The following is a 68,054-nucleotide window of genomic DNA, read 5'->3' as shown; positions in this document are numbered from 1 at the left end:
AACATCGTTATTGTCTAGGGGATCGACGGATATTTGGGATGGTTGAGAGCCAAATATTTGAGACGGTTGAGAGCCAAACATTTGAGACGGTTGAGACAGTTGATGTAACAACTCGGACTTTTTCATTAACAATTTATACCTGACCCGTTTGGATGTCCGGGTTATTTTATTAAAATATATAATATCTCGTTTATCAAAAATATTTATTATTAATATATTATTGCTTAAATTACATATTATAAAACATAACTTCTTTTATTGGCAAAACCAACCCTAACTAAACCTTTTATCCCTTTTGTACCCATTGTTAAACCTCAAGGGCTAAAATGAAACTTGTGTTTTAACCCATATCTTCAACCCAGTACCCAGGATCCAAACCCGATAATCCTTACCCGTTTTGCATACCCGATCATAATCAGTTGACTTGGACCGCAAATTACGTAATAATCATGGTAATTGAATCTTTTAGCTTATTGTACATTCTTTAAACGGCCTAATCAATCATCTAATTATGTTAATTTATTCATTCTTGATCTGTTTTCCTTAACAACAAAACCGACATACAAATGAACTTGTTGGGCAAGAATTACATCGTTATAATCAAATTAATCAGATCAACACCATCATACCTTCATCGTTGACATAACCCCTAAATTTAATTCCATTATATCATCCTCTATATATCCCGATCTGGATCAGTTTTTGGCCGCAGTCCACATCCCCTGTTCGTCATCGATTCGTCTTCGTTCAGGTAATCAATAAATGTGTAATTATCGTCTGAATCTGTTAATTATTAACCCTAACGTTTATTGGATCAAAAGCAACGGATTGAACGAGATTAGAATTAGGTTTCTTATAATCAATTTGGGGTTTTCTTTCACTGTTATATTTAAACGTTCATTTACGGTGTTTAACCAGTTGGCAACCAAGCTCGGTTGGCCCTTTCTGTGCGTGTGTAGTCCTTGTGTGCCGGCCAGGTCTCGGGTTCGAGACTCTGGATACACAGTTTTTCCTATTTGTCTTTTTTTCATTGTTTTTATTAAATTAAACATTTTATAAACCATTATAATTAACATAAAATATTATTTTATTTAAACCGACACAGTAACTAGTCTTTTCCGAACCTTAGTGTATATATATATATAAATGTATATATGTTTATAAATAGTTATTAAATTTGGTTAAAGGTTTTAGTATTAAATTATTATAAAGGGCTTTAACTTAATTAAAACTCATCACGTTAATTAACGTATTAAAACAAATATAGATATATTTTAAAAATAATACTATCTATTGTTTACGATATATTAGTTACAATATTAATTTAATAAGAAATCTTATTTAAGAAAAATATATATGTTAAAGGTATTTTAGTTTAAAATAAATATTTTTAAAACACTCGCTTTATATAAACTATAAAATCTTTATAAATGTTTATTCAAGTATTTTTATTTATTAAATCATATTTATTACGATAAAACTTGATGATGAAATTTATAATAAATTAATGAAATAATAGCTTTTGTAAGATTTCACTCGATCATCAAATCCTGAACCTCTATTTTAGTTTTAGACTCCTTATTCAATTCATACTTATTCCGCAACTATCATTATTTAGGACTCGTTCTTTGATACACCTCGAGCGTGACATTACTTTACCGTTGTACCGTATTTATTCTCGTTTGCTCGTCAGCTAAGGTGAGTACCACATTCCCCTATTTTACCGCTTTCAATGTTTTGGGGACATATGCGTAAATATATTTCTCATTATATACTTATACTTAAAACTGCAACTTTGTCTTATGTGTTAACAACTTATACCTTACTTGTTTATGTGCTTATTTGCTTTGTATGCTTTCGCATTCGGAGAGGTCCAACATAATCTCAGTCAGTATGATCATACGCCAGTCGTTAGCCTTTGTGCTTCTCGACATCTCAGTTATACTTGTTATACTTGCTCATTTGGTTATTTTGTTCTTTTCATATGACTTGTTGCAGCTACATATTTTGTTATATATACTATATGTACAACTAAACTGGTGTGTTGCTCACTCAACATGTGTTGTTGACAAAAATTTATTTTATACGCATATGCAGGTTGGTGAAGACTTAGTGAAGAATTTAGCTAGAAGAATTATTTAATCAAGAAATATAAAATTTGTATTGTTGTATGAATTATGTACTTGTTTGTATTTGATTTATTTGATAATTGAATTCAATTAATAGATAGTGTCATTTAAATATTGTGCATGATAGTAACCTTGAGAGCTGTGACAATCAGTTTGCTCTCCGACATTTCCGCCGTAGGTTGGGGTGTGACAGATTGGTATCAGAGCCGAATGTTTAAGATAGGTCGTTAGAAATTGCCTTAGACACATGTTTAGGAGCCCTATACGTGCCTATCTGTTTACCTTTATGTGTTTAAATTAAATTGTTTACAGCTTTCTTAGATAATTACATATTATTTATTGTTATGCACACACACACACACAAACTCCGAGGCTATGCCTCAACATTCAAAGAAAACTTTTCGAAATTAGATTGCTTTTATTTACGGGAAATTCCTTAAGAATTCCCACCTGTTGTTTTCACTTGTTCACCTTAAGGCTAGGTTATGTGGCATGTCCCTACGATAAATGAAAAGGGAAGAGAAACTGTGAGTTGGGCAATGGCAAAACGGTTCCAAGAACCAAAGATAAGACGTTATTCCTTACCTGGGTGATAACCTGACCACAGTACTCAACCCTATGGACCCGAGCGAGACCCATAAATGCCATATGACCGACACCTTAGGTTAATTTTAACCGAATTCACGGTGATTTCGTGGCTAAACTCGGTTTTCTCGATTATTGTGTTCCGTTATTTAAATGGTTAGTTGGGTGAAAAATCCATGGAACCCATGGGCACTCCTACTATTCATTTCTTAACTTGATTTCGTATTTTTGTTGGAGTAATCAACGTGGTGATTTCACAAGATTCTCCGACTACCCATATTGATTTCGATAGTTCATTATTTAGTTTGGTCGGTTAAAACGCCGTGTAACACTCATTGGGCCGACAAACTTCATTGCATTGTTAATTCGTTAATTAGTTGAGACGCTCATGAGCTGTCCAACTTAGTTGTTTTTCGTTAGTTCGTTGGGCCATTCAAATTGCCATGGAAAGTTCATGGGAGGCCAACACCCACAATTTATATTTCGTTAGTTTATTGTAAACTTAATCAAATCTAAATTTTAAACTGACTTAACTCCTCATGTAGTCATCACACATTAATATTATTGACTATATCATTTAATAACTATTTACGCTATGTACCCCCCTCATCTTATAATCATTCACATTTAATCTTTGTGACACAAATCCTCTTACTTCTTAACGCAACGTTATTATAAGTTATCTACATAGTTAAACATTTCACTATTTTTATGATTTCCTCAATTTATCCTTCATCTTATAAATCCTCATTTTTGATCCCTATATAATGTCTCATTAAAAAAACCTTACTTCGGTCCTTTTCCTTCATGCCCCATTTGTAACTATCATCACTCGGTTAAATCCATATGTCGTCGTTGCTCCCAATGTAACCGTTAGGGCTATCTTGCTAACATCTGCCGTGTCTCGCCTACTGCACAAGTTGTTCTGCAACAACCTACCCCTCATGCTCAACCTGGTGTTCATAATACTCGTGCTTGCTATCATTGTGGAAACCCATATCACCTCCGTAATGTGTGCCCTCAACTTATTCAAGCTCATCAAGCTCAATCTACAACTATACCTTACTACTTGACCTATACTTATCAAGCTCAAACCCATCAACCTCATGTTCCCCAAGCTCTTCCCATCAATCAAGGTCAACCTTACTTAACCCAACACTATCAAGCCCCGCAACCACAAGCTCAAGTTTACTAAACATATTTCCACCAAAAACTCTCTTGCAAACTGTTCAAGCTTAAACTTACCAAGCAATGCCAAACCAATCTACCTCGACTTCTCCTACTCCTGCAACTCCTCATAGTGCCTCAAGACACGTAAATTAAGCTACTCAATGACTGTGAAGACTTTGGTCGTTCCCTTTATCTTGATCCCTTTGTCTTTTTCTTAATTATTGTAACGCCTCTTTATGGCCTTGGATTATTTCCAATTTGGGCTATTTATGTTCTATAATAAATAAAGTTTCTCTTTGATTAAATGGATTGTTTATTAAAGCCTACATTTATACTTACCTTATAAACCTCAACTATTGATAAGAAGCATATTTCCAAGTTTAGATACTTATATCCTTCACGTTTAAAAGTCGTCTTAGAACTTCTTGCTCTATTAAAATTCACTTCAACTTTTGAAATTATTTTATACATTAATGATTTACTAGTTTCATAATTAAAGCTCCTTAAAATTTTTGTTTCCTCAAAATCATGTTTTAATCAAACGTTTTGTAAATCCACACGATAGGACGAATCATGTGGACCATCCGACGATAACAATAATTATGGTCCGGAACATAATTATCGAAGTTCTCGCATGGAAATCATGAAGCGTAAAGTTGTGTGTCATAATATAGAATTGAAAGTAATTGGGATAACGGTACAAAGAAATTAGGAATTTATAGGACAAAGTCCAATAATATTTATGAATAGCTCGTACGACCTCCACATGACCATTCATCCATCCAAACTTCACCGAGTGCATCTAATTAGTACTATCAACGAGTCCTTGGCTTATGGTGATTTGTCGAACCAGTTTGCTTCGACTCTAGTTTTTTTACTAGCTCTCTTTGTCTGAGATGGGGTAGGTGTAGCCTTGAATTTTGGACTTTAAACGTTTAATGCAAAAGGGGGGCTTGATTGGCTGGTGGCTGGGTTTAAGTGGACAACAATATCGGCAATCGCGGTCAATATGTCGAGTTGTTTCTTGTGTTTTGATAATGATTAATAATATGAGAGTTTGTTGTTTTTCACTTGGTTATGATCCTGTGTAGATTTCTTTTTCAGGGACGAAAAAGTCTGTGTGGGGATGTTTGATGTGTTGTAAAACACACTTGTTTTACGCACATTTTTATCATCTTTTTATTGCTTATTATCTAATAAATAATGGTGTTTGGCTTGTTTTAACATGATCTTACAAAGTTTAAATCTTTCGTAGGTTGCGGGTTTTAAAAGAGAAAAAAAAAGACTAGGCTTTGAAAGACTTAAATGGCCTTTTTGATCAAATCTTGAAGAACCAAGTTGAAGTTCGACCCAAGCCCACTAGAAGAAAACTTTACTTGCATTATATATATTATAACTTAAAGAAAATAAAAAAAACCCCAAAACTCCCATTAGCATCTTGGCCGATCGGAATTCATCTCACAAAAAAAAAAAAAAAAAAAAAGTTTGTTACTTAACTTGGTCGGCTAGTAGGGAGCAAAGAGAGTTGTTGGTTTTAAGGAGTCACAAAATAATATTGTGTGGCTGAAAGTAGCGTAGGCAGCAACATCTCACAAAGGAAAACAAATATATAATACATCAAGCTGATTGAAAAAGACCCTTTTGGTCCGATCGGGAATTCCACCAGCAAAAAGAAAGAAGAAACAATATTTTTTTGAAGCTAGTTGGCAGCAAGGGAAGAAGAATAACATCAAGGACGATCTGGACAGCAGCTAGGGTGGTTTCTCATCACAAAAACTCAGCTCCATTTGGTAGTAAACACTCCATAAACTTTGTGTTCTTGTTCAAGATTCATACTTGTTGATTTGATCTTTAAACTTGAATTGTTTTGCATTAGAATTGAAGATTGAGTTTTGCTTGATTAATATTGATTATTGAATGAGTTTAATTATGAATTGGTTGAGTTTTATGATGTTTACAATAAGTTATACTTGCTGTCCAAAAATCATGTTAGGCTAAACTCGTTAGAACTATCTAGGTTGAGATGATTATTGACATTGTTTAGCGGTTTATTTGGTTTTAATTGATCATATGACAGATTATTATTGAAAGACTTTCTTTAATAAAATCTTTGATGTGTTAAAATATTGTTTTTATATAATTATTGCTTATTGATTCCGCGTATTACTTTGATTGATTGATTGTGTGTCGTTCGGTTAGGGTTCAACGTTTAGGTCTTAGACTTGGTGTTTTTGATCTGTTTGTGGTTTGCGCGACCATAGGAATATTGAGGGAGATTAATTATTAAAATTCAATAGGTTCACCTTCCTTGCGACCGAGAGGTAATAGGGGTCAGTTTGTCTCGCGTCTTTATTCGGTTAGGTGAATTGCGCGAGAGCGAGTTTTAGTCTTATCCGGTTTAGTTTTGCGTGCAAATTTGTGTCTTAGATTGGGTTAAATATTGTTACCCCTTTATCCCTAGAATTGTTAGTACCAATTTTTAGTGGGTTTTGTGTCGTTGAATCCGAGAGGAGATGCGTCATTAGGGTACCTTAGTAATCTTTTTCCCGGTGCATTTATTCAATCTTCTTAGATTTATGAGGGTTAGTTGGTGAGACCGAGAGGTGATCTAGCGAACTTTAATAAGCCTTAGTTGATTATTTTAAGATCCCGGTGTCGTGTGATTAGTTAATTCCGTTAACCGTTGAACTGTTAATAAGATTCTTACCAATGTAGTCGTTTCTCCATATTTGTTAAAACCTCGTTTAGTGCCGTTAAGTTTTCTTGTTAGTTTCGTTAAGTTAAGTAAGTTAGTTTTAAATTGATTAAAATAAAATAAAAAAAATAATAAAATCAATTAAATATTATTAGGGTAGGACTTGGATTAGGGTCTATTATTTGAGCCGTTCTCACGTGTCTTCGAGTTCGATATCCGGACTTTCCTTTTCTTTGCTATACGCGACCGGTACACTTGCCGTTTGTGTGAACTAGGATAGATTGTTTGGTTTTTAAAGCTTAGTTGCGATTCGTGTTTTATTTATATATATTTTCGCACATCAAGTTTTTAGCGCCGTTGCCAGGGACACGGTTTGAGGCGATTAGAGAACGACTGGAGTTTGGGGACTTACCTGTTTTCTGTTTACTTGCTTATTTGTTTTTATTTGTTTTTACTTTAATTTTAGCTTAGTTAATTTTAGTTTTTCTTTATAGTCGTTTGCGTCATACCCGCTCACAAGGACCGCCGAAGCTTGAACGTCTGACAATACCGAGAAAGTCGAGCCCGAGAGAGAGCGTTCTGTTTCACCGACAGGTTCTGATTCTTCTTCTTCTTCTGTTTCTTCCGCTTCTTCTAGGGATAGAAACATGGGTGACCAACCGCCTATGAGAGTAGTAGCTGACTATTGTAGGCCGACAACGAATCCTCATTCAAGCATCACTTTACTGAACGCTGCCGCCGCTGGCAACTGGTCCATTACTTCCCACGTCATGCAACTCATCAAAACTGCACTCCAAGTCGAAGGGCTAGAGAGCGAAGATCCTTCAAACCACATCGACATGTTTGTTCAAATCTGCGAAACTTTCAATATCGGCAACATGAATGATGAAGGCATCTATCTCCGTCTTTTTCCCTTCACACTCACCGGAAAAGCCTACAAATGGCTGAAGTCTCTACCTGCTGGATCCATCACCACTTGGGCGGGCCTTCAAGAGAAATTCATGACCAAATTCTTTCCGCCATCTAAATCCGCTCGACTCCGTGAGGAGATTTGTTCCTTCTGCATGAGGTCCGACGAGTCTTTCGGGGAAGTTTGGGAAAGATTCAAGGACCTCCTTCTTAGTTGTCCTCACCACGGTTTAGACAAGTGGATGCTCATCGAGAAATTCTACAATGGAGCCACCCAGCACATGAGAGAGATGTTGAACCAAACTGCTAACGGGAACCTCCTGAAGAACAAAGATCCCGATGAGTGCGTCGTCCTTTTTGATGATCTAGCAGCGAGCTATGAGGGACACGGGGGCAGAAATTCTTCCACGTCATCGAGAGGAGTACTACAGGTCGATTCAAACACTAGCATGCAGGCGCAGATTGATGCTTTGAACAAACTCGTTAGAGATCTTACTGTTAAGAGCGTCGCGAAGTGTGAGGTTTGCCGAGGGGGTCACGAACCATTGACTGTCCTGTTAATCCAGGTAGCAATTAGGAGAAGGTTGACTTCGTCAACAACCCCTTGAGATATCAAAACCCCGCCTTCGGCGGGAACACTGGCTGGAGAAATCAGAATAACTATCGACGGGGACAAGCCAGTGGCTACCAAGCCCAATACCATAACCAGCGTCGAGAGAATCTATTCGGGCAGGGGAGTTCAGGTCAGGAGAGTTCGGAACAAGAAGGGAGAGATGAGAAGAAAGCCTCACTGGAGGAGATGATGACTGAGCTGCTGAAGCGAGATGAGAGGAACCGAGTGAGAAATGAGGCGAAATTTGCGGAACACGATGCTATGTTGAAGAACCAAGCCACGTCTCTAGATAATCTTGAGCGTCACGTCGGAGATATTTTCAGCCAGTTATCCGAGAGAGCACCGGGTTCACTACCGAGTAATACTGAGAAAAATCCGAGAGGGTTCGCCAAAGCGGTGACTACTAGGAGCGACGCTAGAAGAGAAAGAGAGGCTGGACCTTCGAGAGTTGTCACACCTGCGGTTGATGAAGAAGAGCAGGTGGACGAGGAGATCCAGATGGAGCCTCCTCCGGCCGAGCACACCAGCAGACTATTCCAGCGAGTACAAAGCCGGCCGATATACCTTCATCATCATCAAACCCACCTTTAAGAGTCTACAAACCCAAATTACCTTATCCTAGGAGACTCCGATCGGATAGAGACGAGGAGCAAAACTCCAAGTTCCTTGAACTTCTCAAACAGCTTCACCTAAACATTCCTTTCCTTGGGGCGGTCACTCAGATGCCCAAATATGCCAAATTTCTCAAGGACATTCTTTCCAATAAGGAGAAGCTAGCTGAGGTCCCTTCTATTCCGTTGAGCGTTGGGTGCTCTGCAGTGTTGCAGAGCAAGTTGCCTGAAAAGATGGCCGATCCTGGGAGTTTTACGATTCCATGCATCTTAGGTGACGATACGGTTCGACATGCTTTGGCCGACCTTGGGGCCAACATCAATCTAATGTCTTACTTTGTTTTCAGTAAGTTGGGTCTTGGCGAACCGAGGCCAACCCGAATGAGTATCCAACTTGCTGATCGTTCCGTGAAATACCCGCGAGGGGTGGTCGAGAACATGCTTGTTCCTATCGACAAGTTCATCTTTCCTGTGGACTTTGTCATTCTGGATATAAATGAGGATGATAGTATCCCGCTCATTTTAGGCCGACCATTCCTTCAACCGCACAGGCGTTGATCGACGTCCGTGAGGGCAAACTGATTCTGAGATTTGGGGATGATAACGTCACCTTTGACGTAAGACAATCACTCAAACACCCCAAATCGGCGGACGACTCCCTGTATTTTGTTGACACCATCGTATCGCATGTGCGGGAGTTTTTCACTGACATATGAGGAGGACCTACCTTGGACCCACAGATTCTCGATAGGGAGATTTCAGAGGTCGAGATGGTTGCCATGACCACTCAACTATTGATGGATGACACCGTGTCACAACCCCTAGATTCAGTGTCAACTGTTGAGATCGTGCGTGACGATCCGAGGGACCGACCCTCTGTTGAGAGCCCTCCTCCTTCCTTAGAACTTAAGGATCTACCCGATCATTGGGAGTATGCATTTCTGGAAGAGGAGAGGAAGTTACCCGTCATCATCACATTTGCCTTGACGGAGGTCGAGAAATTGAAGTTGTTGAAGGTGCTGAAAGCGCATAAGGAAGCGATGGCATGGAAGATTATCGACATCAAAGGGATTAATCCCTCATTCTGCACTCATAAGATCCTCATGGAGGATAATTTCAAATCCGTCGTTCAGCCTCAACGGAGGCTTAATCCGAAAATGCTAGAGGTCGTTAAGAAAGAAATCATTAAACTTCTTGATGCGGGAATCATTTTTCCCATCTCTGATAGCGCCTGGGTGAGTCCGGTCCAAGTGGTTACGAAGAAGGGTGGCATGACTGTCGTCACCAATGAACGGAACGAGCTTATTCCCACCAGGACCGTGACCGGTTGGAGAGTCTGCATCGACTACCGCATACTGAACGATGCCACTAGGAAAGATCACTTTCCTCTACCCTTCATTGATCAGATGCTTGAGCGTTTGGCGGGTCAGCAGTACTACTGTTTTCTGGATGGTTTCTCTGGGTATTTCCAAATCCCGATCTCTCCCGATGATCAAGAGAAAACCACATTCACCTGTCCCTACGGCACGTTTGCCTATAAACGCATGCCCTTTGGACTCTGTAACGCTCCAGCTACTTTCCAGCGATGTATGGTGGCGATCTTTCACGACATGATCGAGGATTCCATGGAGGTCTTCATGGACGATTTCTCTGTCTTCGGGAATTCTTTCGATCATTGTCTCTCCAACCTTGATAAGATGATAGCTCGTTGCGTTGATACCAACCTAGTCCTCAACTGGGAGAAGTGTCACTTCATGGTACGCGAGGGCATTGTTCTAGGACATAGGATCTCGAGTGCGGGGATCGAGGTTGATCGAGCTAAAATTGAAACCATTTCCAATCTTCCCCCGCCCACTTCTGTGAGATCCATCCATAGCTTCTTAGGTCATGCAGGTTTCTATCGCCGGTTCATTAAAGATTTCTCGAAAATTGCGAGACCGATGACCAAGCTACTAGAGAAAGACGCTTCATTTGTCTTCTCTGAACAGTGTATCGAGGCGTTTGATCTTCTAAAAGATAAACTCGTTAACGCCCCGATCATGATTGCACCCGACTGGTCTATGCCATTCGAATTGATGTGCGACGCGAGCGACTATGCCGTTGGAGCAGTGCTTGGACAGCGGAAGGAGAAACACTTCCACCCGATCTACTATGTTAGCCGGACCCTAAACAGTGCTCAGGAGAATTACACTACCACCGAGAAAGAGTTATTAGCTGTGGTGTTTGCATTTGATAAGTTTAGGTCATATATTGTTCTGTTCAAAACAGTCGTCTACACGGATCATGCTGCCATTCGTTATCTTTTTAACAAGTAGGATGCTAAGCCTCGTCTCATTCGATGGATCCTGCTGCTTCAGGAGTTTGATATCGAAATCCATGATAAAAGGGGGCTGAGAATGTAGCAGCCGACCACTTGTCACGTCTTGAGAGAGCCGAGATTGGAGATGCTGGGGTCATCATCAATGACCATTTCCCGATAGAGAATCTCATGTTTGTTAGAGCCCAGGATGATGGCTACCCATGGTTTGCTGATATCGCGAACTTCCTTGTCGAGGGTTCCCTCCCTAGGAGGATGTCTCGCCAGCAAAAGAAGAAATTCTTTGCTGACGTAAAGTTCTACATCTGGGATGACCCGTTTCTTTTTCGTATAGGTGTTGATCAGCTTGTGAGAAGATGTGTGGATGTTGAAGAAGGGTGGCGAATTCTGAGCCACTGTCATGGGGGACCGACAGGAGGTCACCATGGTGTTGTTCTTACTGCTAAGAAGGTTTTCGATTCAGGATTTTATTGGCCTTCGATTTTCAAAGATGCTCATGCGTTCGTTAAAAGCTGTGACCGATGCCAGCGTGTCGGTAACATCTCATCCTGAAATGAGATACCCCAGAATGCTATTTAGGTTTGCGAGGTTTTTGACATTTGGGGTATTGATTTTATGGGCCCGTTCCCGTCTTCTAGAGGGAACAAGTACATACTTGTGGCAGTTGATTACGTCTCCAAGTGGGTCGAGGCCAGAGCCTTGACCACTAACGACGCCCGAGTTGTAGTGAGATTTCTGAAAAATCTTTTCTCTCGTTTTGGTGTACCAAAAGCCTTGATCAGCGATCGAGGTACTCACTTCTACAACGCGCAGATGGAAAAGGTGTTGCAACGCTATGGGGTCACCCTTCGGCTTGCGACTGCCTACCACCCACAGACTAGTGGACAAGTGGAGGTGAGTAACAGGGGCATTAAACGCATTCTTGAGAAGATGGTTGGGCTAAACCGAAAGGATTGGTCCGACAAATTAGATGATGCTTTATGGGTTTCCGTACAGCGTACAACACTCCGACCGGTTCCACACCGTTTCGGATGATTTATGGGAAAGCCTGCCATCTGCCTGTTGAGTTGGAGCATCGTGCTTCTTGGGCGCTTCAAACAGTTAACCTTGATCTTTCATCCGCGGGCGAGAACCGTTTCCATCATATTCATGAGTTAGAGGAACTTCGCGATCATGCATATGCACACTCGTACAATTATAAGCTGAAGACTAAAGAGCTACATGATAGAAAGTTGAGAGGTGATAAACAGTTCAAGTGTGGGGATCAGGTTTTGCTATATAATTCCCGATTACGATTATTTCCTGGAAAGCTGAATTCCCGATGGTCAGGCCCGTTCACCGTTACTGAGGTATTCCCGTATGACACAATTGAGATTGAAGACAAAAGCAGGAAGTTTAAGGTGAACGGTCAGAGGTTGAAGCACTACATAGGCGAGCCGGTAGCTGATCAGACTGTCGAGGTTTTCTACCTTGACTCATTCAACGAGGCGTAGACGTGATGGATGCATCACTCGGGAGACAGACCGAGTTGTAGAGTTTGTATTACGATTTTCTTTATTATATGTTTTTATTTTTTTTATTTTTGTTATTTATAAAAACATAAAAAATTAAAAAAAATTAAAAAAATTAAATAAAAAAATCAAAAATCAAAAATCAAAAACACAAAAAAATGTTTATTTCTTATGTTTTTGCTTTCTGTTTTGTACGCCGCTACATGCGAGCGAGTTTGAGTTATTGCAGGTATTATTATGCGCATGGTAGCTCTGATGGCGTTTTGGAACTGGTACTCCCGAGGTTGCGACCACGAATGAAATGCTATACGGTCGCTCGATTGATACACAACTGATGAAGACTCTGAATATAAACCAGGGGAGTAACCCGTTCTCTGTTTTACTTTTGAAAATTTTAAGTTTTATTTTATTTTATTTTTTCTAATTTTATTTTATTTCTTTTCCTTGTTCTCATCGAGGGCGATTTCGTTCTAAGTGTGGGGATGGGAATTTATTTTACTTAGTTGTGGAAAAAAAATTTATGAAAAAAAAATTAAAAAGTTTGAAAAATTATTACCAATGTGCTAACGAACTCTCGGAACTTTTGAAATATATAATATAATAATAAAAGAAGGGATGGTTCACATATCTGATTTGGGATGTGTCGGTAGGCCCAACTAGCTTTGATAGTCCTCTTTAGCAATTTTTATATATATAATAATTTAAAAACGGTGAAACCGAATTTCGATGCTTAGGGAGGATTACCATAATCAGAAAACTTTGAGATGGTAAGAATTAAATGCACTCAAACCAGCACACACCACATGTCCGTCTTTTTACGAGCTTAGAAATAGTTATATATTTTAGGGTGATATAAAAGATTGAAAAAAAAACAGACAAAAAGTATGTTTTGAAAGTTTGTTATGTATTGTATTATCCAAAGTTGTTCAAGAAAAGCAAAATGCTTGTGAAGAAAGTTATGTATTGTAAAATGCCAAAGAAGCATTGTTTAAAGTTAGAGAAAGAGGCCAATGATGCACATACTACACGGGACTTAGAGTTTACGTGTTACCTTGGGGATGGTGACTCTGAGGATACACTATTGGGGCTCGAAGGTTCTTCGTCAATAAATAAGAAATTAGGAATTTATAGGACAAAGTCCAATAATATTTATGAATAGCTCGTACGACCTCCACATGACCATTCATCCATCCAAACTTCACCGAGTGCATCTAATTAGTACTATCAACGAGTCCTTGGCTTATGGTGATTTGTCGAACCAGTTTGCTTCGACTCTAGTTTTTTTACTAGCTCTCTTTGTCTGAGATGGGGTAGGTGTAGCCTTGAATTTTGGACTTTAAACGTTTAATGCAAAAGGGGGGCTTGATTGGCTGGTGGCTGGGTTTAAGTGGACAACAATATCGGCAATCGCGGTCAATATGTCGAGTTGTTTCTTGTGTTTTGATAATGATTAATAATATGAGAGTTTGTTGTTTTTCACTTGGTTATGATCCTGTGTAGATTTCTTTTTCAGGGACGAAAAAGTCTGTGTGGGGATGTTTGATGTGTTGTAAAACACACTTGTTTTACGCACATTTTTATCATCTTTTTATTGCTTATTATCTAATAAATAATGGTGTTTGGCTTGTTTTAACATGATCTTACAAAGTTTAAATCTTTCGTAGGTTGCGGGTTTTAAAAGAGAAAAAAAAAGACTAGGCTTTGAAAGACTTAAATGGCCTTTTTGATCAAATCTTGAAGAACCAAGTTGAAGTTCGACCCAAGCCCACTAGAAGAAAACTTTACTTGCATTATATATATTATAACTTAAAGAAAATAAAAAAAACCCCAAAACTCCCATTAGCATCTTGGCCGATCGGAATTCATCTCACAAAAAAAAAAAAAAAGTTTGTTACTTAACTTGGTCGGCTAGTAGGGAGCAAAGAGAGTTGTTGGTTTTAAGGAGTCACAAAATAATATTGTGTGGCTGAAAGTAGCGTAGGCAGCAACATCTCACAAAGGAAAACAAATATATAATACATCAAGCTGATTGAAAAAGACCCTTTTGGTCCGATCGGGAATTCCACCAGCAAAAAGAAAGAAGAAACAATATTTTTTTGAAGCTAGTTGGCAGCAAGGGAAGAAGAATAACATCAAGGACGATCTGGACAGCAGCTAGGGTGGTTTCTCATCACAAAAACTCAGCTCCATTTGGTAGTAAACACTCCATAAACTTTGTGTTCTTGTTCAAGATTCATACTTGTTGATTTGATCTTTAAACTTGAATTGTTTTGCATTAGAATTGAAGATTGAGTTTTGCTTGATTAATATTGATTATTGAATGAGTTTAATTATGAATTGGTTGAGTTTTATGATGTTTACAATAAGTTATACTTGCTGTCCAAAAATCATGTTAGGCTAAACTCGTTAGAACTATCTAGGTTGAGATGATTATTGACATTGTTTAGCGGTTTATTTGGTTTTAATTGATCATATGACAGATTATTATTGAAAGACTTTCTTTAATAAAATCTTTGATGTGTTAAAATATTGTTTTTATATAATTATTGCTTATTGATTCCGCGTATTACTTTGATTGATTGATTGTGTGTCGTTCGGTTAGGGTTCAACGTTTAGGTCTTAGACTTGGTGTTTTTGATCTGTTTGTGGTTTGCGCGACCATAGGAATATTGAGGGAGATTAATTATTAAAATTCAATAGGTTCACCTTCCTTGCGACCGAGAGGTAATAGGGGTCAGTTTGTCTCGCGTCTTTATTCGGTTAGGTGAATTGCGCGAGAGCGAGTTTTAGTCTTATCCGGTTTAGTTTTGCGTGCAAATTTGTGTCTTAGATTGGGTTAAATATTGTTACCCCTTTATCCCTAGAATTGTTAGTACCAATTTTTAGTGGGTTTTATGTCGTTGAGTCCGAGAGGAGATGCGTCATTAGGGTACCTTAGTAATCTTTTTCCCGGTGCATTTATTCAATCTTCTTAGATTTATGAGGGTTAGTTGGTGAGACCGAGAGGTGATCTAGCGAACTTTAATAAGCCTTAGTGGATTATTACCTAGGTAGTCGTTTCTCCATATTTGTTAAAACCTCGTTTAGTGCCGTTAAGTTTTCTTGTTAGTTTCGTTAAGTTAAGTAAGTTAGTTTTAAATTAATTAAAATAAAATCAATTAAATATTATTAGGGTAGGACTTGGATTAGGGTCTATTATTTGAGCCGTTCTCACGTGTCTTCGAGTTCGATATCCGGACTTTCCTTTTCTTTTCTATACGCGACCGGTACACTTGCCGTTTGTGTGAACTAGGATAGATTGTTTGGTTTTTAAATCTTAGTTGCGATTCGTGTTTTATTTATATATATTTTCGCACATCAATATCTTCAACCCAGTACCCAGGATCCAAACCCAATAATCCTTAGGGTACCTTAGTAATCTTTTTCCCGGTGCATTTATTCAATCTTCTTAGATTTATGAGGGTTAGTTGGTGAGACCGAGAGGTGATCTAGCGAACTTTAATAAGCCTTAGTGGATTATTACTTAGGTAGTCGTTTCTCCATACTTGTTAAAACCTCGTTTAGTGCCGTTAAGTTTTCTTGTTAGTTTCGTTAAGTTAAGTAAGTTAGTTTTAAATTAATTAAAATAAAATCAATTAAATATTATTAGGGTAGGACTTGGATTAGGGTCTATTATTTGAGCCGTTCTCACGTGTCTTCGAGTTCGATATCCGGACTTTCCTTTTCTTTTCTATACGCGACCGGTACACTTGCCGTTTGTGTGAACTATGATAGATTGTTTGGTTTTTAAAGCTTAGTTGCGATTCGTGTTTTATTTATATATATTTTCGCACATCAATATCTTCAACCCAGTACCCAGGATCCAAACCCAATAATCCGTAGGGTACCTTAGTAATCTTTTTCCCGGTGCATTTTTTCAGTCTTCTTAGATTTATGAGGGTTAGTTGGTGAGACCGAGAGGTGATCTAGCGAACTTTAATAAGCCTTAGTGGATTATTACCTAGGTAGTCGTTTCTCCATACTTGTTAAAACCTCGTTTAGTGCCGTTAAGTTTTCTTGTTAGTTTCGTTAAGTTAAGTAAGTTAGTTTTAAATTAATTAAAATAAAATCAATTAAATATTATTAGGGTAGGACTTGGATTAGGGTCTATTATTTGAGCCGTTCTCACGTGTCTTCGAGTTCGATATCCGGACTTTCCTTTTCTTTTCTATACGCGACCGGTACACTTGCCGTTTGTGTGAACTAGGATAGATTGTTTGGTTTTTAAAGCTTAGTTGCGATTCGTGTTTTATTTATATATATTTTCGCACATCAATATCTTCAACCCAGTACCCAGGATCCAAACCCAATAATCCTTAGGGTACCTTAGTAATCTTTTTCCCGGTGCATTTATTCAATCTTCTTAGATTTATGAGGGTTAGTTGGTGAGACCGAGAGGTGATCTAGCGAACTTTAATAAGCCTTAGTGGATTATTACCTAGGTAGTCGTTTCTCCATATTTGTTAAAACCTCGTTTAGTGCCGTTAAGTTTTCTTGTTAGTTTCGTTAAGTTAAGTAAGTTAGTTTTAAATTAATTAAAATAAAATCAATTAAATATTATTAGGGTAGGACTTGGATTAGGGTCTATTATTTGAGCCGTTCTCACGTGTCTTCGAGTTCGATATCCGGACTTTCCTTTTCTTTTCTATACGCGACCGGTACACTTGCCGTTTGTGTGAACTAGGATAGATTGTTTGGTTTTTAAAGCTTAGTTGCGATTCGTGTTTTATTTATATATATTTTCGCACATCAATATCTTCAACCCAGTACCCAGGATCCAAACCTAATAATCCTTACCCGTTTTGCATACCTGATCTTAATCAGTTGACTTGGACCGCAAATTACGTAATAATCATGGTAATTGAATCTTTTAGCTTATTGTACATTCTTTAAACGGACTAATCAATCATCTAATTATGTTAATTTATTCATTCTTGATCCGTTTTCCTTAACAACAAAACCAACATACAAATGAACTTGTTGGGGAAGAAATACATCGTTATAATCAAATTAATCAGTCCAACACCATCATACCTTCATCGCCGACATAACCCCTAAGTTTAATTCCATTATATCATCCTCTATATATCCCGATCTGGATCAGTTTTTGGCCGCAGTCCACATCCCCTGTTCTTCATCGATTCGTCTTCGTTCAGGTAATCAATAAATGTGTAATTATCGTCTGAATCTGTTAATTATTAACCCTAACGTTTATTGGATCAAAAGCAACGGATTGAACGAGATTAGAATTAGGTTTCTTATAATCAATTTGGGGTTTTTCTTCCACTGTTATATTTAAACGTTCGTTTCCGGTGTTTACCAGTTGGCAACCTAGCTCGGTTGGCCCTTTGTGTGCGTGTGTAGTCCTTGTGTGCCGGCTAGGTCTCGGGTTCGAGACTCTGGACACACAGTTTTTGCTATTTGTCTCTTTTTCATTGTTTTTATTAAATTAAACATTTTATAAACCATTATAATTAACATAAAATATTATTTTATTTAAACCGACACATTAACTAGTCTTTTCCGAACCTTAGTGTATATATATATATATATATAAATGTATATATGTTTATAAATAGTTATTAAATTTGGTTAAAGGTTTTAGTATTAAATTATTATAAAGGGCTTTAACTTAATTAAAACTCATCACGTTAATTAACGTATTAAAACAAATATAATATATTTTATAAATAATACTATCTATTGTTTACAATATATTAGTTACAATATTAATTTAATAAGAAATCTTATTTAAGAAAAATATATATGTTAAAGGTATTTTAGTTTAAAATAAATATTTTTAAAACACTCGCTTTATATAAACTATAAAATTTTTATAAATGTTTATTCAAGTATTTTTTTTATTAAATCATATTTATTACGATAAAACTTGATGATGAAATTTATAATAAATTAATGAAATAATAGCTTTTGTAAGATTTCACTCGATCATCAAATCCTGAACCTCTATTTTAGTTTTAGACTCCTTATTCAATTCATACTTATTCCGCAACTATTATTATTTAGGACTCGTTCTTTGATACACCTCGAGCGTGACATTACTTTACCGTTGTACCGTATTTATTCTCGTTTGCTCGTCAGCTAAGGTGAGTACCACATTCCCCTATTTTACCGCTTTCAATGTTTTGGGGACATATGCGTAAATATATTTCTCATTATATACTTATACTTAAAACTGCAACTTTGTCTTATGTGTTAACAACTTATACTTTACTTGTTTATGTGCTTATTTGCTTTGTATGCTTTCGCATTCGGAGAGGTCCAACATAATCTCAGTCAGTATGATCATACGCCAGTCGTTAGCCTTTGTGCTTCTCGACATCTCAGTAATACTTGTTATACTTGCTCATTTGGTTATTTTGTACTTCTCATATGACTTGTTGCAGCTACGTATTTTGTTATATATACTATATGTACAAATAAACTGATGTGTTGCTCACTCAACATGTGTTGTTGACAAAAATTTATTTTATACGCATATGCAGGTTGGTGAAGACTTAGTGAAGAATTTAGCTAGAAGAATTATTTAATCAATAAATATAAAATTTGTATTGTTGTATGAATTATGTACTTGTTTGTATTTGATTTATTTGATAATTGAATTCAATTAATAGATAGTCTCATTTAAATATTGTGCACGATAGTAACCTTGAGAGCTGTGACAATCAGTTTGCGCCCCGACATTTCCGCCGTAGATTGGGGTGTGAGAGTTGGGACGGTTGAGATCCAAAATTTTGAAAAGCATTATTTGGGTATTTTTGGGTAGAAAAGGGGGTATAAAAGGTTGGTTTGATACGATTGGTTTTGGGACGGTTGATAAGAACGTTGTTGTTGGGAAGGTTGTTGTTGGTTTTGGGACGGTTGAATAGGTTGGGGATAATAAGGTTGTTGTTCGGAAGGTTGGTTTGTGTCGGGTTCGTCTTGTAAGCGAAATCTCGTCGGTTCGCCTAGATTTTGTCGAACCTTTGGTCGGGTTTGGGTTTTCTTTGAACCCGACCCACGTTTCTTAGAACCCTCCATTTGATATGTTAAAAATGGTGTGTGTAATAGAAGATTTTGAGTTGGATTTGTGTATGTTTTGAAGATATATTTATAATGTTTTTATTGTGTTTGGTTTTAATGTTTTTTTTTATTTTTCAATTCCAACGGCTACATTGACCCCCCCCCCCCAACGGCTATTTCTTCTTGGAAATCACCCCCACCAAACGTGATGGCCATCACGCAAACTTCCTATTTGCGCGTGACCATGGGAGCGGCGGCGGTGTGGGATAGCTCATCACGCGTGACGGGGAGGCCACCACGCACCGACCCGTCCGCCCTAAGGGGTATACCAAAAAAAGGTTTTGGAGCTAGATACATAAAACATAAAACAGAGAAGAAAAGTGCATTAAAATTGTACTTTTCTACGAAAGTTGAGAGGTATCCTCGACACCCCCTAGATCTGCTCTCGAAACAAGAGTTCATTACACTTTCAAATCCACTCTCAAAGAGCTCAATAACATGCCCGGACTAGAGGGAAAGGGGGGATGGGGACAAAGAGGGCGACAACCCAAAGCCGAACATTTTTTAGGCCCAAAAACCTTTTTGTATTTACTATATATATATAAATATATAATATACTAAGCTCACATAAATTACTAAAATTTAGGTAGTTCAAGTGGTTGAAGTGTTAACTTTTCCCCATTAGGGGGGACGGGGCACCGCGTGATAAGCCATCCTGTTGATCAGTTCTTCATGCAAGTAATATAAAACATGATAAATATTAAACCTATGAACCTGTTACAGCATGAAGAGTAGTAACCGCAACAGAGAAGGATATAGATGACATGGTTGTCAGCTTGGTCGAGTTCCCCTTTAGGATGTATAGTTAAGGATGGTGTTAGGGTTCTTGAGAGGAACCCGGTTTTATGAGAGAGGAGGCATACAAAATTGTTATGTGTGTGTGATTAGGTTATGATGTTAATTTATTTTCTCTCTATATATACACCCAAGGGGAAACCCTTTATTAGCTATTAAGAGTAATATGGCCCATCAACAATTACCAAGCTAATATATAATAAGGTATAATTAATTATTTTGATCTATTATTATATAAATAATAATGATGGCCATATAAATAAATATATAAAATATATTCATTCTTACATTCTCCTACTTGGCTGAGTAATCATTTATTATGAGTATTAGATAAGCCTGATCAGGAGTTAACACTCATTTTAGTTTTAAACTCAAACTAGAGCAGAGAAATACAGTTATTGAATTGAACATCAGCTCAAGACTCCCATTAATCATACTGCAGTCCTTATTTAAAACGTAAGTAGTTATGATCAAAATTTTCAAGTAAGCCCTTCAGAACGTTTGATTTGTATATTTAATTCGTCTATATGTCATTATGCATGCAGAACATATTAAGAGACGTACAAAATCAAAACTGATGAGGAAATTAAATAGTTAATCATTCATAGTACGATATGCAGTTGTACGTGGTCATTAATAAACCCCTCATGATTATAAGGGCTTTCATAATACTTATGGGTAAGAGACCTTTAGTTATAGGATCCTTAAGCATATCATGAATGTATTCGATATGAAAATTTAGATTCCTCAATTCGTTCATAAACGAATAATTAATTTCATATCAAAATTTAATGCAGCACCTATCAAACTGTTACTGTTTGAGAAAACATGGTAGCTGACGTTATCACAATTAGTCTTCAATATATAAGTTATTTGGAGTTTAATAAAACTTATGAGTCCGCTAATAAATATTCAACAACATTTATTGACAACAACGTTGTAATTAATCAACATATTATGTTGTTATGACTTAGGTTGTTGTTATCAGTTCGTTATGACTCCTCCATGAGATAGATTTATCTACTAGACATAAGAATATATCCCAAAAATTATATTTTCTTATCTCTGAATACATATGACAAAGTTTAGAGTAATATACCGGTTTGAATTCTCACTTCTTCTTTTAAATTATAGTCTTTCGTTTCTTTTAAAGATATTTTAATACTCTTTTAGATGTTTCACATTAATCTAGGCATATCTAGTGTGTTACAATTTTGAGTAATATCTGAATGAGTATAGACTTGAACCTACATAAGGCTTCTACTTAATGAAGCATAAGGTAATAATCTCAATGATCCTATTATCCTATAAATAGAGCAATATTGTTTGTTACATATGTAAGGACCCATTTAAGATAAAACTTATAGAACAAAACTAATGTCCCTTTGGGTCTATCTCAGAATGTTATGATATCTATTATGTAAGGGATATATTTGAGATATTTCATATCAAAGTGTATGAACAATGCTTTGACTTATGTAACTTATACTTGTCAGAAAAATGTCATCTATATAAGGGCAAGTTTGTTTTTAGTTGCTCCCACTCATCTTGTGGTAGGTACATTAATCCACTTGGTTTTTGATGAAAATAATTGTATAAATATTTCATCAAATTTTGATGTTTGCATTAACCCATATATGGATTTTATTGACTTATAGACTCAATGTTCATTAACCTTCATTTTATAACATTTAGGTTGTTTTATGAGCATGTAGATATGTAAGTCAACTATTAAGGAAAGTTGTTTTAATGCTCTTCTAACTTAGCTCTTTAACTATTATAAGCTACTTGAACATTGATGATCCTCAAATAAATGTTTTATAATATAGGTTATAAGATTCTTTGATGATTTATTCCCTTTTGAATCTAACCTTTAATAATCAATTATGCTTCTTAGTGTCTTAACATTTGTGTTAGGATTTAGTTTAGTTATGAACACCTTTAGGTGATTCAACCAAATCTCAAAACGTTAACGACTTATGGAGTCAATTATGATTGATGATAATGGTTTAATTATAAGTGGTATGATCATTAAACTTTCCAACATCCAATTCAACTTTAGTTAGGGAGGTTACATAAGCATCAAATTTAGTATGTTTTAAAACCTAGATGGCCTCCTAAGTTGATTATTGGGTAATTTTAAAAGTCTCAGTTTTATGGATTAGCTCTTAGTTAGGTTGCTATCATTTTCAGGATTCTAAGTGTGTAAGATTTGGCGCAGTATGGTGTACAAGAGGTGTAATTGGAGTAAAATTTAATATCTCTCTTCCCCCCGCCTCTGTACTTCTAACAATTCATTATAAAGACTTTTACCGCTCCCACTGACCTTAAAAACCTATAGGAAATTAGCATACTTAGGGTCAGTATTTAAAGACCAATAGATTCTAACAGAGAAACAAGTTAATAATATAAGTTGTTGCAGTTTCTCTTGGTGAGGATTAATTTAGTAAGAAATCTGAATTTGTCCACGTTTAAGCAACAATGAAACTTTTGTAAGAGTAGTAGTAAATTCTAAAGAGATAAGTTTTGACGGAATAGTGTTATAATGGAGCAGTGTCTTGTACAAGAGGTGTATTTGAGATAATATCAAGTTTTCACTCCCCCACCTCTTGCAAATCTTGTAAGTTATGATTGAGACACTTAAGGCTCCCACTAATATTCGATATCTCTAGGAAAACTACATGAAAAGTTTCAATTATGTACATGATGTGGGAATTTGTCATACATACGTTAGACTTAATTTGATTTCCTTTGTGTGTCATAAGACACTTAGGGACATATTTAGAAGAAATCATATTAAGTATATATGAATGGATCTTTTTAAGACCATGAATGATAGAAGACATATTAGATACAAGTAAATAGCATGTTAAATGATAAAATAATTACGTCTGAATATTCCGTTTGAATAAGTTCCACTAATGTAAGTGAAATATAACTTCTGGTGGACCCATACTTCTTTCTTAAGCCAAACAGTGTTTAGGGCATTTAACACATGATTTAAATCACTAAGATTGAGATTATATGAAAAATCACCCTCATCAACCATGTCATGATTTCTCATGAAATTTGGTTTTAATGGATGAATTTTATAGGTCTCATATGTCTTTTGTTAAAAAAAATTATCTAGATGATAACAAAAGTTGTGAAAGTATATGGTATTATCTAGTTCTATTTCATAAATGTTTCAATCCGGATATTGATAACAAATAATATGAGAGTTTAAGGTAAGAGTGACTTTATGTTGGCTATACAAACCTCATAACTGTCATAATGTAGCTTAAGTTTTGATACTAAATTCTGATTAATATCCAGAATATTGATGGTATCATAAAGCGTAATTAAAAGACAATTTATCATGGTTCTAATAACCTTAACTTGTAAATTTGTCACTAACACTCATGTTTGTTATTTATTGATTTCGGGTAAACATATAGAACTAGACACAACCAATCATGTGTTAATGGGAATATTAGGATTAGCAGACTAAAATATCATTAATATACAACTATCAATTTAGCCAGTTGTTCTTTTAAATTATGGATAGTCTTGTTGCTTATGCCTAATCTAATGACATATATTTGCAATGAGACTTCTCCTTAGAGAACTTAGGGGGTGTTTGGTACAGAGAATGGAAAAGGAGAGAAAATAGAAATGGAAATGGAATTGTAGAGAAAGAGAATTGGTATGGAGAATGAGAATCATTTCTCTTGTTTGGTACACGAGAAAATAAACAGAGAACTCTACCATACCCAACCCCACCTCCACCCAACCTGACACCACTCACCACCGCAGCCCCACTACCACAGCCCCACCACCACCAGCACCACCACCACAGCCCCACCACCACCACCAGCCCCACCACCACAGCCCCACACCACCAGCACCACCACCACAGCCCTTTCTTCAACCACAGCCCACCACCACCGGCTGCCGCCACCAAATCCCCTTCTTCAACCACAGTACACAAGAAATTAAAAAGATTCAAATTTTTGGAACATAAGATATAGAAAAAGGAGGCTCAGATCTGTCATCACTGCCTCTTTGGAGATTTTGTGGTGGTGGTTGTGGTGGCGATGATGATGATGATAATCAGAAGCCACCTGCGACCACCGCCGATTTCCACCACCACTGTCACCCACCTGCGACCACAATCACCCGACCATCTGAAAACCCTAACCTACCACGAACCACCACTTGAAACCCTAATCTCCGTTCACCCGTACCACCTGCAACCTACAACCGGTTACCATCTCTGTGTTCACCACTGCGAACGGCGGAGACGGGGTGGTGGTTGCAGACTTGGAGACGAGGTGGCGGTTGCAGACTTGGAGACGAGGTGGCGGCCGGAGACGGGGTGGTGGCCGGAGACGGGGTGGTGGTCGGAGACGAGGTGGTGGCCGGAGACGAGGTGGTGACATGCTATGAGGAGGCTGCTGAGAAATGGATTTCTCTTTGTTTTAAAGAGAAATGGAATTCTCTAGTTTTAGAGAAATAGAAAGAGAAATAGAAATGAAAAGTGGAAAACAAACAAAAGAAATATTTCTAATTCCATTTCTCCCCAATCAAATCCCTCTACCAAACACCCCCTTATAGCTAAGTAATACTTGTGTTTTGTCTATAAAACTTAGAATTATCCTCTTTTAGGTTTTAGTAGTAGTGAGTTGAATAACATCTTATTTCTAGCACCAGACATTTCTTTTCGTGTACATATGTTGCTAATCAACACATTCATTTTTCCTTTGTTACTTCTGAGTGTTATAGTTGATTCGTAAGGCACCAAATTGTACTAAAAAATGCATTTATTTCCATGTGTAAGCCCTTAATTTTATGGGTCATGGTATTTTACATTATGATGTATTCGGTAATGCCATTTAACCTTATAGTTAGAATTTTCAAGAAAGAATGCATGCATCTTATGAGTTATTTTGATTAGTCTTAGGAAAAACTAAATCAAGAATAACTCTAGTGAGAGCATTTATTTAAATAAATTATTGATTATCATTATTATAAGAGACATTATGATTAACGCATCCCATTTGTTATGCTCTAGTTTTTAATATAATGATTGTTATTAAAAAGAGCAGTATGATAGCCATATCATGTCTTAATGAATAATTAAAATTGAGAAGAGCTAAATGTTATTAAAACTTTTTATGAGACAAAATTCAATTGTATATTAAGATTAGAGTGGATGATTTGGATGAGATCGTTATTTATGGAAGAAAATATAGTGAGTAATATTATGGGATATTAAAATAATATAGATTAAGTTTATGATCATTATATTAATGAAGGATCATTAATATGAGGATCACTATATTTTATTGAAGATGTGATATGTCTATTATTAACATCAAACTAATAGACTATAATTAATAGTTCTACTTAAACAAAAATAAATCACCTTTGGGCAGAATTAAAATTTATTTAAGTATATGTGCAAAACAATTGTAACACATCACCTTTGGGCAGAAGTGAGACAATTATTTTAATTATGCACGGGCTAGTTTTGCTAAATAAAAATGTAACAAATCACCTTTGGGTAGAAGTGAGACATTTGTATCATGTAAGGCAAAACTAACAAAAGCTTTTCAGTTATACTTGAATGATAGGGTAAATGTAACTCATCACCTTTGGGCAGAAGTGTTACATCAAAAGTCCATTCAAGTTAACCCTTTATGTTTTGTAAAATTTTATAATATTTAAGGTTTACAAAACATTTAATTAGTTAATAGCGGAAAATGTTTAGAGTAAGGATTTTTAAGTTTCCGGTATGAGCTTATTTTGCGGAATTAGTTCTCGGAAATTTTGGGTTCCCGAGAATTGCCAGTTTCCGGCTTTTAGTGGGCTTTTCAGTATTTGGGTGTTTACATGATTTTATGGAGTTTTATGAAAAATGTTGATTCCGGTATTAGTGAGTTTTCGGGTTTATGGGTTATGACCCCAAACCATTTTAGAAACTCATAAACTCTTAGAACACATAAGCTATTTTAAGCCCATAATACATGGTTTTTAAATAGCCCGTGAACCCATAAAAAGGTTTAAGCCCTTAACCCATGATCTTTATTAACTAAATTAATAATGATAAGATTTGGTTCAAATCTTTTTAATGATTAACAATTATATTTGTTTCCTATTTTAAGGGGATTCATATCTTTTAAGAAAATACTAAAACTTCTAAGTTATCCAAGATTTGAAAAAATATTTCCCTAAATAATCATTAACAAATTTTAATCTAGATTTTGAACCAACATATGTATAATTTTCGATAATAATGATGAACACGAAGAACATCATCGAAAATTTTAACAATTAAACATAAAAAAACTTGGAATCGAAATCTTTAAACATGAAATTAACAGATTTCGAAAATATTAGAGTTTACTAAATATGCATTTTAACGATTTTAAACAGTTTCATGTATTGTTTTCGTAATAGAACATGAAAAAAAAGAAACCTAAAAAATTAGGGTTTATCAAATTTTAGTCCATGTCTTCTGATTCAATTCCAGATTTACGGAAAACATGAATAACTGATTAATCAACATCACTCTGATACCACATGTTGATCAGTTCTTCATGCAAGTAATATAAAACATGATAAATATTAAACCTATGAACCTGTTGCAGCATGAAGAGTAGTAACCGCAACAGAGAAGGATGTAGATGACATGGTTGTCAGCTTGGTCGAGTTCCCCTTTAGGATGTATAGTTAAGGATGGTGTTAGGGTTCTTGAGAGGAACCCGGTTTTATGAGAGATAAGGCACACAAAATTGTTATGTGTGTGTGATTAGGTTATGATGTTAATTTATTTTCTCTCTATATATACACCCAAGGGGAAACCCTTTATTAGCTATTAAGAGTAATATGGCCCATCAACAATTACCAAGCTAATATATAATAAGGTATAATTAATTATTTTGATCTATTATTATATAAATGATAATGATGGCCATATAAATAAATATATAAAATATATTTATTCTTACACATCCATCACGCGTGATGGCTCTTAGCACACCGTCGCCGGTCATTTTGTCAAGCGTGATGGGGAGTGTTGCGTGATGGCCATCACGCAAGTGATGGGGTGAAAATCTAGGAGGGAGCCGTTGGATGTATCCGTTGAGGATGGAGGAGCCGTTGGAAGGTGTGTGATGAGAAATGAACACCACCCCTTGTAAAATCCATCACATGTGATGGATTTGGGGTTGGTGATATGGCACATTACCATTGGTGGTGGTGTGTGATGAGAAATTAACCATCCCTCCCCCCTTAATGATCCACTAAGAGCATTCACAGTCCGTTCATCATATTTATCTCTATAATTAGACTAAAAAACATTACATTTCTCTCATGTTTAATTAAATATTATTTTTTATATATTTATCATTAGAGTTTTCTATATCTCCTACTCACAACATTTCAACAAATATTAAAAATTGAATAGGAGCAAACAAAGTTTACTCAAATTTACAAAAAATCATTACTTTTCTCTCTCTACCATATAATTTACAATCACAACCACTCATAACATCATCCTATAATTTGCAAATTCCACTCATATGCTTTTAGGGGATGGGTTAAGAATGCTCTAACTAAGATAGTTGCAAAGCGGTTCTACGCATGAATTGTGCTTTTTTTCCTTCATTTTTTTATGTTTAATGAAACTTGAATTACACTTTTTTTCCTTTTTTTGTTGGTTTAATCCGTTTAGAACTAAGGTGGCACAAAATACAACTGGCTGTAATGTGACACAAAATGACAAAAAAACATTTTAATTAAAATATTAGAAATTCTTTTTTGTCAACAACCGGTTGCAACCTAAGTTGTTCTAGCAACCAAGTGTGCAACCAAACTTTTATATCTAACTTGGTTTTTTTAAAAAAATTACAACAATTAACATTTTTAAATAAAAATTTAACAATACGTTTTGTTTATAAGAAAATATTGAACACTTTAGATATAAATTTTATAAAAAACGAAACATTTTTATTTAATAAAATATTGGTTTAGTTGTGACAGTGAGTAAAATATTGGATTGAGTTAAGTTGTATAAGTGAAAGAGAGATAAATTATTTTTTAATAAATGGTTTGGTTGGTTTGGGTTGTGATAGTAGATAGTCTAACCTCTTTTTTAATTATTATTTCATACTTTCATTTCAGAATCCTACGTTTTGTTAATACTTTTTCTATCATATTATTTTATTATATTTAAAGAATAAAAGGATCTTTTTATATAAAACCAAAATTATTAGAATAGGCACACAATTCGTTTAAGTATTCAAATTAGTTCGTTTTATTACAATACGTTTGTATTGTTTATTGCTATCACAATTATCATTATAGTATTGACTTTTTATATACAAATTATTGACTTTATATTTTTATGGCTTATTTTTTACTCGTCCTGAGCCCTCGAATTTTTAGGGATTCTGGGGACAACCATGCACGATAAGACCATGTGTTATATAACCTGGTTGAAGTGAATTGATATTCACTCAGCAAGAAATAAACAAATTAGAGTAAAATGGGATATGTTTCTCTGGATTTTGATCGAACTTACACGGCAAACCAATGAACAATTACAAAAGAAAGGGATGGGAAGATCAGACACTACAGAGTAAGAGGAGTTGGGAGAAGAAGAAGAAGATACAAAAACTCATTCATCATATTCGTTATTCTCTTTGCTCATGTCTACGTCGTTATATAATCAGATATCTCATTGATTGGTTGGGACAACTTTATTAGGCTAATCTGGGCTCAACGCCAATTTATAAAATAAACGAACTTCCTCAAACGTCCTGTTCGCTAGCGCTATGTATAATATTGGACGCGTATATACGCACGCTACTTTGATCATTTTCCAAAAATGCCATTAATACTTTTAAGTCATTTTTCAAAAATGCCATTAATACTTTAAATCATTTTTCAACAATATCATCAATATTTTGTACACTTTTCTCACATCATTGACTCGACCCATACATTAATATGACATCGACAACTTAACGATTTGAACTGTAATCACGTGTCTAATATCACACCGCCAGCTGGAACGTCCGACCACCAAACGACATCGTCCGACCAATCCTCTTCATCTCCGAACTCGTTTCAAGTGCTGAGCTGGCTTTAACGGCCAACAAACAAAGCTCCTGTAAAGACAAAGGCCTCTGTAATTTCGATACCGGCATAATGAAGTATATTTGACCCGGCTGGAGCTCTTCGTCTGCGGCCACGTGAGGCACGTGCTAGTTGACGAACATGTTTTCGGAGCTGCAGAGGAAGAAGGTGTTTGGGTGGTCGGAGAGGACGTGGCTGGCCGTGATTGGCTGCCGGAATTCTAACAGTTTTCCGTCGATGGAGTTGATCACCTTAGTTGTTGCTGATGATGACCCGTTGTTGATTAGTAATGCTGGTTTGGTTTTTGAGTATTGAATTGATGCGCATAAACCCATGTTTATGATTGTGATTTCCAGCGGGTTGAATGACGGTGAAGTTATAATTCCGGTGAGGAAGATTTGAGTGAGTTATACAGAGTAAGGGTGGGGATATATATATATATATATATATATATATATATATATATATATATATATATATATCTATATATATATATATGTATAGGCGTAGACTGTAGAGTGTTAGAACTTAGGCTGAGGGGTGTGGGGGGCGCGAGTGGGGGCGCCAGCCAATAATATTGTGACGTGTGGCAGAGAGAGAAACTTGATAAGATGGGTGTTGGTAGTGGTGCTCGCGCCCCGGGGCATGGTGTGGAGGGGCGCGAGAGGGGGCGCGAGTGGCTTTTTTTTTTATTTTTTTATAAATGTATTAAAAAAACGTATTATTAAAAAAACTCATAAATTATTTAAAAAAACACACATTAATTAAAAAAACATATTAATATCTAAAAAAAATTAAAGTACTAAAAAAAAACATTATTCTTATTCTTCGGCTTGGTCTTCTTCGATCAACCTCTTCCGGATACGTTCCTTTTGTTTTTCCATCAGCATTTGGTCGACCGGATTTAGGTTACTGAAGTCTCTTGTAAGGAATTCCAAATCTCTCATTCTTTTTTTTTCCTTTTTGTCATTAGAGACCACCTCCATGGTTTTGTTGAATTTATTGAGGGATTCAACAAGATCGTTGATGTTTACGGCTTCCCCCTCAGCCGGTTTTTTGCCCCTGGCGTCCCTTCCCAATGGCCGCCTTCTCGGCGGTGAAGACGTTTCCTCCCCCGCAACGTTTAGGTCGAATCCGACCCGGCAATCCGACCCGGCGGAAGTGCTGTACGCTCCAGACGAACTAGTTTTAGTCCGTTTCGGCCCTACTTCCGCATCAACGTCCGGCGCCACCAGCTCAACCCACTTAGAACACCTTCTCAACCTCTCCCACACCTTTACATCGTCCCACGTCTTCACCGTCCCATACCTCCGCAGGCACTCCTGCCTCCACTCTTCGACAGTGAAATTATAAACCGCCAAATCGTCACTGCCACTTGGTCTCATACGACCGGCGTTCCTGTTGAACAGATTAGTAAACAAGCCGACAAATTTTCTGATTTCGGTCCACCGACCCGAAATCATATCGGCGTTCCGCTCTGTACTCCCAACGAGCGAATAGAACGTCTCCCTAACCTTTGTCCAAAAGACCTTGCTCTTTTGGTAGTCCGCTGCAAAATGCATAAATAAATTTGTAAGTCATTTAACTTTTTTATTAAAAATCATTTTTAAAAACGTTAAAACAATTACCGCAACGCCGATCCTTAGAAGTGACTATCCAAGCCCGACACAGGGCTTCCTTCTCATCCGATGACCACGGAGTGATTTTCCGTTTCGTCCTTCCGGTCGAAGCCGAACCCGACCCGTCCGTTGCAATTTGTTTTTTCCGGTGGACGCGTCTTCTTTGTCCCGCAGCTTCACCTTCTGGTTCTTGTGTCTCCGGAACTACAAAGTTAGGAGACGGTTGTATGTTGGATGGTTGAAAGCCGGATGGTTGTTGCGACCCCGAATAAAACATCGCTTGGTCCGGTGCCGACCATAAATCCTCGTAACTGTAATCTGAATCTAGGTTTTGGTACCAATTTCCAGCCATGTTTTTAAAAAAAGGTTTGGAAGATGGGGTGATTTTGGGTTTTGGGTGTGGTATGTGATATTGGTATGTGATATCGGTATGTGATATTGGTGTTGGTTTGGGTTTGATATAGGTTGAATAGAGAGAAAAAATCGGGTTTGATTTTGGTTTGATATTGGTTGCAATGTATGGTATTATATAGAGTAAAAAAAAATTTTTTTTTTAATAAAAAACGAGCCCAACGGCTCTTTTCACGCATTCCCATACCTCTTTCACGCTCCCCCCAGCCGCTACCCCACCCGCGCCTGCCTCTTTTTCCGCGCTCGAGCCCCTTTCGCGCCCCTCTCGCGCCTCGGTGGTGTGGTCCTCGCGCCCCGGGGCGCGAGCGTCTCGCCTCTTGCGCCCTTTCTCGCGCTCCGCACCCCTCAGCCTTAGACGTGGTTTCTGTTTTGGATTATTTGTTTATTTTAGACAAAAAAATATTCTTTAGTTTGAATAAAGAAAATAATAGGAAAAAAATAAAAAACTTGTTCAAATAAAAGACTGTTATAATAATTATTAAAAACTACAACTTATATTTGTTTTTAGAAAATCAATTTATATAAGCTCGTTTAAAAACCTCTACACTTTTAAAGTGTTTTAAGTTGTAGAATTGTTGATGTTAATTGACTCGATTCACATGTTTTCGTAAACTCTTGTTTTGATTGTATAACTTTTCATGATACTTGAAAAAAAATCAGAAGTTATATAATTTTATTATGTAATGATATATTTAAGTGGTAAAATAAAAAAAGATTATTAATTAGTACTCCGTATCATTTATTAGTTTGACCATTGATGCTATAAGTAATACTAAATCAGCGTGGAAGTTATTCCTTTTCCATAGAAGACCATTAATTTGTTCCAACTTACTTTTGTTAATAAATATTCAATTCATTATTTTTCCCCCATTTGGATACTTTATGTAGGGCTCCCATTGGTTTAAGGTAGCCCGAGTCGGCCACTAGTTCGGACGGACGGAGCCTCTAGCTGTCCACCTATTGAGGGATTCACCGGATAAAACCCGACCACCACGCGCGCCAAATGGCATGACAGCGAGGAGGCGGTAAAACCGGGTAAGATCAGGACTCGAACCCTAGCAAGCCATGATCATTCCTCATATATCCCATATAAATTGATGATAGTGAGTTTTGAACCCATACATTTCACTTGTAGAGTTAGTGGTCTACAATTGAGTCACATCCAATTTATTTTTTTTCCCGATATCAATGGCTCTTTATACCATCTTCATCGGATATAATTCATAAACGTGTAAATTTACTTTGCCACATAATTTTTTCATTAATAATTCACAACACTTGTTTTCATTTAAACATTTTAGTATTTTACCATTCATAAAAATACTTAATTTTTTTTTTTTTTGCATTATTGCAGTCTTTTCCATTCTTTTATAATCAAATAAAAATGATAAAACGCAAGTCACCAATGTTGTCTATCTCACAAGCATGCTACACTCTCATGGATGGGGTGGAGGGTTAGGGATGCTCAAACTAAAGAATCACCGGTTATATTTAAATCTTATCATAGAATGTAACCATGGTATAATTTGTGTTACAAGTTCTGATCTCTCGGCCTCTATCAACGAGCAGCCCATGTTACCAACATCTCCTCTTATAAACTTTAAAGTTTTGCAATGTTATAACTTACACGAGATCATTAAAACCCTTAATTATATAATATATTGTTCTCCCAAGTTGTAACCAACTTTTAGGAAGATCTTGACCCTTGAAAGTAATTAACTTTTAATCACAGCCATTCAAACCCCCAAAATTCCTTCTAGAAGCAGCAGTTAATGGCAGTTTCACACCCTCTCTCCTGCCATATACAAGTTACTGACGGTTGTTCGTGCTTGATGAAATTGTCTATCCAAAATTCCTTCAATCACAACTGCTGTTTGTTCGCACCACCTCAGACACGACCGTGAAACAACACAACCACCGTAAACTACCTTACCCATTTTAGAGATTCAGCTCGTAGCTTGCGTTTTTATTATTAGGTTATCTAGGTTTATAATCTGGATCATTTACCATCCAAATATTGAAACTGCAGTGTCGCACTTCGGCCATTCGAGATCGAAATTTCAGGTTGGGTCCTCTATTGAAATCCGACCACACTCTCTCCTGTGAGTTTGATTTAAAACTTGCTAGACGGGAACATGTTAGTTTGAACTAATTATTTTTTTATTTTTTTTATTCAGGTTCTGTTTGTATACCTCCTGATAAATCGCCGCCTGAAAAGTATTGTAAAGTACAGGGATCTTCGTTAATTCTGCTTTCTGTTGGAGTGGAGGTTGGGTAACATTAGTTTGTTATTTCATTAATATTGTATTGCTATGCTATAATCTTAAACTCAGGAACCTGAAAGTTTGTACTTTTTCTGTTAGATACTTTGAGAGATGTCTTTTTGTTTATATCAGTGATATTTACGTGTTAATATATCGCTACTTGTCATTGCAGGTTAATGCTATTGAAAGGACTTCCTCTATGAGACTATGAGTGAACTTAATAAAATACTTTTTGGACAGGTGCATATTAAACTAATTAAACAAAGTAGTTATGGGATACAACAATGCCACAATGGAGACTTTCTAAATGGAGCGTTCTTCATTACATAGACTAAAAAACTGAACTTCCAACTGGCAAGGAGTTGCATGTTTCTGAGACTCTAAATAAGCCGAGGGAGAAAACAAGGGAGGCTATTAAGGGTTTATAACGAATTGTGTTTTTATTTTAAACAAATACTAATTTGGTTTTGAATGAAAAGAAAGATAGTTTTACTATTATGACTTTAAACCATCCGGCCACCGAACGGGTATAAAACTAGTTATTAATGGCGGGGACTAATTCTTCCGTTTATTATTTTCGAAGTTTCCTATCGATTTTACACCATTAGATCAAGATGCTAAATATGTATGTCAACAAAAATATCAAATGTTACAAAAGCTTATTCATGGACCATGGTAATGTACATCCCAAAGACCAAAACATTGAGAAAACTTAATATCAATTAAACGAGTTAAACAAATTGTAATTTTACAATTTACACACGTTAATGTATTATTACAACTTGTAAAAATAATAGAACAACAATACTAACTTAAATAATAAAATAATATCAAATCATACACTAATTTACTAATCTACCCTCACTCCTCCGCTATCCTTTCAAGCCTCACAAACCTCCGCCCTTTACCACCATCACCACGGTGGCATCCACCTCCATCACCACTACCTCCAACCCTGCTCCAGCTAGATGACGTCATCTCATCATCACCATCTTCACAAAACACCAACGGGTCAACCCGTTTAACCCAACACCCACACCCCACCTTACCACCACTAACCATAAGTGCGGCACCGGCTTTAACCGCCAACGCCGCCATATCCTCCGCCGTCAACCGCCTGTTCAACCAGCTCGCCGGCAGCTCAAAGTATAGTTGACCGGGTAGGAGCTCCGACTCCCCACACATGGCGGTTACATATTTATCAAAGTCCATCTCATCAGAGTTGCAAATAAAAAAACAAACACCATCGTTTAGTAGGAACACCTTCACCGGAGATGTAAACTCTCTTAGTTGGCCGTTGAAGAGTATGAGTTTGACGGTGGTGGTGGCGGTGGTGGTGTTGCCGGAGTAGCATGAGGTGCAAAGGCCCATGTTGATTTCATTAGAATGATCAAGATTCTAAAGAGTTTAGAAATTATGGGTTTCTTTATATAGTGTGATACTAGGGTATAGCCCGTGTTACACACGGGTGAAAAAACATATCAATAAACATAATAAATTTAAACAACAAATTCAAGCAACACAAAAATTCTTCAAACTTTCGGACCAAAACGTTAACCATTTACATTGTCTAGATATTAAAAGTTAAAATTTACAATAAGTTAATGTACATCGAACAACCAAAAAACATCAACAAAAGACATAAACATGTTCTTTCATATTAAACTACCATCAACTTTTTCAAACATTCTATAAAAAAAAACTCATTTTACTTCACCATCTGAAAATATAATAAAACAATAGTATACAAATTAAATATACCTTAATAACATATTTAATAATTAGTAACATTCGAACATTAATAAAGTTAGTCAAATACCATCCTTAACACTATAATCAAAATTTAAATGTATATAAGTTATTATTGTAAAGAGAATATATATTCCATTTAAATGTTAGTCAAATCATTATTATGGATCATTACTTATTAATTAAAGGTTAAATTATATGCAAAATTTGATTTGCATTGCATAATAGATGTTGAAATCTTATTCTGTTTTGTGAATTTATTTTAGGAAGTAGTACTTTTAAAATATTTAGAACGAAATCTGAATTTGTAATAGTATGAACGCTAAGTTGTAATTTTATAACAAAAATATAAATAATAGCATACTTGTAAACTATAATTTTAATAATTTGTAAATTTAACATAATCTGAATTAGAATTTTTGGTTCACATAAATATAATATTGGAAAAACAGTTGGAAATTCAAAAAAGTCGGAAAGTATAAACATGACATTAATATGTTAGCCAAACATATATATTCCAAATAAAAATACGATTTATGTATAAACAGGACAACTTCATCAAATAAAAATACGGTTTAAATAGGAAACCTGTTGATATATATTCCATGTAAATGTTAGTCAAACAATTATTATAGACATTAATAAGAAATTCAAATTTAAATAATATACCAAAAATGTAGAGAAATACCATAGACAAATTCGAGATCTTCGTTTACTTATTTATGTAAAATATAAATTAGTCAACTTATTATTATGTATCGATTATGAACCATTAGTTTTAGAGAACTTATTATTATATAAATTATGACTAATTATTTTCAAATTAAGTTGCTATGATTAAAAAAAAACTATATATAATTACGGTAAACTCATATTAAATTTGACTTGGGTAAAATGATTTTAAATTAATTTATAATTCGTTAAGATTGATTAAATTTGACTTGGGTGAAATTTGACTTGAAATACAATAATTATATTATAAATGGCAGTAACAAAGTACTATAAATATGAGTTTGACCATCATAACTTATTTGAATTTGACCATCTATAAATCTCAATCTCATCTAACAAATCAATCAATCAAATAAGTTACAATATTCATGTTAATTAGGTTATTTAAACAAATTAAGAAAGTCAAACTAACTAAATTGTATTAATGGGATACTTAATTGAGTCATTTATTAACGGACCGAAAAAAAATATACATCAATGTATCTCCGATATACATGAATATTTACAATTAACTAAAATTTATGAAATTGAATATACATGAATATTCAAAAAAGTAAATATACATCAATATATATATATATATAAATACATCTTATAAAGTCATGCTCGATTCGTGAAATTATATTATATGAGTCGGACAATAACCTGAAATAATAAAATCGAAAATTAATATTGATATTATGGATTTTTGAATTATAATTAATAACCGGAAAATTTTAAAGGTGTTACCGGAAAAAACGAAATTGTGAGAATGACCACGGTATCTTGGACTTTTTTGTAGAATTTAAAGAGAAATGATCTTGTATCAGTCTGGACGTTGACCTGAAATTATAAAGTAGAATATTAATGTTGATATTATTGAGCATTTGATATTTAATTACTAACCAGAAAATTTGAATGTCTTACCGGAAAATAACAAATAATGATAATAACCATGGTATCTCCAATTTTGATTATCAAAGTAAAATGAAATCTTCAGTAAATCAATCGGGTAAATAACCTGAAATAAGAAAGTTTTGTTAGAACATTGATATTATGGAAGATTATAATTATAATTTATAACCGCATAATTTAAATGTAGCTTACCGGAAAAACAAATTAATGATACCGTCGATGGATGAACCGAATTTTCATCTAGAACCTAGAATAACATGTAAAACAAAAAAAAACACGAAAATATAAAACTTCAAACAAATATAAACAATCATTATTATAGGTATAACGCATAACTGGAAAAACTTACCGGCAATGCTTACCGGAAAAACGTAAATAAGTAGAAATATTAGCTTCATCGTTGTTTTTGATTTAGAACCTAAACTGATTTAAAAAAAACCAGTTAACAATGAAAATAAAGATAAAAAAGTTAGATCTACAATAACCGGAAGAAAATATGATGTTGCCGGAAAAAGATATAACCTTGCCGGAAAATCATATAACATTGTTGGCCAGTAGAGTATAATATATAACCTTACCGGAAAACGATTAATCTCGATCTACATTACCGGAATATAGAAAATGATGGAGCTAGTAAGCAGAGAGAGAGAGAGAGAGATATTAAATGATTATGATGGAAAAATCTTAAGGTTTAAATAAATTTTTTTGGTGTGTGGTGAATGACATGTGGCAACATAATAAACACTATGAGAATGGAAACATGGTGAGTTGGAGGCCTAGGTGGACAACCTAGTAGAATGACATGTGAAAGAATTGTATTGATTTAATAGATTAGTAAGATTTTAATATTTTTTTCATGAAGTTGTTATCGACGTGTTTTGTTTTCATTTTAGGACGACTTTGGCTCATTTGTATGTTTTCTTTCAACTTCGTTATATGCTCGATGATAAACAAGTCTTTTTTTCTATGAAATTATAATTAAGTTTGATAAACTCGTCTATTATAAGATATATACGAGAATTGGTCGTGTTGGTATGGTTATATATAGTCCACAACTACATGGATAACATTTTATATATGTATATAGATCTAGTGTGTTATTTGCATTTTGAATTTGAATAAACTTTTTTTTTATATAAATTAACGAGTTACATGTATGTAAATTGATGGGTTACGTTACGTATATTAGTTAATTTAAACTATTGACTTACATATATATAAAGCAGCATGTTCTTGCGTTCTGCGTGAGACTTAAAGAACGACATGATTTAAGTGATGGACGCACCTTGAATCATTACAAAATTAATCGTAATTACTACTTTTTAAATAGTATTAGAAATTAAAGCGTAATGAATTAGGTGTGGCGTCGCAACTTTTGTTTCGATGTAATCACTTCTTTCTAAATAGTATTTATAATTTAAACATAATGAGTTAGGTGAAGCTTATAGAAATCGATTTGTTGAAGCTTTAAAAAACTGGTTTTCTTTAACAAGCCTTTTGTTATCAATTCGATCATGTGGTACATCATTTATATCTCATTCGGGTGAGACTTAAATCCATATGTTCTTTGATAAGCCAATTCTAAAGGTTCCACCGGACAAAAGACAATACATGTAGCAATTCTAAGGTTTCCAATGCCTTCTACTTTTGGCATCTATAAGCTAATTTCCTTTATGACGATGTCGAATTGAACATCATTCAAAGAAGAAATTGGACATCACTAATGATGCATGAATACAAGAAGGTTGTGATCTTCTTTTGATTATAAGAAGCGTGAGAAGCCTCCAATCTACATCATGTGTCCCTAGAATAATGTTAACATGATAAAAAAAATTTAAATTCATGATGCACTGTTGTATATCCTATGGTGTAATTTACTTAAAAAAACTAATTGTGTATAGAAAACGTACTTATGTTAAAGAAATGGTTGAACAAGAAAAAGTCAGCAATAGATTTCCACTATATGTTTGTCCACTTTGCCAAAACTAGCGTCAGTTTGTGGTTCACGTTATACTTAAGTTTTCCTGATATTTGGTTACCCTTAATTAGCGGTCCAAAATTCTTCACGATTTTGAAACGCTATAGATTTATAGCAAATTATAGCTTTGTATAAAATAATTAGACATGTGTAAATTAATTGAATTCTTTTAAACTAGAGTAGTTGAAGAAAACTAAAAGCATGACAAAATGTACCTCAACAGAAAATGAAAGAGGTATTTACAATTCTAGCATTGACACCGCAACAAATTACGACATGATGGTGGTTTGAGATGAAGTCTTGATGGTAGTCCCCATGAGATATTTGTGACAGGTGTTGTAAGTTGTAACTACCTTGCTCCTTAATGTCAAGTTGTCCTACTTATATTTCGAGTATTTTATTTTGAGTTCAATCTATGTCTATACCGTCTATTTATATATAGAAAGTGTCTATCATATAACACTAACATACAAAAGCTTCCATAGCTAATGTGGTCCATTGACTTGCATTCATGTGGGAAAAATCTAACGTAAAATTTCTCGGATTTAATGGCTAAGATTATTATTCTGTGAATGTTATTTTTACACGTAAAAACGATGGATAAGTTTTCTTTTACCTCATATTTTGCAAGGTAAATTTTCTTTTACCTTGTTTTGTTTTGTTTATGAAACTTGAATACGGTTTAATGTGATACTCCATGTTTTATGAAACAACAATAATTAACCAAAAACTACACCCTACACATGCATTAACAATAATACAAAAAAAGTTTACCAACTTAACATGTTGTACAGTTATATCTGTTCAAAAATTACACCAAATGAGTTGATACATATACGTAGGGAAAATCGTCTCTATCTTGTTTCACGTATATTATAATTATAGGCATGCTCAACAAAATTAAAAGTTCATTTATATATGTCGATTTTATACACTTGCATAGTTACATGTGTGCACAACAACCATCCAAATATAGACAATCTTTGTGTATGACCCCAAGTATCCAATGACAGATTAATAGGGAAATCTCTAAACACAAATATGAAAATTTACCAAATAATACTCATAAATAAACCAAATACAAAATATCATGAACATCAATCAACATATTTTAAAAAGGGTTAGGCTAAACGTACCCATCTCGTGTACTTGGCATACCTCCTCCCTTGGACTTTCAATACCTTTAACAATTTTATTTGACAAATTACTCCCTATAATATTTTTGTAAAGTTTTTTTTATTACTCTCTTTTTGTGTTAATTATTCTTTATCATAATAATAATATTTATTATCATTATAAAATATATCTATAAAATGATAAAACGATTTGTATATTTTTCTTATTATAAAAACGATAAAATGATTTGTATATTTTTATTTTATTATATGTCTCCCGGTCGAGAAAAAAAAATCCTTTGAATATATTTTGTTAGGTTAGGGTGTATAAGATTATTGTCACATTAGAAGAAATCAACTTGTTGATTAAGTCGATGTTATTTAATCTCTTTTATTGGTTAAAAACAATGCGATTTTTTTAAACAAAATGTAAGCTATCTCTAAAAATTATTAAAAAATCATACTCCAAAGTATTAAAACAATTATAAAAAAATCATTTTTTTTCTTTTTAGATAACACAAATTGTTTTTTACATACACATTTTTTTTTCACTAAAAAAGTTGTAAAATATGAAAAAAAAAAAAAGAAAAAGAACTCTTTAAAGAATAAAAATAATTAAAATAATAAATTAATAATGATAATAAAATATAACAAAATGGTAAACGAAAAACAAAAAGGTTTAAATCGTAATACCGCAAAACTTGAGGGGGGCACGTTTAGTAATAATGAAGGAAAGATGATACGTTTAGCAGCACTCTTTAAAAAAATGTCAATTCCCTAAACAAATTTGTTTATTACTGATTTTCTACCCAACAATCTTCAGATAAATTCTCTTGTAAATGCTTATATTAAACCAACCGGCTCGGTTACGGTCAACATAAGTTAAAACAAATTATAGCTTAAACTGGTCAAACTTAAACTGTTTTCTAAGAGAGAGAATCTGAACCAAGGAAATGATTGTAATTGGTTTCAAAGTTTTAAAAGAATTTCAACGCCTATAAACTCGGACAGGTTACACCATACAAATACAAGATCGATTTCAAACTAGTTTAATTAAAACCACTTTCACTATTCAATTCCGTACGGATCGGTTTTCAAATCACTTCTGAATCCCAAACTCGAGGTGCATAAAAACCCGAAACCCGGAACCGGCTTTATTTATAACCAGGGTAATAAAAAACCCTGGAACTGAGTTTATTTATACTCGGGATTTTACTACCCGAACCAGTGCCCGACCCTAGCCGTATGGTATGGATCGGGTACGCGTTTCAGTACCAAACCGTATCCTAAACCGTACCAGTAGACCGCTAATACCCAAAAACTGGAATCGGTTCATACATGGAACCGAGTTTTTCCAATATCCGAAACCAGGTTTTTTCATATACCCGATATATACTCGAAATTATCTGAAAAATACCCTAAAAGTACCTAAAAAAGTGTAGTCTTTCAAAAAACTCAATCTATATGCGAAAAGAGGGTGCTTTTCAATACTCGGATATAGGGTATTCAAATACTTGGTTTTAGAATACCTATATCCGACCCGAACACAATGCGCAAAGTATAATTTTTAAAGACAATACCCGGACCCGAATTCGACCCGGGTATGGCCAATACTCAATTTTTCAATACCCGGTTGCATGGAACCAGGTTACATAATAAGTCTATTTAGAGGGCTTATTTCGAAAAAATGAACAGGATAACCCGCCTACGGCTGGTTACCACGACGTGGCCCACGTTCCACGGTCGTTTTGACTGATAGCACGCTTGAAAAGGAGGCCCGTTGCCTAAATTATGCTCATTTTCGTGTAACACCACTGAAAGGGCGATCTTAAGCATCAAGAAACATCAGAATCCGGTCTTCTATAGTTGGGCCCACATCGCAATACCTATACCTAAACAACCGAACCCGACCCGAGTATTAGAAAAACCCTGTTTATCTACACTCCCCTGTTTGTTGTTCTCAAGAAAAAATGGAAACCCTAGAACAACAACAATCGAAGACGATCGATGGTGAATCTGAGCAGAAAGCAACATTCACCAACCTCCACTCCTCCCGCACCGCCTTATTCATCTCCGCCCACGATCCATCCGCCAACAAACGCTACTTTCTCTCCGCCGGTCACGATGGTGGATCCATCACTCATCTCATCACACTCAACAACATTCCTCCTTTCGATGGCAACACCACCGATGCCGAACATTTGAACGGCTTAGTATGTTTCACCTCAGGTGGCAGTCTGTTTGGTACCAATTACACTTTTATTATTAACCCTAGCACGCATAAAGTATTTAAACTTCCTCATTCTCCTTTGTGGACGGATTGGAAGGTGCATACCTGGTACATATTCGGGTTCGATGAGATTAGAAACCAACATAAGATTTTAAACGTCAGAATCCGTAAAGATGATGACCGTCTTGTACCAAATGCCGTCGAGATATGGATTTTCTCTCTGTCGGATTATTCGTGGAGAAAGATCAATTTGGAGCTTCCTATTGATCTTTCCACGGATCATTGCATCACTCGTGGCGTTTGCGTCAATAGTGTGATACATATCATGTTTCTATTTCCGTTATACATTTTAGCCTTTGACTTGAGAACAGAGAAGTTTTCAATAATTAGTATTCCGGCGGATGTCGAGCCCAATTTAACATATCCTCCCCTTGTAAAAACCAATGGTCGTGTAGGAGTTGTTTGTCGTGATCATGAGGTGGAACGAAACGAAATGCATATTTGGATGTTACAAGACTATGAAAGTCGTGTTTGGGTAAGAGAAATCGTTCCATTTCCCGCGTCTTGGACGGATACAGATGCCCCTTTTGAGTTAGATTCTGTTAATATGGATGAGATTATCTTTTCCTGTATCAAGTTGTCTAGGAATGTGATCAGTGTGCCTATGTGCCTATCTACAACATGAAGACTAGATGTTTTAAATCAGTGCAGTTTACCCTCGATCATTCGTTTCTATGCCCAGAGACTCTGCGGATCAATCAAATCAAATGTTATGTTGAAAGCATCGTGCCTTTGCAGGGAAACGTAACAAGCACTTGATGATTGAATACTATGAAATGTTTGAAGAGAAGTTTCACTAAAAACTATGAAATGTTTTGATTCATTTTGTAGCAGTTTTCAGAAGCCAAATGGATTTCTTTAAAGTTTCTTATTATAATTTTGATGATTTTGGTTATTTGTTATTTTCATCAATAGCTCGTTTTGACCCGATCCTATTTTGGTCTGAACCCATTATGTGAAATATAAATATAAACCGCACAACCTTAAAATTATGGAACCTAAACATGACCCATTTACCTATTTATTCAAACAAGTTTATAGAAAATAGTCAAGCGATAAACATGCTAAATGGGCTACAAACATGTTAACGAGTCAGCATGTTTAATTAAACTGGTTACAAACATGCTAACTTTTTTTATAATGACGAGTAACTCATTACATTCGATATAATTTTATAAGTACTTTAGTATGCTTATGATAAGAGACCCTCGGATGAGTTTAGTGTTGAAATGCTCCCATGGCTTGAGCTAGAGCTGAACTCGAGTTTGAAAATAGTTATAAATATATAAAGCATACATGTATAATATGAAAATTTTATCTTCCCTTCTCTTGATTCGTCACATTTATATATAAAATTATAAATTTAAGACAACGGTTATAATTATATATAAATAAAATAATGAAATAAATACAAACGAGTCGAGTTCAAACTAAACTCAAGTTTGAAAACCTACTCACAAGTCATAAGCCCAAGCATTAAAATGCTTGAAAGAGCCAAGCTCGAGCTTATACGAACTCAAAGTCAACTCGACATGACATTTTTATTATATGACATAAAAGTAAAGCACAATGAAGAGAGGGGTTATCAAAGAATGACCTATATTTGTTTTTTGTCATTGGCATTTTTCTTATAAATGGCGAACGCTCTTAAGTGATTTGATTTCTAACAAATAAAAAGTATATCCTGATGAACTTGTAGAACAGGCTAAAATATTTGTGGGTTATATTTTAGTTAACTACTTAGCCCAATTTTGCCCATATCTATTATTGGGCCTTCAAACAAATAAATAATGGCATAGTGTTTGACCTCTATCTTGAACCTTTCTTTCGCCTCTTATCTATTGGGCTAGACTTAGACCACCCGCTATGGGGTGTTAAAGGGTATGATGGTGGGCACCGTTGGGCGCTGAACACCACCAAGGGGCGCCCTTGGTGGTGGGGCGCCGTCCTGCCTAGCGTCCCAACGACCGGCGCAGTGGAGAGGAAAACGGAAAAAGAATTGGAGACATTTATTTGGAACATTAAAGACCTTAAATTGAACATGAATGTTGGCTAAAGAGAAGTTAAAATGAGGGTTATGTGTAGAAGGTTGAATATGTAGAGGAGTTGCTTAAGAACATAAAACGAAAATGGAGAGAAGAACACAAGGTTTTAGGTCTTGTTTATAGGAATTTATTATAAGGGAAAAAAAGAACTAAATATATTTAATTGTATTTAATATTTCAACTGGTTTTTGATTTTATTTTAATTATATGTTTTTAAGTTTAATTTAGTTTATATTTTATTATTATTGTATTTAATAAATTTTTGGTTTTATAAAAAATAATAATAATTAAAGAGGCTTCGAAGCGCCCTATATCATAAAAAGACTTTTTTGGGGTAAGTCTTTGAAGCCTTCAGTGGCACATGACATTTACGTGTTTGTCACTGACGCTTCAAAGCCCCTTGCCATGGAGAATAGTTTATAGTCAAATCTTGGCTCATTTTAAAGATTCTCATCATCAACCCAAAAGTCAACTCTACATGCTTCAAGTCAACAAACAGTGAGCAAACCTTCAACCCCAATGGCATCATTAGTTCATGTCCCCAAACGCACAGTCCTCATCGTCCCCACCACCATCACCCACTTCTCCTCCGTCGCATCACCACCGTCCTCCACCGCAGACCCCACCGTCACCTTCGCCGTCTCCATCCTCAAACACCACCGTTCCAAATCCCGATGGACCCCCCTCCGCACCCTCTTCCCATCCGGCTTCACCCCATCCCAATTTTCCCAAATCACCCTCCAACTTCGCAACAATCCCCATTTAGCCCTCACATTCTTCCAATTCACCCTCACACACTCCCTCTGCCACCACTCACTTTCATCCTACGCCTCAATCATCCACACCCTCGCCCGTTCCCGCCAAAAAACACAAACCCTAACCCTAATCCAGTCAGCAATCCGCAGATTCAACGACCCGAACCCGAATTCACTATTCGAAACGCTGGTTAAAACGTACAGGGCGTTTGATTCCGCACCGTTCGTGTTTGATTTGCTCATCAAAGCGTGTGTTCAATCGAAACGTGTGGAGCAAGCTATTGAGATTGTGAGATTGTTGAGGTCTAAAGGTATTAGCCCGTTAATTAGCACTTGTAATTCGTTGGTTATGTGTGTTTGTAAACATCATGGAAGCATTGCTGGTTATGAGATTTATAACGAGGTTTTCGATTCAAGCGGGTGTAAAAAAGTTGCTGGTGTTAAAACTGTTGTGGCTAATTTGCATACGTATAATATTATGATGCACGCTTTTTATAAAGACGGGTTAATTGAGAATCTAGAGCGCGTGTGGAGTGACATGTTTGTGAACAATTGTGTTCCTAATGAATATAGTTACGCTATTCTAATGGCTGCGTATTGTGATTATGGGAGAATGGCGGATGCGGTTCGTGTGTGGGAAGAAATGGGGAGTAATGGTTTAGAGTATGATGCTTTGGCTTACAATACGATGATCGGAGGGTTTTGTGAAGCGGGAAACGTTCGTAAAGCGGAAGAGTTTTTCAAAGAAATGGGATTAAGTGATGTGAAGAGTAGTTCGGTTACGTATGAGCATTTGATCAACGGGTATTGTAAGATTGGGGATGTTGATTCGGCAATGTTGTTGTATAAAGATATGTGTAGTAAAGGGTTTGTACCGGTTGGGTTTACGGTTGATTTGTTGATTAAGGGGCTTTGTGTGATTAATAAGGTTTCTGAAGGGTTAAGGGTATTAAGATTTGCAGTGAAGAACAATGTGGTTGTTAGTGGTGGAAGTTATGAGTTTTTGATTAAGGGTTTGTGTGATGAAGGAAGGATGGAGGAAAGTATGAAGCTTCAAGCTGAAATGGTGGGAAAAGGTTATGAACCGAGCTCGGAGATTTATTCGGCTTTTATTAGTGGTTATGAAAAAGAAGGGAATGTTGAACTAGCGAGCAAGCTAAAGACCGAACTTCTTGTTAGGTGTGGCGGCTGATTAGGACCTGAGCTTATTTTCGACTAGAATTTGAGTTTTTTTGGCAAGTTGCCAAAATACCAGGTAACTTACTGGGGTGTTATTTTGGCCACAAGTTTTAGATTAGAAATACTTTAGTTATTTAAGTCTATAAATACACCACTATGTAATTGTAATTCTAATCACCACCAAACTTAATAAATAATAACATCATCCCGGCAGTTGTAACGGTGGACGTAGGTCAGTTTAGACTAAACCACATAAATCTTTTGACCCTTTTTTTTCTGTTTGTTGCGCTGTTTGTGGTCACTTGTGGTTCTGTCTTATTTTGCTGATGAGCAGTTGATTGGTCAGCGCTGGTCGAACAGAAATCAACAGCAGGCCAGCAGCAGACTCGCTGCTTCTCTTTTGTTGAACAACCGTGGTAGCCTCTAAACGACAATATGGTACCATCATGTGATAATACATTTAGGGACGTGCAAAATTCGGATTGGTTTTTTTAAGGTGTAAATATGTTTTGCAAATCAATAGCCCTGGCTTGGCATTTTCTTAAATTAAATCAGCCCGCATTATTGGCTATTAGACTGATTATGTACTTAATTTTGGTTATCTCCATCTGGAAGGGTATATATGTCTAATATCAAACTCTATGCAATATGTAAACTTTATTGAATCGATAATATCAAACTTCTATGCACAAGTGCTATAATGAATCTATAATATCAAGCTGAGTTTAAAATTGTTTCAGTAGTCTCTGCAAGGGATTAGCTTTCTTTATAATTTTTGGTAATAGTTGTGGTTCATGGCGCTCGTTATTGTGCTACCACCTCCGCCTTGGCGCCTCCTGTAACGCCGCGGTGTGGTGTGGCCGGCGTTAAGGGGTGGCCGCATCACCGTTGGTGTCGAGTTTGCAGCAGCCTAATGGATATGAGTTGAGCCACCAAGGTTGGTTTAACACCATAAATTTTTCACAATTTTGTTGTTATTGCTTTAGTTATGATATATGAATACAAAAAACAATAATCACTATATATCCTTTTAAATTTCAGAAAATTATCCTTTCAAAAAGTTAATAAGTACTATATTAATATAAGATTATTAGTATTATATACAGATATGAATTATTTGAAATTATAGGATGTATATCCATAAAAGTAAACAGTAAACGACAGGAACAGAAGTGAGCACATGAAAGGATTGTTTGACTGAGCCAGCACTGGTCCCCTTTTGATCCTAGTACCTGGTCCATAAGTCAAAACTGTCAAACCCACCTGCGAAATGTAATACGACATAGTACTTGAATAACTTTTTACTGCTTGTCTATGTTGCACATGACAGCTATGTAACAAGTACGAGTGTTATATGCTTCGATGTAGTACATGTTATCTTGGCTTTGATAATCATTTTGTCACAAGTTTTATGTATTCCAATCACTCAAACATGAAAGTTAGTTCTTTTGATATGTGCAAGGGAACCACACGCATCACAAATTGTAAAGATAATTATTTTATTATTTAAACGACATCCAAATTAGTGCCAGCATTGCAAACTGGGAATAAAATTCATCAACATAATTAGAAAAGCCTAAAATTTAGAGGAGGAAACCATAAGTTTATTCGTTGTCTAGGTATAAGAAGAATGAAACAAACATATCATGTTTTCATGAATTTTTTAAGGTCTTTTGAGTTTAATGGCCTAACAACTAGAGTTGAACTTATAACAAAGAAGTATCAACTCTGTAATCAATGAATGAAACCGTAAAATGTCTAATACAATGGTCATTCTTGTTTATTAAACATTGCTTGTGTGATAAACACGTTAAAGAGTTCAGATTGGAACAAACTCATAACAAGACATGGGTTAACAATTAATAAGAATGTGCGCAATGGGATTAGAAATGTCTACTAGTTTAGGTGACATAGGTTCAATGGTTTATCATGTTCAAGGTTATAAAATACTTTGTTGGAAAAAAGGAGGTAATTTTATGACAAAAGTGATTTATCCATTACAACTCACTACGGTATGGGATTTTTACCATAAATCATTTGTTGGCCAATTATAATTTTACAATACAAATTATTTCTAAAATGTGATTTAATTTGTAAATTTGAGGTGCATGAAATGAGTCTATATTCTATAAGTTCTTTTACTGTCCCTTGCACCACATGTCTTTTGGGCCATGAATGCAGAAAAACAATTGTATCCTTTTACCCCCAACATACACCAATTTGTACATGTCTCAACACTATTTAACATGTAAACAATGTTTTTCATCCAAAACTGTTCTGGGTTATTTTTTTTATATATGGAAAAATATATATTAAATAAAACTTTTTAAAGGATATTTAAGCGAGTAAACATAAATGACCGTATAAGAAATATTCAAATGTTACGGATTTAATATAATTATACATTTTAACTACATAACTATCCACATGGAGGACATAGAGTGGAGAGATAAGAGAGAATGATTCTCATTTGGAAAACCGAACGGCACTACACAAAAATAATTAGACTTTGGATCAACCTATCTAGCTAAGCTTGATACTTTTAACTCGTTCAATTGAAAAAGTTAAAACCACCAACTCATTTGATTAAATAGTTAACTCAGTAACCTATTTGACCTGCAACCTACCAACTCAATCAATACGTTTATGAAGAAACGCGAGTTCAACCGGGGTTGGACAAGTTCTTCCGCAAAGGTTAGTAACCGAGGTCTTGAACCTTGAATACTGAATGGGAGTGCGAATATCGATAGACCAAATGGTAGGAATCGAGGTAGATGATGGATTAGAAGAGACAAATGCTCTAAACTTAGCAAAGAATTATCACCACCTCCATCAAGGTTTGTCTATGCAGCATGTGTGAACACAATGTATACTGTATGAGAGTCGGAGTAAGAATCCTCTATGATTTGGGTGGGAACTTCAATTTATAGGCGAGTGTCTGTTGATGAAGACTTATAACTCGACCATGTGGCAACGTCGAGTTCAGCTATGAGGTATCTCCATTATGGTTGTCATATTGAAGCTCGTGTTAGGGGTTCTGCAATGCCTAACCCCTATAATTGTAAAACTAGTTTCATGATTTTCTCAAAACCTAACCCCTATATTTGTAGTTTAGCTTTGACTCTTGAGGTAAAAGACTAAACAGAATGTATAAAGAAGTCAGAATGAATACATACATACATACATACATACATACGATACGATGAATGCAAGGCACGTGACCAGTTTCAGTATCACCATCTCTGACGTGTCATTATGCTCCCCTTAACTCCATCAGTCAACCCTAATAAAAACAAGACACACCCACACACAATTAAACCCACTCACCAACACTCACATTCACATAATAATCACACCACCACCATGACCACCTTCATCTTCACCTTCACCAGTCCCATGGACACCTAACTCATTATCCAAACCACCAGTCCACCACTAATAGCCATGCTTGTAATCATCGCCACAGCTTTCATCATCATCACCTACTCCCGCCAATTCTTCCTACTCCGATCCCGTTGGCGGCAGCGGCGACGCCTCCTCCGGTCATACGATATCGAATCTCCACCAAACTCCGGTGAACAACCGTACGATCCTGATTACAGTTACGGTTACGGCTATCATTTGTTCTTGAGGTACGGTTTAGATGACGCGGTGATTAAAACGATTCCGCTTTCCGTACACACTAGAAAAGCTAGTGTTCATGAATGTGCGGTTTGTTTACTGGAATTTGAAGATGACGATTACGTCCGTACATTACCGGTGTGTTTTCACGCTTTTCACGTTGAGTGTATCGATATCTGGCTTAAATGTCACGCTAACTGTCCGCTTTGTAGATCCAGTGTTTTCCGGTCAGATTCACCGTTTATTCCGGTCATGTCTGCCAGAATTCCACCTAATTTTGATGACGTCATTCTAGATCCATCACCGGTGACTGTACATTCGCGTCAACGTCACAGTATTACCGGAATTAGTGACATCACACATGATGCATCAGTATCAGTATCGGTATCGGTATCCCCGACGAGTAATCAATTTGACGATCGTTTTTATCGAAGAGATTTGCTTCTCAAACGATCGTACTCCTTCGGATTTGAACGGAATTTAGGAACGCACCGTCGTGGAAGTAGCTTCTGGTGCAAGCGACCGTCGCCGACGAAAACCAGAGTATTCTCGTTCCGGTACTCTCGCCGTATGAAATCGCCGTTCTTCCGCCGGCGGAGTATCAGTTTTCTGCCGGTAACGGAATCCAGCGGCGGAAGCTGCCGGAGGATAAATTCCGGTGTGTTTTCATCGAGTCGGTTGAGAAGTGGTGATCCAGAAGCGTTGCTGTCACCGGATAGATATAACAGACGGTTAAGATGAGTGACACGTGGGATTAATGAGAATGAGCCAAGGGTGAGGATGAATTGAGTGTAAAGATGTATTTAATTAATGAAAGGCGCGCCAAATGGCCTGATGAAGCAGCAGACTTATTAATTAAAATTTTTAAATGTAGTGGGGGTTAAGCATTTATGATGGCCATTAGCCCATCACCATTAAAGATCACCACCATACTTGCATCTTGTTTTGTTATTTTGTTCACTGATTTTTGTATAATAAACCTTTGCTAAGGATATCAGCAAACCAATGCGTTCTAGAAACATAACAAGCAAATTTAAGCCAAACTAAATCCGAATAAAATGTGAACCGATCTCGATATACTCGATCTATACGCTGTAAGAAATACATGATTGACCGTCATATACACAGCATTAGTGTTGTCACACCAAAGAGTAGAAGTGGCATAATTCTTAGGATTTCAGCAGCGGCTTGTCTCGACTTCAATACAAGACCAATTGGTAACAATGTTACTTCTTGGAAACTAATGAAGTTTGAGCCAAGAAAAACATAATCATGGTAACAGTCGATAGTATATATAGAGGACCACGAGATGGCTAGCCAATGGTAATAGTACGCTTAATCGTGTCAAATTGCAAATGCTAAATGCTACAAGCATTGCAATTTGCAAAAACTTTTTAGAGATATGGTATCAACATGAAGTGATGAAATGATGCTCATGGGGTCCAGGCAATATATGATGGAGGATCTGACCTTTTAGATTCTGAATATGCATGCCACAGCACAAAATTAGGATGCTACTGAAATGGGATGAGTGATAGCTAAAATGCTTTTGGTTGCGGCAGTAACTAGTTAACTACGACTAGATGTGTAGTATGAGTGTAATGTGATAAAAAGAATTGGCAGCAGGCCCAAAATATTTAGACTAATTAACGTGTATCTAAAACAATTAGCGGCAGGCCCTAAATTGAGCCTAAGACAAAATTAAAAACCAACAAACATAACGAGCCCAATGAACATGTGGAAAAGTCGATTAAGCCCTTTGAGCACTTGTTGTTGGGTCAAGTGTGACGTCATCTAATAGTATTTGCAAGAGTCCTAAATGAAGAAACAAATGAAATGATATCTGAAGAAAACAATTGTGTTTTAATTTTTTTTTTTTTAAATAATGATTCGATATTTTATATAATTTACTATAAAACGATTACAATAAAGTGGCAGGCAAACGGGCAACAAGCTGCGCAAAATTTAATAATGATTTTGCAATAATGAAGGGTTAAAAAAAGGCATTTTAAAATGGCCCATGCAGGTCTTGAACCTGCGACCTTCGCATTATTAGCACGACGCTCTGACCAACTGAGCTAATAGGCCGATAGTTTATTTTAAACATGTAATTAACTTGTTTTAGACTGTAATCACACGATTATATATATTAATCCAATTTCAAAGAGGCATGAGTCAAAAAAAGCAGGCACAAAATATCTAATAATAACAAGAGTTTGGTGTTTATTACAACATAATCACAATAGCAATCAAATAAATTGAATGTATTCACCAGTAATTTGAATCACGAATGGATTTATTTAGGATTTTATGGTACATGAATCGATATTGGTTATTATCAAGTCACATAATAAATATCATTGAGTCATGTCACCAAGGTGGCAAGGTATTTTGGTTTTTGAAAGTAATTTAAGTTGTAAATCTATATATTACGATGAGCTAAAAGATGAATCAAAAAAAGCAGAAAAATATAAGTCGGCCTCATAAATTTTGACACGTATCATTGGAAAAAAAAAGAGGTATAGATGAGAATTTTGTCCTCGTCAAAAAGATTGACACATGTCTATAATACAATTTAATCATAGTATTTGATGTTTTATCAAGTTAGCATCACAAGATCCATAGCCATCATTTATGAAACGTTTTCAAGATTCATAGATTTCAATGAATAAATAATGATTGATGTGATACAAATATTGAATCTTAGCAGCCCATGAAATCGATGGTTGATTCATAGTCAACCCGACAATCCTAAAAACAAATGACAAGATGCCAACATCAAGTCATCAACACCTACACCACACGTTTAAGGGCCTATTAAAAACACATCCTCATCCAGTTCCACTTGGTCTTTTTTAATATATCATTCTTGTTGTATGTAACCTCATTGTTTCTGGTTTAAATACATGAAAATTAGTGGTTATTGATTAATAATGAGTCACCTCCATAAGTAAAGAGAAGGAACTAGATTTTAAGATAACTTAATTATGATAAAACATCATTAGTAAGTATCCTAATATTCAAAGTAGAGATAAAATAGTGACTACCAATCAAATTTAAAGACTAATGTCAAATCGAATAAAAACTATAACAGAAGATGAACTCGGTTAACATGTCCTCTCATGTGGGACGTTCAGAGAAACCTAGTTAGAAATGAAGGGTGGCAATTTAAGTATATGTGTAGAGTAACCTTAGAGTATCATGAACTTTAAGATTCATTCTTCTGCATGTGTTTGCATTTTATTCTGGTTTTTAAAATTCAAGGTCGTCGACAGATTTGAAATACCCGTAACAAGATTGAAGACAGATAATTCGCAGTCGAATTTTGTTTATCCTCATAACCAAGTATTACTTGCTCTCAATATAAAGTGACGTTTATTGTTTTTTTCTTCCTCATATCAATAAGTTCTAATACCAAATACATTCTATGAATTCAAATGTCATATAGATGTTTTTTTTATAATCGGTCCACTTTATATTAATGTAATGCAAAGAGAAAGCAGCATACAGTGTACTTGTAAATTGCACAAATTTATTTAATGTTCTTTATTGACTTTTCTTATTTTCAATTTTATAAACATATTATAATAATAATTAAAGCAACACATTTCTGAAACATTTTTATTTATTTGGTGGCCACGATTTGAAAATGACTAATTGTGGCAAGATTCATAAACTTAATAGAGTTAAAATAATATTGTTAGGGTGAAGAAATTGACGGTTGTTTACTTAAACAAACGATGACGTGTAGTCGACACCACATGCTTCTAGTTCTAGCACATGAAGCCACATAGCACCTCTATGCGTATACATTTTTCAAACGTTTTATATTATTGTTACCTGCTAACACGACACTTTGAAGTTTGAAAGCATATATTTTAATTAACTAAAAGGCAAAAAGCATGTTTGTGTTATTTAGGAAACACATAACTTATATACATTTAACGTTAATGTTACAAATCAAACATCAATAATTTGAAGTATAAACCGAAATTTATAAGATCAGCGATCCAAATACATAATAGCTCTTTTTTTAAATAATGGTTCGATTGGCCGGTTCAAATTGTAGAAATGGATTAATGAGAAGTTCAACTTTTGATACGTATAATAACAAAAGAAGAGGGATGATTGATTCACAAATCGAACTATTGGTCTAATATTTGGATTTAGTCGTTTATTTCATAACAAGTTTGTGAACTGTGACATGATAATCACTTAAAATAATATAAAAACCAAGGAGTTACGTCTATAAATAACTTGTGTGTGACACACGTGTCACAACGTTATAGATAAATGTATATGAGACCAAATCGCATGCAACAGGCTGCCAAGAGTTATATTTTATACTCCCTTCGTCCCAATTTAAAGGTCCTAGTTTGACTTTTCAAGTCTCTCTTTTGCAACCTTGACCGTAAATATTTTTGTTCGTGTCATATAATACTTGATGAAAATTATATCAATATAAAATACATTTAAAACTCAATCCATTCATATATTTTACATCAAATATTATATAACACAAACAATAATATTGTCGGTTAAAATTAAACAAGAAATACCGAAAATGTCAAAGTAGGACATTTAAATTGGTACGGAGGTAGTATCATTTTTTTATGCGTGGAAAGCAGCTAGACAAGTTTGCAAAAGAGGAAACAAAAAATAATATATTAAATAACTCTCTCTTTATTTTTTTCAATTATGGTGATGCTACACTATTTATGTAAGACGACCTTTTACATTTAAATATAAGTTATCGATGTTTACATTTAATTAAAATCAACATGATAATTTTTTATAATTTAACATTATTGAAATGGCAGGGCAACTAATTTGTTTTTGGATGATTATTTTCCTCACGTGAACATGACAATCAAGTTTTTTTATTGTAATATCTACCACCATTTAATAGCGGGTCACATACAGATAAATTTGTTAAAACTTAAAACTAAACACAATGTTGTTGAACAAGATATTTAACCCATTAAATTAAACATGCCGACAACTTATTTAACTAACAGACCAACCCACTAATTCGTTTATAATTTGTTTGCCTCATTTTAACAACTCATCAACTTGATTAACACGTTTAAAACTTGATTGGTTTCTGCACAACTCATCAACCAATTTGGCATGTTTAGATAAATGTATTGAACGGGTTGATTTTAAGTATGAAAGTTAGAGTTTATGCTTTTTGACATGAATAAAAATAAGACGAGCAAGTCAACCGCCTAATTGACATCCTAATATTTCTAATATCTACTTTTCACTTGTATACGTTTATTCTTAAAAACTTGTGTTTATATCTTATAAATTTTTTTCCGATGATTAAGAAAATTAAGTATATAAGATCTGTTTGTATATACTCCCGCGTCCCATTTTAAATGTCCATTTTTTTATTTTTGGTTGTTCCAATTTAAATGTTATTTCTATACATATAAATTCAGTTTCCAATTGTATCCTTACTATTAAATGTCATTTTTAAGCCAAGAAAGAAAAATGATTTTTAGTTGTAATAACTTAAAGGACATTATTGTTATTTTACAGCTCATAAAATAAAATAATCAAACATTTTTTAATTTATGTGTTTTAAGTCTCGTAACATTTAAAATAGGAAGGAGAGAATATTATATTAAAAAGTCAATGCTTAGGTAGACAAATATATAACGTATAAAAAATTAAAAATAATTAACTTTTGTAATTTTCTTAAGCGGATTATGGGCAAATAAAAAAAATTAGATAGCAGCACGTGGCAAGGCATCATACATTATCCGTAGATGACCGCAGATCCGAAAGTCATAGTTCGGCGAGTGGTTTTACTTCTTCAAACTAAGATCTTTCATGAATTATTTAGTTTGGATTTTTGTATTTAACCAATTTTCGGCTGGACCAAAAAGTCATGTATTTCTTCACATTAATTAAACAAGTTGATATGCAATTATTAATTTATCTATTATATATGCGTCACGTTTATATCATGGTATTTATTAAAAGAAATTCCTAAAAATAATTCATCATATAGACTCCAGTTCTAAGAATAACTTGTCCCAATCTAAGCGTGAGAACGAAGTTCGGGTCCAAGTGCGGCATCAAATTACACATGACGATGAGTTTTGTGCCAAAAAGCATCATGCCGATGAGTTTAAAAGAAAAACATGGGTGACGATGGAAACATGCCAACGATGTATTTTACTCCAAGACAACTAACTTCTTTGTTTTTTAAAAGCAAATTTCATATTGTTTGTTAATAAATATAAAAATAAATAATGGATGTACATAATAAACCGTACAAATTTTGTGAAATGAGAATAAAGCACCTAAGGTTATATGATAATTAGTATTTTTAATATGGATATAGTGTTTATATTTGAAAAGGTAGTTTAATTGGAAAAAATTCACAAAGGTGATAATTTGTCTTCTTAACACAAAAATAATTTTTATGTTTCAATTCAAAAGACGAAAATATTAAACAAAAACTATAAAATAAAAAAAAATGTTAGATGGAAGTAAAATTGCTAAATGAATTAAAAGTTTATAGGGGATCTAACAACTAGAAAAGAGAGTATATTGACCTAATCCATATATGATTTTTTTAATTTAAAGAAAATTATTGAATGTCTCATTTAATACCAAATATAGCCCTGCTTGCGGTGCGCACATATGATGTATATATGTGTGAACCCTCGGGTAGGCAAAAGTGAAATTGCACTAATTTTGACGTTATTTTACTAATCTCGTGAAAATAACGTTAAAAGTGACGGACGGTTAATCAGGCATCATGTAGTGGCGTTGATAGCCGAAAGACAAGGGTACATGCACCGATCAGCCGGTGTCCCGATGATTGAGTGCTATGTGCCTTATGTCCAAGGCTTGATGCAAAACTACTATCGAGCCGGGGGTCTCACCGGAAGCAGCCTCTCTATCCTTATGGGGTAGAGGTAAGGCTGTCTACATCTTACCCTCCTCAGACCCTACCATAGCTTTGCTATTGGTGGGATATACTGAGTACGATGATGATGATGATGATTTAATACCAAATACTATGCATTTATGGTTATTAGTATCATATCTTGAATTTTTTTAATGGGTCAAGTTATTCTACAAAAGGCAATAAAAATGAGAAGTGTGAGAAGCCATAAATAATTGACATGTGTTAAGTGAGGATCAAAAGAAAAAGGGTATAGAGGTAATTGTACACATTTTCTCTCTCCACATGCAAGGCACATGTTAATACCCTCATCATTATAGAACGTTTATAACTTTTTCGTATGATATTTAAAAAAAAAATCATCATAATAACAAACGTTTTTTTATCTTTAATATGAGTATGATTTTTGTTATATAAAATTTAAAACAAAAATCACGTCATTGTGTCTTTTCGCACACCATTGTGTCTTTTTCGCTTATCATTGTGTTTTTTCGTCATTGTGTCTTTTCGCACACCATTTTGTCTTTTCACTTATAATTGTGTCTTTTTTCGCACACCATTGTATTTTTTCCGCTTATCATTGTGTCTTTTTTCGCACACCATTGTGTTTTTTCCGCTTATCATTGTGTCTTTTTTCGTCATTGTGTCTTTTCACACACCATTGTGTCTTTTCGCTTATCATTGTGTCTTTTTTCGTCATTGTGTCTTTTCGCACACCATTGTGTCTTTTCGCTTATAATTGTGTCTTTTTTCGTCATTGTGTCTTTTCACTTATAATTGTGTATTTTTTCGTCATTGTGTCTTTTTAAACACCGTTGTGTCTTTTCGCTTATAATCGTGTCTTTTTTCGTCACTGTGTCTTTTCACACACCATTGTGTCTTTTCGCACATAATTGTGTTTTTTCGCTTATCATTGTGTTTTTTTTCTTCATTGTGTCTTTTTGCACACCATTGTGTCTTTTCGCTTATCATTGTGTCTTTTCGCACACCATTATGTCTTTTCGCTTATCATTGTGTCTTTTCGCACACCATTGTGTCTTTTCGCTTATCATTGTGTCTTTTTTCGTTATTATGTATTTTAGCACACCATTGTGTCTTTCTTCGTCATTGTGTCTTTTCGCACACCATTGCGTCTATTTTCGCCATTAATACATGTTACACAATAACTTGAAACGTAAAACACAATGGTGAATACGTATAAAACAATGACCTAAAACGTAAGACACAATGACAAATATGTATAACACAATGGCCTAAAATGTAACACACAATGGTGAATATATATAACACAATAACTTGAAATGTAAAACACAATGGAAACAACATATTACACAATGACACAATGAACTGTCACACCCTCAAAATCCACTAACGGAGTTTTACCGTCAGAGGGTGTGAACTGGCAGGATCGGAATCATTAGTTATAACCAAACCAAAGAAAACGTTTAAATGAAAAATAAGTGCGGAAGCGTAAAACCTTAATTCAAAAGTTGCGTCACGCAGGACGACTTAAAACCAAATGTAAATGTTAAAATTAAGTTTGCAGAGTAAGATGTTTAACAATTAATGCATGCTCCTAAACCGCGCGCCCGCCTCGGCTACCTGAGAATAACATACTAAAAGGGGTCAACACGAGGTTGGTGAGTTCACAAGTTATATAAGATAAATCGTTTAGCGTTTGAGTTCAGCGTTTTCGTTAAGTGTTTTGCGTAACCACGTTACGGCGTTTAAAAGTTTTGCGTAACCACGTTACGGCGTTTAAATGTTTTGCGTAACCACGTTACGGCGTTTAAGTGTGTAACCACGTTACAGCGTTTAAGTGTTACCAGATAATGTTATGTCAAATTATATATCGATAGGTAGCTAATCTATACAACAAGTATTACTAAGTGGTTCGAGACCGAAGCTGACTGTTTATCAAGTGCCCGTCACCAGGTCAACCCAGACCATGGTAAGTGTTAGCCAAAATTACACCCACTCAACCTCCAGTTGAGCTTAGCGTCGGGTGGGGTTTGTCAAACCCAGTAGTACTACTCAACAGTGACTCGCTATTCCAAATATTAACCGGTTCGATGCGTGGGACTTCAAGGGTTACGTGCCGCTTAGCCTCTACAAGTGATATATATAATTTATAACAAAATCTTAAATATGTGTTTATCTCAAAAATGCGTTTATCGGAGTATGTTATCTCCCCCAAGTGAAAAACGTTTGAAAACAGTTCAAAGAGCGGGGTAAGTGAACTCACTGTTTGCGAAGAATATTCCAAATTAGATCACCGAGTGATGCGCGTCGTAGAAAACTCTCTAGCGTTCTAAAATAACAAAGAGATTTTCTAAGTATCGGAACGTTTAACGAGTCTCTAGACTCGGCACATAATACCTATGCACGTATCATGTTTCGTGTTTCGTTTGTGAACCGTGTGTGATTTAAACAAGTACAATTGTGATACGATACACGAGTGAGCAATTACTTTCGTGTCATGTATTAATAACATACTTACAAGCAATTATTCCCGTAAGGGCATTTTGGTCAACAAACAAAGACTAACTAACCATTATTCCCCATAAGGGCAATTTGGTCAATTCATGGCAATCAAACTAGCAACTATTCCCCGCAAGGGTATTTTGGTCAAAATACAACAATTATATAAAAACTATCATATTTCATGCATTCCTACACAACTCAGCAGCTAGTTTCATTGTGACAGAATTTCTACTTGAAAGATTGTACTATTTCACCGATCATATCATCTCAATTAATTCACCAAAAATCACCACTGAAACATACATGTCTTAGGTTTCCAGAACATATTTTATATTATTTTTATTCCATATAGATTTCTCATAATGATCAAAACACTACAGTAAACTCATATCAGTCAGATTCATGCACAACAGAATGTTATTTGCAATTCCCGGTAAACGAAAAATCCAATAAATGCAAGACCACTTGGGTTTGGTTCCTAACTCAGTGAGTCAACTTCCAGAAGTGGAACCAACCCAATTGGCCTCGTAGTTCATGAGATATAGAATTTACAATATAACCTAACAGCAGGTCTAACAGCTCAGCTTTGCATCACGTTTTTGTAAAATCATAAAAGTATACTTCCACTTATCCAAAAATTACGAATTTATACTTTATAGAAACTAGACTCAACCTAGTTTACTGCAGTACCCACAATCTCAATCAATTTTCACGTTTACACTTCGTTACAGTCAGTTAAACATCGTACATATATTCTGTCCAGAATCTGTTCACATCAAAACTCAACATCATAACAATCTATGAACTATCATGCATCCATATAACCCTCTAGACACCATAACTACTATCCATGCATATAAATCACACCATACATACAAGATTAGGGTTTGTGTTTTAATTCAAATCAAGAACAACAATCAATCATGTATCAATATCAATCTAGTTATCACTTTATCATCAAATCAATTCAAGAATCACATGAACAATATAACACCTAGAATCGGCCAGCTAGGGTTTGTTATTAACCCAACAAACATCAAATTCAATCAACAAGGATGTGAAGGATGATCAAATATACCTTCCTAGCACTTAGTTCTTGGATCAAAGACTTGAATTGATGGTGTATGTGGGTGTTCTTGTGGACGGCAGCCGTGGAGAAGGGAGGTGAGAGAGAGCCGATCGGAACTTGTAGGTTAGGGTTAGGATAATAATAATAGTTAGGGTTAAGTTAATAATATATTTATAGATATACAAGTTACATTCTAATCCCTCTACTTTCCAAGTGTTGTTTTTCTAGAACATTCTATCATACTTGCACAATAAGTTAACATGACCATAATATTATCACATAGCACATAATCCTAACACATAGTAATCACATAGTTCGTGTTTTGACGTTTGTCGTTTATTTATCAACTCGTTTGCGTTTCGGTGCAAATCCCGAAAGACTACTACACATGTAGTAAATGTTAAGCGTCATTTAAACCCTAGTTTAAATGTAATGAAGTATGCGTTATAGATTCAACGATCTTTAAAGTTTGAATTAACGGAGTTGAGTTAACGAGGTTAACCTGGAATTGACGATTGTCACATCATTCCCATGTTAAAGAATTTTCGTCCCGAAAATTTGAGTCAAGTCGTGATGAGAGCCTGAAAAAGTAAGAAGAAAAATTTTCAGTTTGTCATATCATCCCCTAGTAAAAAGAAATTTCGTCCCGAAATTTAATTCATACCTTCGGTGATGTTTGACGGTTTGCCGGGTTTCGCGGTTTTCGGTGTTTGGTTAGCCCTTCAAAAAGGTGAGGATACTTTTTCATCATTTGATCCTCGCGTTCCCACGTGAACTCCGGTCCACGTCTCGAGTTCCAACGAACCTTAACGATTGGAATTTTGCTGTGTTTGAGTGTTTTGGTTTCCCAATCCAAAACTTCGACTGGTTCCTCAATGAACCGTAACTGTTCATCAACTTGCAGTTCCTCCAAAGGGACTACTTGGGTTTCATCAGATAGGCATTTCTTCAAATTTGATACGTGGAATACATCGTGTACGCCACTGAGTTCTGTTGGTAGGTCCAGTCGGTACGCCACCGGACCAATGCGCTCAGTTATCCGGTACGGACCAACATACCGTGGGTTGAGTTTGTTTCGCTTACCAAAGCGAACTACACCTTTCCAAGGTGAGACTTTGAGTAACACCCGATCGTTCACTTTAAATTCGAGAGGTTTTCGGCGCTTGTCGGCGTAACTCTTTTGGCGATCCCGTGCTGCTGCCATGCGATTTCGGATTTGAACAATCTTTTCCGAGGTTTCGAGTACCAGTTCTGGACCAGTGATTTGGCTGTCACCCACCTCTGCCCAGCAGAGTGGTGATCGACACTTCCGTCCGTACAGCGCTTCAAACGGCGCTGCCTTAATACTTGCGTGGTAGCTGTTATTATACGAAAACTCTACCAAGGGTAAGTGGGGTTCCCAACTTTTTCCGAAATCTAAAACGCATGCACGCAACATATCCTCCAGGGTCTGAATAGTCCGTTCACTTTGCCCATCCGTCTGAGGATGGTATGCTGTACTCATATCGAGACGTGTGCCCAGTGCGCTTTGCAGGGACTTCCAAAAGTGTGAGGTAAAACGAGAATCTCGATCGGAAATGATCGAGACAGGCACTCCGTGTCTAGACACCACTTCTTTCATGTATACTCGAGTCAGTCTTTCCATTTTGTCCGTTTCCTTAATCGCTAGGAAATGTGCCGATTTAGTCAACCGGTCAACGATCACCCAGATGGTATCGCATCCCGTCGGTGTCTTAGGCAAACCCGTAATAAAATCCATTGAGATGTGCTCCCATTTCCACATTGGGAGTTCCGGTTGTTGCAGTAGACCAGATGGTTTCTGGTATTCAATCTTGACTCTGGCACAAGTCAAGCATTTGCTCACGTAGGTGGCAATGTCGGCTTTCATGTTCGGCCACCAGTAAAGTGCCTTTAAATCATGATACATTTTATCTGAGCCAGGGTGGATAGAATATCGGGACTTGTGAGCTTCGTCCATCACTAGAGTTCTCAACTCTCCGTATCGTGGAACCCAAATCCGGTTCTCAAAATATCGGACCCCGTCCGATCTGGTTTCAAGTTGCTCGTTCATGCCCCGCATGAGTTCCGATGGAAGATTTTCATCTTTCAAAGCTTCCAGTTGCGCATCGCGAATCTGATCGGGTAAGCTGGCATGAATCGTAAGTTGCAATGCTCTTACTCGTCTGGGTTTTTCTGTTTCTTTTCTGCTGAGGGCGTCGGCCACCACATTGGCCTTGCCCGGGTGGTACTTGATGGCACAATCATAATCTTTGAGCAGCTCGACCCAACGACGTTGTCGCATGTTCAGCTCCTTCTGATCGTAGATATGTTGGAGACTCTTGTGGTCGGTGTAAATGGTAAACTTGGTACCGTACAAGTAATGCCTCCATATCTTAAGAGCAAACACCACAGCTCCGAGTTCCAAATCATGGGTCGTGTAGTTCTTCTCGTGAACCCGTAGTTGTCTAGAGGCGTAGGCTATAACCTTCTCGAGTTGCATCAGCACACAACCGAGACCTTGTATAGATGCGTCACAGTGTACCTCAAAATTTTCTGTTCCCTCGGGGAGGGCTAAAATAGGGGCGCTACAAAGCTTGGTTTTCAACAGTTGGAAAGCGGATTCTTGCGCGTCACCCCAGTTGTACTTAGTGCCCTTGTGAGTCAAAGCGGTGAGGGGTTGAGCAATCTTTGAAAATCCCTCGATGAAACGCCGATAGTAGCCGGCCAGTCCTAGGAATTGTCGCACTTCAGTCGGAGTCTTAGGTGCTTCCCAGTTTTTGATGGCCTCTACCTTACCGGGATCGACATGGATACCATTCTCGTTGATCACATGTCCTAAAAAGTGAACCTCGCGAAGCCAAAATTCACATTTCGAGACTTTAGCATACAGTTGTTCCTTCTTCAGTAGTTCCAGAATTATCCTTAAGTGCTCTTCGTGGTCAGTCTCGTTCTTGGAGTAGACAAGAATATCATCGATGAAAACAATCACGAACTTGTCGAGGTACGCCTTGCATACTCGATTCATGAGATCCATAAATACGGCTGGCGCGTTGGTTAGGCCAAAAGGCATAACCGAGAACTCGTAGTGACCATACCGTGTTCTGAAAGCCGTCTTTGAAATATCTTCTTCGCGCACTCTCAACTGGTGGTAACCGGATCGTAGATCGATCTTCGAGTAGTAACTCGATCCCTGAAGCTGGTCAAATAAATCATCAATTCGGGGTAAAGGATAACGGTTCTTGACCGTCACCTTGTTCAATTCCCGGTAGTCGATGCACATTCGGAAAGTCCCGTCTTTCTTTCGAACAAACAAGACAGGGGCTCCCCACGGCGATGAGCTAGGTCGGATAAAACCCTTATCCAACAAATCTTGCAACTGAGTGGACAACTCTTGAAGCTCCGCCGGTGCGAGCCGATACGGGGCTCGTGCTATGGGTGCTGCACCGGGTGTCAACTCGATTTGGAATTCGACTTGACGAATAGGAGGGAGTCCGGGCAAATCCTCCGGGAAAACTTCCGGAAAGTCTCGCACAACCGGTATGTCTTCAATTCGTTTCTCCTCCGCGGGTTTCTCAACAATCTGCGCCAAAATTGCCGGATGACCCTTTCGTAGATACTTCTGTGCTTTCATAAGGGTGATGATGCTGTTGGTCATGCCGCTTCTCTCGCCTCGGATCGAAATGATCTCGCCGGAAGGGGTAGTAATGTGGACTATCTTGTCGTGACATATAATCTCCGCTCGGTTCTCGGATAACCAGTCCATGCCGACAACGACATCGAAACTACTAAGCGTAAAAGGAATAAGGTCGATGTCAAAGACATGACCTGACAGTTTCAACTTACATCCCGCAAGTACATGAGTCGTTACTATAGTTTTACCGTTAGCTAGTTCAACAGGAAACTTAGCGTCTAACGGGGTTGGAGTTAGGTCTAAGAGTTGTCTAAAGGCTTTCGACACAAAACTCCTATTAGCTCTAGTATAAAACCACACAGAGGCAAAACAATCGTTCACAAGGAACTTAACAGGTTCCTTACCGTGTAAGGAATGATTTTTATTAACCAAGACATGTTTTTATGGTATTAAACAAGTTTAAACAAGTTCAAAAGCTACTTATTGCGGGCTTGACCTGACCCAATCACAAAAGCTCTTCCTTTCCCATTGTTTCCACCACCACTGCCATTTCCATTACCTCCATTGTTGTTATTATGTTTCAGCTTGGGGCAATCCTTCCGGAAATGACCTTCCTGTCCACATTCAAAACATCCCTTAGTCGTCATCGGTTGCTTAGGAGCACCCTTTGCCGCAAGGTCTCCTCTACATTCTTTCGCTTGGTGACCTATCTTTCCGCATCTTTGACACTTGACACGGTCACACTGGCCAACATGATGATAGTTGCACCTGTTGCACTTTGGATACTTCCCAGCATATCCGCTCGAAACCTGCCCGCTACCGTTGTTGTTGGAGTTGTTGTTGTTGTGATTCTGAGTGTTAAAGCTCCGGGTGAACTCGGGTTTACGGTAGTGTTGTTGCGGTGGGAGGTTCGAGGATGAAGATCTGGTGTTGTCGAACTTTCTCTTCCCGCTGTTCGGGTTGCTGTTGTTGTTACTGTTGCTGACGTGGTCATTACTCGGGTTGTCACGGGCTTTAACAGTCGAACCCCTCGGTGGTAACGCACCCTGGGTCACAGCCTGATCCGTCAGTTTGTGAGCCAAACAGATCGCTTGTTGGATCGTGGCTGGTCTGGAAGACGTCACCATGCCCTGAATCTGCGGTGCTAATCCATCAATGTACATTTCTATCCTCTTGCTCGGCGGATCCACCATCCGCGGACACATCACAGCCAACTCGTGCGAACGAGTAGTGTAGGCTTTGATTTCCGAACCCACCATCTTCAGCGACCAAAATTCTGACTCTAATTTTGAAATTTCTTCTCTCGGACAATACTCCTCTCGCATCATGTTTTTGAACTCCTCCCAGTTCATTGCGTTAGCCAGTTCCAATCCAAGAATTTGCACATTTGCACATCGTCTGGGGACACCTCTGAGTGTGCCTCTGGCTCAGCCGGTTCTTCCTCCGGTTCCTCTTCGGGTTCCTCCTCGGGATCTTCCTCAGGTTCCTCCTCAGGCTCCTCTTCGGGATCTGCCTCAGGCTCAGCCTCAGGCTCTGCCTCAGGGTCGGCTGCGTTCTGAGCAATCTGCATTTGTAGGATATCGCAACGCTCTAACGCTATTTCGGTTCGGGTCCTTGCTTCTTGGAGTTGCTCTTTCAAGTCTATCATTTCGGCTTGCATCTTCATCATAACCTTCGTTTGTTGATCACTAGCCCCTTGCATATCCTTCATTGCCGCCGCCATGCGGGCAACCTCCTCCTTATTCTCGGTTTCGTCTTTTAACAATCTGGAAACGTTCTCTCTCGTGTAGCGCATGTAACCCACATCACGCTCCAAACATGAAACAACGGCTGCGAGAACTCTCTCTACAGGTTCGGTTATGGGTGGTAGGGTGTTGGGATAAGCAGGGTGGTTCGGGTGTGGCAACGGGGGAACTTGTTCACGGTAGACCATACGTCTGATCATGTTAGGGTACCAATCCCAGCTAACGTTGTTTTCGTAAAGGCTTCCGGATAGGCGGTACCTCTTCGGTGCGGGAGCTGCGAGTTCCGGGACTACGCGGGGTGGCGAGGCGGTAGGTAACTGAGGTTCCTTCCCGTGAGCATGCGTCATCGAATCGGATGATGATGAGGGTGGCGTCGACATTCCTACAGGTAAGCCGTGTATGCGCGCGCGTATGAGCGAAAGAGGTAAGAGATAAGATTACAAGACTACACAAACCTATGCAGTGCGTATTATTATAACTAATGGGTCGTCGCGGTTATAGTCTAGTATGCATGCAGTTTCTAGTTCGCTATAACCAATGGCTCTGATACCAATCTGTCACACCCTCAAAATCCACTAACGGAGTTTTACCGTCAGAGGGTGTGAACTGGCAGGATCGGAATCATTAGTTATAACCAAACCAAAGAAAACGTTTAAATGAAAAATAAGTGCGGAAGCGTAAAACCTTAATTCAAAAGTTGCGTCACGCAGGACGACTTAAAACCAAATGTAAATGTTAAAATTAAGTTTGCAGAGTAAGATGTTTAACAATTAATGCATGCTCCTAAACCGCGCGCCCGCCTCGGCTACCTGAGAATAACATACTAAAAGGGGTCAACACGAGGTTGGTGAGTTCACAAGTTATATAATATAAATCGTTTAGCGTTTGAGTTCAGCGTTTTCGTTAAGTGTTTTGCGTAACCACGTTACGGCGTTTAAAAGTTTTGCGTAACCACGTTACGGCGTTTAAATGTTTTGCGTAACCACGTTACGGCGTTTAAGTGTGTAACCACGTTACAGCGTTTAAGTGTTACCAGATAATGTTATGTCAAATTATATATCGATAGGTAGCTAATCTATACAACAAGTATTACTAAGTGGTTCGAGACCGAAGCTGACTGTTTATCAAGTGCCCGTCACCAGGTCAACCCAGACCATGGTAAGTGTTAGCCAAAATTACACCCACTCAACCTCCAGTTGAGCTTAGCGTCGGGTGGGGTTTGTCAAACCCAGTAGTACTACTCAACAGTGACTCGCTATTCCAAATATTAACCGGTTCGATGCGTGGGACTTCAAGGGTTACGTGCCGCTTAGCCTCTACAAGTGATATATATAATTTATAACAAAATCTTAAATATGTGTTTATCTCAAAAATGCGTTTATCGGAGTATGTTATCTCCCCCAAGTGAAAAACGTTTGAAAACAGTTCAAAGAGCGGGGTAAGTGAACTCACTGTTTGCGAAGAATATTCCAAATTAGATCACCGAGTGATGCGCGTCGTAGAAAACTCTCTAGCGTTCTAAAATAACAAAGAGATTTTCTAAGTATCGGAACGTTTAACGAGTCTCTAGACTCGGCACATAATACCTATGCACCTATCATGTTTCGTGTTTCGTTTGTGAACCGTGTGTGATTTAAACAAGTACAATTGTGATACGATACACGAGTGAGCAATTACTTTCGTGTCATGTATTAATAACATACTTACAAGCAATTATTCCCGTAAGGGCATTTTGGTCAACAAACAAAGACTAACTAACCATTATTCCCCATAAGGGCAATTTGGTCAATTCATGGCAATCAAACTAGCAACTATTCCCCGCAAGGGTATTTTGGTCAAAATACAACAATTATATAAAAACTATCATATTTCATGCATTCCTACACAACTCAGCAGCTAGTTTCATTGTGACAGAATTTCTACTTGAAAGATTGTACTATTTCACCGATCATATCATCTCAATTAATT

The 68,054-nt window shown here is 36.3% G+C and overlaps 3 protein-coding genes, 1 non-coding gene and 1 pseudogene across 4 annotated transcripts; 3 read left to right on the top strand and 2 right to left on the bottom strand.

Moving 5' to 3' along the window:
• Positions 1-34,666: 34,666 nt before the first annotated feature.
• LOC143582975 (uncharacterized) lies at positions 34,667-35,309 on the bottom strand. Its single transcript, XM_077065415.1, has one exon. It carries the CDS (start codon positions 35,243-35,245, stop codon positions 34,736-34,738), a length of 510 nt encoding a protein of 169 aa, XP_076921530.1. The 5' UTR covers positions 35,246-35,309; the 3' UTR covers positions 34,667-34,735.
• A 6,871-nt stretch (positions 35,310-42,180) lies between these two features.
• On the top strand, positions 42,181-43,681 carry LOC143582973 (F-box protein At1g30790-like). Its single transcript, XM_077065414.1, has one exon. It carries the CDS (start codon positions 42,313-42,315, stop codon positions 43,255-43,257), a length of 945 nt encoding a protein of 314 aa, XP_076921529.1. The 5' UTR covers positions 42,181-42,312; the 3' UTR covers positions 43,258-43,681.
• A 1,515-nt stretch (positions 43,682-45,196) lies between these two features.
• Positions 45,197-46,704, top strand: LOC143582984 (pentatricopeptide repeat-containing protein At2g15980-like). The gene has a single exon (XM_077065420.1). The coding sequence runs from the start codon at positions 45,197-45,199 to the stop codon at positions 46,622-46,624; it is 1,428 nt and encodes a 475-aa protein (XP_076921535.1). The 3' UTR covers positions 46,625-46,704.
• Positions 46,705-49,978: 3,274 nt separating this feature from the next.
• Positions 49,979-51,115, top strand: LOC143582983 (RING-H2 finger protein ATL65-like; annotated as a pseudogene).
• A 1,131-nt stretch (positions 51,116-52,246) lies between these two features.
• Positions 52,247-52,320, bottom strand: TRNAI-AAU (transfer RNA isoleucine (anticodon AAU)). Its single transcript has one exon. It is a non-coding gene; the product is annotated as a tRNA-Ile (tRNA).
• Between the last annotated feature and the right edge of the window lie 15,734 nt (positions 52,321-68,054).

This window comes from Bidens hawaiensis, unplaced genomic scaffold (genome assembly GCF_021521415.1).
Source record: "Bidens hawaiensis isolate Kalapana, Puna unplaced genomic scaffold, B.hawaiensis_p1.1 tig00032093_1, whole genome shotgun sequence".
Lineage (NCBI taxonomy): Eukaryota > Viridiplantae > Streptophyta > Magnoliopsida > Asterales > Asteraceae > Bidens > Bidens hawaiensis.
The sequence above is the reverse complement of the archived record's forward strand: the minus strand, read 5'-3'. Positions and strand labels throughout refer to the sequence as shown.

Excerpts from the sequence above, each read along its gene's own strand:
- LOC143582973 (XM_077065414.1), top strand. The coding sequence starts at position 42,313 with ATGGAAACCCTAGAACAACAACAATCGAAGACGATCGATGGTGAATCT.
- LOC143582975 (XM_077065415.1), bottom strand. The coding sequence starts at position 35,245 with ATGGGCCTTTGCACCTCATGCTACTCCGGCAACACCACCACCGCCACC.
- LOC143582984 (XM_077065420.1), top strand. The coding sequence starts at position 45,197 with ATGGCATCATTAGTTCATGTCCCCAAACGCACAGTCCTCATCGTCCCC.